At 43.2% G+C, this 72,089-nt stretch overlaps 2 protein-coding genes across 2 annotated transcripts; one reads left to right on the forward strand and one right to left on the reverse strand.

Moving 5' to 3' along the window:
• Positions 1 to 36,947: 36,947 nt before the first annotated feature.
• LOC119294815 (DNA-directed RNA polymerase I subunit RPA12-like) lies at positions 36,948 to 38,614 on the forward strand. The gene is made up of 5 exons (XM_037573088.1): positions 36,948 to 37,170; positions 37,268 to 37,308; positions 37,760 to 37,843; positions 38,061 to 38,117; positions 38,201 to 38,614. The coding sequence occupies exons 1-5, from the start codon at positions 37,053 to 37,055 to the stop codon at positions 38,276 to 38,278; spliced, it is 378 nt and encodes a 125-aa protein (XP_037428985.1). The 5' UTR covers positions 36,948 to 37,052; the 3' UTR covers positions 38,279 to 38,614.
• Positions 38,615 to 39,131: 517 nt separating this feature from the next.
• On the reverse strand, positions 39,132 to 54,171 carry LOC119294816 (probable serine/threonine protein kinase IREH1). The gene is made up of 18 exons (XM_037573089.1): positions 53,463 to 54,171; positions 52,403 to 52,470; positions 52,106 to 52,291; positions 50,636 to 51,976; positions 49,059 to 49,231; positions 48,697 to 48,931; positions 48,022 to 48,114; positions 47,810 to 47,950; positions 47,640 to 47,732; positions 46,439 to 46,649; positions 46,271 to 46,356; positions 46,068 to 46,156; positions 44,922 to 44,973; positions 44,748 to 44,804; positions 44,484 to 44,657; positions 44,242 to 44,322; positions 39,580 to 39,743; positions 39,132 to 39,499 (listed from the first exon to the last, which is right to left on the reverse strand). Exons 1-17 carry the CDS (start codon positions 54,067 to 54,069, stop codon positions 39,660 to 39,662), a joined length of 3,771 nt encoding a protein of 1,256 aa, XP_037428986.1. The 5' UTR covers positions 54,070 to 54,171; the 3' UTR covers positions 39,132 to 39,499; positions 39,580 to 39,659.
• Between the last annotated feature and the right edge of the window lie 17,918 nt (positions 54,172 to 72,089).

Raw genomic sequence — 72,089 nt, forward strand, 5'->3', positions numbered from 1 at the left:
GGTGATATAATTCAGAACAGGGAGGCAACTGGCCAGGTTGCAAAATGGGCAATTGAACTTGGTCCACATGGCCTGAAGTATGTGCCTCGAACAGCTATTAAGTCTCAGGCACTTGTGGACTTCATCAATGATTGGACTGAGTTGCAGGCGCCTGAGGACAAACCGGATAATACATACTAGACTATTCACTTCGATGGGTCCAGGCAATTGGAGGGCTCGGGGGTTGGCGTTGTTCTTACTTCCCCTCGAGGTGATAAGATTCGTTACGTCCTCCGTTTAATGTTCCCCTGTACTAACAATGCAGCTGAGTATGAGGATCTGCTCCATGGGCTCCGTGTGGCCAAGGAGATGAACTTAAGCCGGGTGTGATGTTTTGGAGACTCTGATCTGGTGGCTCAGCAAGTTTCTGGTACTTGGGATTATAAGGATCCACTCATGGTGGCTTACAGACGTGAGGTGGATATTGTGGCAGGTTACTTCAAAGGGTATCAGGTTGAGCATATCGACCGGCGCAAAAACGAAGCAGCAGACGCTTTAAGCCGGCTTGGATCTCAGCGGAAACCGGTACCCCCTAATACCTTTCTAGATATCTTGCATAACCCGTCTGTTAAGTTGCCTATAGAGGAGGAATTGGTTGTTCCTGATCCGGAGGCTCAATTAGTGGCCGCTTTACACATTGTGCCGGATTGGACAGTTCCGTATCTGGCGTATATGAACTGGGGCGAGTTACCAGATGATGAAGTCCTGGCTCGGCAGATTGTTCGGCGGTCCAAGTCCATGGTTATTCACAATGGCGAGTTACACCGCTGCAGCGTTTCAGGCGTATTTCAGCGTTGTGTTTCCCCTGAAGAAGGCCAAGAGATCCTACGGGAAATTCATGAAGGGGATTGTGGTCATCATGCCAGTTCAAAGTCCTTGTTTGCAAAGGCTTTCTGTCATGGGTTCTACTGGTTGACAGCTCATGCTGATGCGGAGGATCTGGTAAAGCGATGTGATGCTTGTCAAAAGTTTTCACGCAGGGCTCATGTTCCGGCTCAAGAATTAAGGATGATTCCCATCACTTGGTCGTTTGCCACCTGGGGACTTGACATGGTGGGACCCTTTAAGCGCTCCAGGGATAAGAAGACCCACCTGCTGGTGGCGGTTGACAAGTTCACCAAGTGGGTTGAAGCGGAGCCTGTCAGCAAGTGTGATGCGGCTACGGCGGTTCAATTTCTCAAAAAGATTATCTTCCGTTTTGGTTTTCCACACAACATCATCACGGATAATGGCACAAACCTCTCTAAAGGTGAGATGGAAGATTTTTGTCAGAGAGAACACATCCGGCTTGACTTAGCATCTGTAGCGCACCCCCAGACCAATGGTCAAGCAGAGAGAGCTAATCAAGAAATCTTGAAGGGTATTAAACCCCGGCTTATGGTTCCTTTAAAGCAGACGTCGGGTTGTTGGGTGGAAGAATTACCTTATGTATTATGGAGCATCAACACCACTCCCAATAGATCGACGGGTTACACGCCTTTCTTCATGGTGTACGGGGCAGAGTCGGTCCTACCAAGTGATATTCGTCACGATTCACCCTGGGTTGCCAATTATGTTGAAGCGGACAATGAGCAAGCACGCCAGGAGGCGTTGGACCTGTTGGATGAAAAATGAGATATGGCTTTAGCCCGTTTGGCGGTTTACCAGCAAGACTTGCGGCGTTATCATAGCCGTCGGGTTAGAACAAGAACCTTTCAAGAAGGCGATTTGGTGCTCCGGCTCATCCAGGATCAGACCGACATGCACAAGTTATCCCCACCTTGGGAAGGACCCTTTGTGGTCAGCAAAAATCTGCACAACGGATCATACTACCTCATTGACGTTCAAGACAACTCACGTACTTCTGAGGAGGAGACCCGGCGGCCATGGAACATAGCTCTCCTACGGCCTTACTATACTTGAGCCATAGGCTTTTCTTATGTACATATTTCGACAATGTATATATTATGATCAATAAAATAAACTAGCATCCTTGCTATAAGCAGGGCTTCTACTGTTTTTCTCAAATATCCTTTGAGTTGCATGGGGGCTTCAGCTGACAAAGCGGAGTACTACCTATTAAACCGGCTCTCATGCCACAATACAGCTCGGAAGCTGCACACCCAAAGGGCCAAAGAGAGTCTGGATGCTATGCACAACTCAAACATAGGCACCTAATGAGCACAGCTCATCATGTTACTTGGGGGCTCCTTGTGTCAAATACCAAGGAGTTTGAATGGACCCTTGTAGCTGGGTATCGCCCCACGGCTTGGAAGCCTGGTATATTTACCTAAAACCCCGGGTTAGCCTGCCTTCATCAAGTAAGCCACTCCTATCCAGGTAATCCTGGCACGACCCTCCGAACGTTTGACAGTTACTCTCCTTGAGACCCTGAACTTGTCAATGTTAAAACGGTGATTGGTTAGTTGGAGGTCCATCTTAAAAGGCTTCGTCAAATGGCTTAACTCAGCGGCCTGGCAGCCCATGAAAAGCCTCGAATTTGGGCCTGGCAGCCCTTGAAAAGCCTCGACTACACGGTTTTATTTGCACTTGTTTCTATTTTCTCTTTGCTGACTTTTGTGTTAAACCGGCATCTTCGATCTGGTATGGCTTTTCGGTCATCACATTAACCCGGTGTTAGTTAACCCGGCTTGGATCTCAGCTCAAAGTTGATGAACCTTATTATTAAACCGGGGTGTATTCACCCGGCCTGGCTTTGACTACTTGTCGCCAGTTTTGATCATCTGGTGTTCATTGTAACCCGGCATGACTTCTTATACACCATCAGTACAAGGTGAAGTTGTACAAAAATTCAAGATTTGGGTCTTCACCCTTATTACAGTCAAAGTTGGTAAACCAACTAACATGACATATCACATCACAGGTATGAGTTGTTTCATATTTCGTAAAGTTTGGTTATCAAATAGGCTTTACCTTGGGCATTATGACCCGTCCGGCAGTAAACCGCCAGGACAATTCATTTTTTGCAGACATAGGGATTGCATCTTATGATATATGAGCCAACATTGAAATTTTAGTGACGGAACACATAAAGTAATTCCCACTGCATGATGGCAACGGATCAAAGTATTTTTGCTACCCTATTACAAGGCGCTTACAGCCCAAGATATGGAATTGTCTTAAACCGGACAGTTTTTGCAAAAGCAACCGGATTGCCGGATCAAGCATCGTCGCCATGTTAACGTGAAGTAGATGGATCATCTGGCGTCGGTTCAGCCTCTTCATTCACCTCCAGTGGCTGGAAGTCGGCGGGGGTCCAGTCAATCCGGGTTAAGGCCTGAAAGATAGCCTCTTCACTTATAAGATCAGTCGGATCAACGTCAGGGGCATAAGTGTGCTTACGGATTGGTGGAATCAGATTTTGCACTTCCGGAATGACAGCCTCAACCCGTTTGTTGTCAGCATCATAGAAGGACCGGTGAACTGTCAGTTTGCTTCTTCTGCCAACTGACTCGCCATGTTGACGTGAAGTAGATGGATCATCTGGCATCGGTTCAGCCTCTTCATCCCCCTCCAATGGCTGGAAGTCAGCGGTGGTCCAGTCAATCCGGGTTAAGGCCTGAAAGATAGCCTCTTCACTTATAAGATCAGTCGGATCAATGTCGGGGGCATAAGTGTGCTTACGGATTGGTGGAATCAGATTTTGCACTTCCGGAATGATAGCCTCAACCCGTTTGTTGTCAGCATCATAGAAGGACCGGTGAACTGTCAAGTTTGCTTCTTCTGCCAACTGACTCGCTAGAGGACGCATCTCCCTTGTTACACGTTTGAGGGCGTCATTGTCAAATACTGCCCCATTTTCCTGTTCACTAGGAAAGCCCTTGGCAATATCAACCGGATCAAGGTCGGCTATCCATGCCTTGGCTCGGGTCAGTGCTAACAAAGCGCCAGCCCTGGCGGCGGATCGCTTCACCTCTTCTATCTGAGCTGGCGTCATAGATAACTTAGCCAGAGTGTCCTTGATCAGTGTCGGAGCAGCACTATCGTAAGAAGCTGCGCAGATAACCCGTTGGGCACCGGTATACAATTGTTCAATCAGCGTATAGGCGGCCTTGAGCTTCTTCCGCATATCAGATCCCAGCTAAGCAATGCGGCCACCTACAGCGGTTTAAGGATTTCAAGTTAAACCGACAAAATTTCAAAGCGGAATATTCATAAGGCATGGGCAAATGGTACTTACCAAATATTGCAGAAGTCATGGCATTGATTTGGCGCTTTAATCCAGTGAGCTCTTCCGTCACCGGTTTAAGAGTTGCTTCAGTGTCTTCCGCCCGCTTCAGCAACCCAGCCTTTTTGGTATCCCAGTTGGTCCGCTCAGATTTGAACCACTCTTTGAGCTGCTCCATGGTGGTTAAAGCAGTTTTCAATTCGTCCCTGGCCTTGGTGGTTTCTGTTTGTTGGGATTTCAAATTTTCTTGAAGATCAGCAATCTGATGCTTGTTGATTTATCTCACTCTGCAATAGTGAGAAGAGCATATCAATACCTTTTTGAAAGTCCCAAGCATATAACCAGTTATACACTTGGCACTTGGGGGCTAATGCGGATTACTTTTTCTACTTATTATTGAAGTCCCACAGATTAATACAAGTTTTAATCATGGCACTTGGGGGCTAATGTGTGTTTGATCAAACATACACAAGAGAAATCAACAAAGTACAGTCTGAAATATGCAAAGTCCCGGTTTAACTTTCTAAAGGCAAACCGGCCCTTGGGGGCTACAATGCAATGAAGGTACAGAGTAAAGGATTCAATGTTTACCTCATAGCACTCTTTCATCAAATTTACCAAACCGGCCTCATAGTCTCGGCTGGTGAAGAGACGGTTTAAGAAGCCGGAATGAAGGTCTTGGGCAGATAAGTCAGCATAGTCTGACAAATCAGTTTTGCTCTTTCCCTTATTCATAAACGCAAATTCATCCTTGGCGGTATGCTTGGATAAAACAACTGGATTGCCTGGGGCGGTATATGCCGTGCCAGTAACAACAACGTCATCATCCTTGGCGGGGCTTGACGGATTGATATTCTCCTTAGCAGGGCTTGGCGCTTTGGTAGCAGGGCTCGGTGGCTTGGTAGCAGGGCTTGGCGGATCAACAGTTGGATTTGGAGGGGTGGTATCAAGAGTTGATGTATCAACCTGTATCTCCAGTTCCGCCTCTGGCGGATTAGCATCAGTACCTGGATTTTCCGGAGCAGAGTGGTCTGTGGCAATCTTAGAATTTTCGCCCTCGTCTTCAGGGGTCTTCTACGGATCAACTTCGTCAGCATGGCCGCTGGTCTTGGCCTTTTTACTCAATCGGGCCTTGGCGCTACAAACATCCAAAGTTAAAATATGATAAACCGATGCATGAAGAAACAATTTGAGAAAGTATACTTACCCAGCGACGATCTTGAGGGGAGGCAGCTAAGTGGTTGATGAACCTCCAGACGAGTTGGAAGATGCCTGATAATTCGGATTAGACGGATTGAGTGGGCATCGGAAGAAACCCTTCAAAGGATAAAGCTTTTCAGGAGAATAAGTCACCTCTGGACGACGTTTCTGGGTTGGTGTATCTGGTAAACCGGACAAGGTGATTTGTTGACCACTGTGTCGGGTTGTGCGACGTTCTGCAGCTTGCTGTGTCTTCACAGAAAATTTGGGATCCAAATGAGCAAGAGGGTGAGATAGTTTTACTTTCCGGATTGTGCGGGGAACTTTTTGAACCGGCACAAGATCAGAATCAGAAGAAAGGGTGATTACCTCAGCATCGTCTGCGTGGCTGGCCTTAGCTTCCTCCTGGGAAACAATCATTGTCAATAAAATGTACGAATAAGGAACCAAGTAAGTCAAGTTTTACCTCTGCATCTGATTCCTCATCTTCTGGCAGATCAGAAGACTCTGCGGTTTTCTTCTTGGAAACCTTCTTAGTAACTTTGGTTTTTGGACGAGCTTTGGCCGGTTTAGTACGCTTCCAGAAGGAGCTGTTGGCCTATAACATTAAGGCAAGGCAGTGATTAACACACAGTTAAAGCGGAGGTGAATCAGTAAATATTAAGATAAACTTTACCGCTGGTGGAGGATTGGAGACGAAAAAAGGTGCCAATCCAGTTTGGCTGCATGCAGAGATTGTTTCATCGAGCATTTTCTTTACAGATTCAGTAACTTCAAGGTCCGTCATTACTATTTCTTGATAGCGTTGAGGGTCTTTGACGTTGCCAGTGTACTCATGCATCAATCGGGGTGGCGGCTTAAAGGCAAAATATGCCAAGATACCCAGCAGCGGACGAGATCAATGCTAGTTAAATCATCGGCCATGAGGGCCCGGACCTTGGCGATTTGAGGAGCAAAAGTTCTTCGTTCTGCGGCGGATAAGCGTGAAGGTAATGGGTGGTTATTGCTAAGCCAGTGGGGACGGTAACCTGGCAAAGGATTTTCTCCATCAGGGGCAGTGTTCCGGCAGTAAAACCAAGTCTGGTTCCAATCCTTAGGATGGCTATGATGTTTTGCATGCGGGAAGTCAACCTCTTTTCTTTTTTGAATTGAAACGCCACCAAGCTTTGTGTTGGGACCATCAGAAAACTCTGTGCGACGGTTCAAGTGGAAGAAATCCCGGAACAACTCCACAGAGGGCTCTTCTTGGAGGTAACCTTCGCAGAAGACTTGAAAGTTGCATGGTCCAATGTCTTGTGGATGGAGCTGGAAGCTTGCGAGGACATCCCGGAAAATTTTTGATCCGGGCGGGCTGAATCCCCGGTCTAAGTGTTGCATAAAAACAATCACTTCTCCATCTTGAGGTTCAAGAGGGCATTCAGAATCCGGAACACGCCAATGAAGGACCCTTTTGGAGGCTAAAGTGCCAGTGGTGACATATCCATTGTATTGAGTTTCTGTGATCTTGGATGGAACCCAATTATAGGTAGAGAATTGTTTGGCCATTCTGGAAGAAAAAACTGTGAAAGGGAAATTAAAGCCGGTTTACGATTAACGGTTTACGCATATTATTCAGTGTTAAACCGGCAAATTGCCGTCCAGATTTAATTGGCGGTTTAAGAGAGGGCTAATGGTATATGGCGGATTGATCGTCAAAAGTTAAACCGCCCGTAGGCAGAAGGGCCTGGGTTCAAAATCTGCTAAGTGTTGGCAGAAACAGGTTTCACACAGAGACGGAATTAATTTGGATCTGCCAAAGTTTCAGTAAGAAAATTTGCTGCCATCTATAAAGGTGCTAAACAGAGCAGAGAAGTCCGTACGCTCTATTAAGGGAATCTGTACAAAGAGGGAGACCTACTAAGTACCAAACTGGATGCGGAGCAACTACCACACGGGATTTATGCTACGGTTGAGTCAAAAAAGCTATGGCAGAAGTGAATACGAAGAGACTAGGGATGAGCACCTATGAACGCAGATAAAAACAGGAGCCCTAAAAGATAGATCTAGGGTTATGAGGGAGAAGGTTTACCGGATGCGCAGGACAGCGGAGGAATGCCGAAGGTCTCTGGTACAACCAGGTTGATGCAACGGCCTCTGTTGATGCAGCGTTCGAAGGTCGAGGGCGGCGGCGGAGCTTCAGAGCTGAGGCGTCGCAAGGAAGAAGAAGAAGTGCGGAAGGGGAATAAAAGAAAGGGCCCCCGGGTCTATTTATAAGGAAAATAGATAAAGACCGGCGCAAAAATCAAGGAGTCAAAAGCTGCGAGTGGCATAGCTGTCGCCTCAATTTCCGGGATGGCATTAATAAGAGGAATCTTTTTATTTGTTTTTTACAGAGATGATGTCATGATAATCTATTGTTGTGTCCAGAGGAGGACGTCACGGCGGTTTAACAAGACCTAAAGGAAGACATCATGGCGGTTTACGAGAAATGATGAAAGATGTCCACAGGATTTTTCTAAAAGAGCTGAAGATTGACATGAACAAGTTCAAACCAATCTGGGGCCTAATGTTGGGGATATAACTACTGAGTGTAAACCGCCCAGGAGGGGCCGGTTCAGCCTCAAGTATATTGAAGCCTCACAAAGACTCAGAAGATGGCGCTTTACTATGAAGCTTAGAGGCCCGGAGCCCAAGGGCGGATTAGGGCCCATAGTGGTAAACCGCCATAGTCATGTAACTTGTGTTGTAAGATGAGGAAAGGAGAGACCGAGCCGAACACTGGTATGAGTCGGCCTCGGGACTCTGTAGACCGGCCGGGCGTCAACCCGTGTATATAAGGGGACGACCCAGCGGCGGTTCAGGGACAAGAAACACAACTCGATAGCCAGGCATAGCTTGTTTAGCTCCCTGGTTAGTGAGACCCCAATAATCCCATCGCAACTAGACGTAGGCTTTTACCTTCATCGAAGGGGCCGAACTAGTATAAAATGCCTCGTGTCCTTAGTCCGGTTTAACCCCTTTAAGCTAACCCGTCGCGATGGCTCCACGACTAAGTCCTTACACGAGGACATCTGACGTGATATTTCCACGACAGAAGGGAAATAGAATATCCGGACACCAATCTTGCCGTCCACGCATATAGGAGTCCTACCCGGACACGGAGGATGGTCTTCTGCTTTATCTTCACGGCCCATCAGTCTAGCCCATATCGAATAGACAGGACACCCGAGGACCCCCTAATACAGGACTCCCTCAGTAGCCCCTGAACCAGTCTTCAATGACGATGTGTTCGATACGTGAATTGTGTTCGACATTGCAAGGCGGGTTCGTTCTCCTGAATATCGTAAGTCTGCTTCCCTTATAAAGGAATTGTGTCCAGCTCTACGTAATCAATACAAACCTTAGCCACGAAGGCAAGATGTAAAACAGGAACAGTGTCTTTTATTGACAACTTTTTTCGGCGAAGCGTCACACTTGACTCTTCAAAATTTCGAACCATTTTCACGCCTCCCGTTTCGTGTTTCGAGGTCGAGTCTTCATTGGCATGTCTTGTCAAAACGGAAATCATGCCCACTCATTACGGTATTCTCATCAATGGGATTTGGGTAACCCAACCACGCCTTACGCACGACCTCACTGGGAACAGGCGAGTTCTATGGCTTGAAAGGGGGACGGTTGGCATTTTCACCGTCTATAAGAGGACAAAGATCCCTCCTTTTTTTCCCACACCTTCCTCTAGCTTCTTCCTTCCAACCTCCAAGCTCCAGCGCCCAAAAAACTTTGGTCTTTCCCACCGCCACCATGATGCCTGCTTGAACTACGTCGGTATTACCCCAAAGAGGAAGGGATGATGCAACACAACAAAGATAGCTATTTCCCTCAGTGATGAGACCAAGGTTATCAAACCAGTAGGAGAACCACGCAACACAATGTAAACAGCCCATACACACAAATAACAAATACTCACAACCCGACGTGTGAAAGGGGTTGTCAATCCCTTTCGAGGTAACGGTTCCTAAAATTGGCGCGGAGACGTGATAAAGTTGTAATAGATAGGATAATTGGAGTGCAGATAAAATAAAGTGCAGCAAGGTATTTTTGTATTTTTGGTTTAATAAATCTGAAAATAAAAGCAAATAAAAATAGATCGCAAAGGAAAATATGATGAGAAGAGATCCCGGGGCCATAGGTTTCACTAGTGGCTTCTCTTGAGAAAAATAGCAAACGGTGGGAAAACAATTATTGTTGGGAAATTGATAGAACTTCAAATAATCATGACGCTATCCAGGCAATGATCATTATATAGGCATCATGTCCAAGATTAGTAGACCGACTCCTGCCTGCATCCCCTACTATTACTCCACACATCGACCGCTATCCAGCATGCATCTAGTGTATTAAGTTCATGGAAAAACGAAGTAATGCAATAAGAACGATGACATGATGTAGACAAGATCTATTTATGTAGAAATAGACCCCATCTTGTTATCCTTAATAGCAACGATACATACGTGTCGTTTCCCCTTCTGTCATTGGGATCAAGCACCATAAGATTGAACCCATCACAAAGCACCTCTTCCTATTGCAAGATAAATTAGATCAAGTTGGCCAAACAAAACCCAAATATCGGAAAAACAAATATGAGGCTATAATCAATCATGCATATAAGAGATCAAAGAAGACTCAGATAGCTTTCATGGATAAAAACATAGATATGATCATAAACTCAAAGTTCATCGGATCCCAACAAACACACCGCAAAAAGACTTACATCATGTGGATCTCCAAGAGACCATTGTATTGAGAATCAAGAGAGAGAGAGAGAGAGGAAGCCCTCTAGCTACTAACTACGGACCCGTAGGTCTACAAAGAACTACTCACGCATCATCTGAGAGGCACCAATGGACATGATGAACCCCTCTGTGATGGGGTCTAGATTGGATCTGGTGTTTCTGGAACTTGCGGCGGCTAGAATTGATTTCTAGAATAGCTCAGGGCTCAGGACCAGATCATCCTTGGAGACCAAAGACGGGTCTTGGTCCTTGAGCGTAGTCTCCATGCTGAGGCTCGAGGCTGAGTTAATTTGGGCTAGGAGTGATTCCTGGCTACCGATCATTGATTCTTCGCAAGGGCTCAAGGCCGGAAGCGTGTTGTGAGGAGAGGGTTCGGCCGAGAATGACTCTCAGCGCCCGAATCCTCCTTCCGCATAGAGGCCCGAAGATGGGTCTTCGGCGGATATTGTGAGCGTGGCTGAAGGCGATTCCTGACCTTCGCTCGAAGTGTATTACTCTAGGCTTTAGGCTAGCTGGAAGACCGGGGCTGATCCATAGACCGAGTTGGAGAGGGGCTCCAGAGCGGGCACTGTGAGGCCCATGGGGGTGCGGGAGGAGGTTGTGAATCCGGCGAAGACCAGATCGCCTTGTACGTCCACAACGTACTCTAAATTGCCAAATCAAATCCGGCGCTCAGGGGCGAAGTTGTCGATCTGGTCTAGATGACCAGTCGGGTTGGTGTGCAGCACGATGCTGCCGAACGCGAAGAGTTGGCCAGGGACGAAGAGGTCCCGGAGCTGACACCCTCTCCGATGATTAGGCGATCCATCGAACCTTGGGCGACCCAATAGCGAAACTCTCAATGAAAGCACCAATGTCGGTGTCAAAACTAGCGGATCTTGGGTAGGGGGTCCCGAGCCGTGGATCTGGGATTGATGAGAAACAGGAGACAAGGGACACAAGGTTTACCCAGATTCATGCCCTCTCTAAGAGGTAAAACCCTATGTCTGCTTGATTATATTTGATGTGTATGGTTATAGAGTCGATTTACCTCGAGATCAGGCGAGCTAAACCCTAGGTGGGAGAGGTGATGAATGTAGCTCTAGCCCTAAACACTAAAACCCTCGGTTTATATAGACACTGATAGGGTTAGGGTTACATGAGGTCGGTTACAATGAAGGAAAGATCCTGCCTATTCTTGGCTTGGAGGGCACACCACGACTCCAAAGTTTCCTTATCCGATCATGGATCCGTACTCGGGCTTGGCTTTGTGGTAGCCAATCAATCCGGCCCAAACACAACAGGTCGGCCGCTCGAGGACCCCTTAATCCAAGACTCCCTCAGTAGGCCTTTCCTACAAACTATATGTGTTATGATTAATATGAAAGAAGGAAATATAAGGTTCCAATTTCCATTGAAGAAAGGGACAGAATACTTCTCTATAAATAGAATTAAACCACCATATAATCTATTATGAGGGCCACCTACGGTATTAATTTGAAGGATGATAATACTTGAAACTTTTCCTTACGCCTAGCTAGGGGCGTAAAAGAATAGCACTTGCTAGAAGTCAACTCAATAGTTATCTTAATTTTTGTTTTTACTTTTTGTTTTGGTGCGTTGACACAATTATTGCTACTGTTATGATTGTTTTGATATTTTAATTAGTGTTTGTGCCAAGTAAATCCTTTGGGATGATTTGGATAATAATTGACTTGATTTTGTGAAAAACAAAAAAAATTGCTCTTAGTCCAGAAATTTATAAAAATCACTAGAACGTGTTTTTGATATGAAGTTTTACATATGATTGATATACAAACTGCCCATGTTTGTCTTAATTTTTCAGAATTTTTATAGTTAGAAGTATGGTATTTGATTAGGTCATTACAGACTGTTCTGTTTTAGATAGATTCTGTTTTGGTTGCATAGTCTGCTTCTTTTAATGATGTTATGGATTATATAGGGGGTTTATGTCATGGAGAAGTTGGAATACGGTAGGTATTATGCAATAATAAAATATGATGAATTCATAACAGTACCTAAAGTTTATGATTTATCTGTTATGCTAACGGATCTCACGAGGTTTCTGTTGAATTTTGTGTGCTGAAGTTTTCAAGTTTAGGGTGACACAACGATGCATGAAGGAATAAGGAGCGGCAAGACCCTAAGCTTGGGGATGCAAAAGGCACTCCAAGGTAATATTCAAGGAAGACCCAAGTGTCTAAGCTTGGGGATGCCCCGAATGGCATCCCCTCTTTCGTCTACAATTTATCGGTATATCACTTGGAGCTATATTTTTATTCATCACATGATATGATGCTTTGTTTGATTTTTAGTTTGTTGTAATCATTGTTTGTTGGACACAAATTTTGAGATGGACACGCATTTATTCATGATTTATTACAATACTATATGTGCTTCACTTATATCTTTTGAGCTAGGCAGTATCTCTAGCGCTTCACTTATATCTTTTAGAGCACGATGAAGGTTATATTTTATAGAAATAATTACACTCTCATGCTTCACTTAAATCTTTTTGAGAGTCTAATAAATAGCAATGGCAATTTGCACGGGTTATAAAACTAGTCCATAAAGGATAGGTATTCAAGGGGGTATAATAAAAACTTTCATGTAGATCATTGAATATGATATGTTTGATTCTCTGCAATAGTTTTGTGAGTTTAGTAAGAATATTGATGTTAAGGTTTGTGATTCCCAAGGGATGCACGTATAGTCTCTAGTTATGCGATGAAGTTGGAGCATGATTTATTATTGATTGTCTACATTATGAGTGGCCGTCGGGGTTGGGCGATGGTCTTTTCGTACCAATCTATCCCCCTAAGGGCATGCAAGTAGTAGTTTGCTTCGAGGTCTAATAAAACTTTCACAATATGATTTATAAAGACAACTGCTGCCCATGGCCTCCCTCCCACCCACCCCCCTCCCACCGGCGCCCACGGCGACTACCATGATCCCACCCAATCCACCCAAATCCAACCAGCCAAATCTGTTCCCCTTCCAATGGATCCATTCAATGATCCCCACTCCATTGCTCATCAACTGGATTTCTCTTTTGGACATCATTTCAGATCTTAGGTTCGTGATCTATTTGTTTCTATGGTCAACCCGGTGTCACCCTCTTCTGGCTTCATCTTGGTGACATCGTTTGGTAGATCGACGTTTAGGCTTGATCCTTTGAACGTCAGCCTTGCTATGCGATCATGCACTGGAGCTGCCTATGATGCATTCAACGTGATTCACATCTCTGGTAATGTGTACCATTTCTCGGTTTGCTCGAAGGCAGTGGGGTTCCATTTAGTCTGTTTAAAGTACTTCACTTGCAATATGTTCAAATGTTTCTTCCATATCTTGAGCGGTGGTGGCCCTAATTGGATCTATGAAGAAAGGATTTGGCTCAAAGAACAAGAGGTAGAATGGCACCATGTGTCCTATAAAAAAAGTCTCCTCCGCGACACATCTCGGTTAACAAAGTTTAACGAAGGATCCACGATGATCTAGCATCATCCCCTCGGCATAATCCGGGTGTCACATCCATTGAGAGGGACAATCATCAGATTCTATCAGGAGCTAATTCTATTCTAATTGCTAATCTACATTCTACGCCCACCGGCACGGATGATCGGAACTTTCGGTCCAACGAGGTACGTAGCTCAACCTCTCCCATGCATAACGGATCGTTAGTTTGCAGGGTCCAACGTCATTTCAAATTGCAACAATGGTTTGGGCCTTTCTGTCCTCTTGGAGCCCACTAGCATTCATCTGCATTAGCCCAACATACAGCCGCCTCGGAATCGATTCATATTCCAGATAAACCACCTAACATTATTTTTCGCTCGAAATGCCTGGGATATGGTCATTATCTCTTTGGTTGTTGTAACCGTATTAGATGCAGAAAATGATTTGGTTACAATCACATAGTTAGATTTTGTCTCAACAAGAAAAAATGTATGCTAGTATATCTGAAAGTATCGACTACTCCTGCCGTGCACAATAAATCCCAAGAGTCGGCCCTTGCCTCCTTGCATTCTGCTCCCCTGCCCATCAACCACGCTCTGCCAGAAACCACCACCGCCACTGCCCACGCCATGGCTTGCTAACCCTGCAACCCCAACCCTCACCTCCTTGCCAGCACCACGGTCATCGCTCCTGGACCTGAGCATGCGCAGCAAGGCTATGTCGTCCTAGGTGGTGAACTTCCGATGGTATGTGTCAAGTGGGCCATTGCCACTCTGGTTCCTGGCATCTCACCTGAAGATTTTCCGGCTGCCAATGCCATGATCTCAGAGTTTCTTGAAGCCAAAGGTTGGAGAATCAACTACATGTCCAGATGTGGTATGGGTACCATTCTGATTCAGTTTACTACTGCTTGCTCGAGGGATTTTGATGTCAGTAACAGTCCTTATGAGATTGCGGACTCTGTTCTTCGCATCACTAGGCATGACAAGAGCTTAAACTACCATAGTATTGCATTTACCCATGATGTTTGGCTCATGTTGATGAACTACCGCTCGAGTGTTGGGATGTTGGAATTGTCAGTCGCACTGTTTCCCAGTATGGTAGGTTTTTGATGTGGAACAAAGATCCTAGAGACAAAACTAAGATTATTGTAAAAGTCAGAGTCATGAATGTTGATACACTTCCAGTTAGCATTGTTGTTCTGCACAATCTTGATGATGTTGGATATGGTGACTCATGGACATGCCCCACTTACATGTTATCTCATGAGCTGATTGGGCAACAAGGTGGCGATGAGGATCCTCTTTCCCCTGCCACATATCCAGAAAGGGTTTTGGCATGATAAGGTCCTTGGGAACATACACAGGTGGTTATTGACAGTGTCCTGGACTAGGGGGTACTCACCACGTCGTCTCCCGATCCGTTGGATTGGGTCGAGGACCCCCATGGTTGTTTACTCATGGGCCAGTTCGGACAGCCGATGTATACGCGAGGAAGATTCCACAAGACTTGGTGATTAAGACAAGGACTCCTCTCCACCGGAGTATTCGACTAGGACTCTTGTTATCCTAGGCCTTTGGTACATTATATAAGCTGACGCTAGGCTAGTCGATAGAGCATCATGACATTACTCATCATACCTATAGGGCTTAGACCACAACTCTGTAATCATACACATCGAATATAATCAAAAGCATCATGTAGGGTATTATCTCTTTGAGAGAGCCCGAAGTTGGGTAAAATCCTGTGTCCATGTTACCATCGATCCTAAGACACGCAGCTTGGAACCCCCTACCTGAGAGCCGCCGGTTTTGGCACCGACATGGGTTCTTTCATTGAGAGTTCCGTTGTGTGATCAGCAAAATGATCAATGGCTCGCTTGTAGATCAACTGCCACATCAGCATCTTCGTTGCCCCGACTGATCACCTTGGCTTGACCGAGGACTGTGCCCTACCTCCAATCATCATGTTCGGGCGAGGGCCTTCATCAACATCAACTCGGATCTCTATCAAGATCATGGAGGAATCATCCATGGAGCTCGGGGCTCAAAGTCAACATTGCCCTCTGGCGACCTTGCTATTTTTCTGAACAACAAACTTGTATCCGCTACCACCACCTCCTCGAGCATCGCTTTGACAATTCCTTTGGTGGAATTGTGCAGAATTAGGTCTACAACAACACTGCAAAATTTTGTCGTGTTCCGATGGAGCAATCTCTGCTGGTCTCTGATATACCGGAGCCCCGTCGAATCTGGACGGGAATTGGGACGAGTTTGGAGCGTGGTGTCCGGTATCTAGCTCAGACGTCCTTTGGAAGAACCAACCGTCGATCGGCTGCGGAATTCCCATATCTACCACCCCTCAAAATTTTAGCTCGATCCGACCGTCCAAACTCCGGGAACCTTCCGATTAGTGCATTACTTTTCAGATCTGTTTTCTGTGCGAGAACAAAACTGACCCGAGTTCATCTTTTTTATGAACGGGATTTTGGACATCCTTTTTGAAGGAAGTTTTGTATGGGTATTGTGTTTTGTTCCCAAACACATCCCACTAATTTTAAAGTCTTTTCTAGTATGATCTTCACCATCGAGCCGGTGTCAAACCAGCCCGACAACGTTGCTTCACGACTGCCGACCTGCGCTAGACATGTCGTCGCTTTGTTGAGCTGAGCTCAACTTCTTAGGATCATCATCTCGGCAAGCCAAACAAAAGTTCGACACCGCGAAGGATAAATCATCACCAACATCGCCGCCCCACGGATTACACGGTGCGGGCACACCGGCTTCGCCGCACGGTCACTTTGTTAAACCGGCATTGACCACATCACGAGTTACGACCTGCATCGGCATGGCCGCACCGTTGCTTCTTCGAGCCGATGTCCATCACGCCAAACTACTTCACACCTCGGCTGATATGGCAGCTGCAACGTCTCCTTGCCGACCTGCTCCGTCACCTCGTCTGGACCGGGGGCTTTGCCATCCCTTCATCAACCTACTCTGGAGACTTCAGCGTCGTCAGCCGACCAGCTTCGTCACGTTAGCTGGACTGGGGGATTTGCCTTGATGAGCCAACCTTTACCAGCATCGTCATGCCGTCACTTCACCTCCCATCAGGCAATGTGTATACGGATCGAGTCCCAATTTTGGGAGTCACTTTTCTTTGAACTGCTACAACAAATAAACCAGGTGTTATTAATCCTAGCAATTTTTGCTTGTTTCGATTTATTTTTTCCAAGGAATTATTACTCTGGTTTGTTCCATCATCTACACACAGGTCTATCAAATGGTGGCCACATTAACGACGGTCGCATAGTGGTTCGGTCAGTTTTCGTACATAGTTTGGCGAACGCCGCATCCGAAACTCGGACCGACCTGTGAATTCACGCTTTGACACGCCTTTACCGCATCACGCCGACGCCCTACATCAACATTGACTTCGGCGTCAGGCCACATATCTTTAAATAAATTATTTTGCATAAATTAATTATGCGAGGATTTTATATATTTATATTATTATTGTTGTCCTGCACTATTTTACATGTGCAGGTAATGGACTTCGACTGTGTCACGTGGTCTCTTCGGCAAGCCGACGCCATCATCCCAATCGGCGTGAATCGGCTTGCGTGATCACCTTGTTGGTCGTGTTGCCATACCGACGTGTTCGGTTGCCTCGGGGACTTCAGCATCGCCGAGAGAGCTCTACCTCATCGAGTGTTCGGCACACAGACCATATTTCTTTTATTATTCACTTTGCATAAATTATTTATTATGCAAAAAAAAATTATTTATTATTATTACTATTATCTTTGGTTTGCACTATTTTTTGTGCACAGGTAAATGATTTGGGTTGGGCAGTGTTGTCATCTCGGCGTACTGACATACCACGTCACCTCGGCTGGACGGGGGGCTTCGTCAACACTTCATTAACCCACGCTAGGGACTTCGATGTCACCCTGCCGGCCTGCATTAGCTGTGCTATGTCACCAGTTCGGAGTGTCGAGCTCTTCGCTCCGCCACCTCGGGACCGGCTTGGGGGATGGAACCTTGTCCCGCATCAAGCTCGGATCGCGTCATCAATGCTGAACACATTAACCAGCTAAGTCGCTTTCATGCTCAAAGTTCTAAATTTTTAACTTGTGTTCGGTTCGACCATGCTCACATACGTCGTTTGTTAAAAGAAACTCCCCTGACCCATGATAAATGGGGGCTCTTAAAATTTACACGAGTCGCTCTATAATAATGTGTTTTCTTCTTGGTCGTTGCAAAGTCTTTTTCTACCGTTCCTTTTTCGACTCGAGTGCATGGTCAATAGCCGGATAGCCTAGCTTCTCTCTAAAGCCGCTCGAGTTTAGTTCACTAAACTGGCCTCAGATAAGCACTCCACCTTTGGGATAAGGAGCTTGAAGCCATAGGCTGACCCGCTTGAATTCTTGAGATCGGATATGTCATGTTAAAGCACGACAGAAGCACAATTTTTTTTAAAAAAAGACCAATTTCCGGATTGGCACCAAAATCTCGGTTTAGTCCGAACGTCAAGCTTTTACATAAGTTTTTGGCTTTTCCAGCCTATGGTACTTTTAAACTATTTGTGTGTTTCCAGCATAAGTCTCATAGTGCAACGTGGTCACCTTTAGAGATTCTGCAAAACATTCTCGGATATTGCTATATATGCATCGGTTTCGACTTGTGTCTTTGGTCAATAGTTGGGTTGCCCGGCTCCTGTGCTTGCCTCCTACGTTTTGCTCTGTTCGGCTAGGTGTGCAAAGGGAGAACCACTGCGATTGTGCTTCCAGCTCGCATGGTTAAGCACCTCAGTGGAGAAAGCCGAAAACTGACTGTCACAATAAGCGTAAACTAGTCAGCGATCCGATGACTGTGTTAACTGGCAGGCCATTCATAACATTGGCCGAAGTGTTTACGGCTTGACCTCGGCCGTCGCCGAACACTAACCAGGGGCTAGTAGCTGGCCTCCCAACTTTAAGCTCCTATGATTAAGTGAAAGTTATAAAGCCTGCATATCTGATTGCCTTGTTTCTGCTAACACAACCGCCTCCAGGCACCGAGAAGTCGGCTAAGGGTTGTCTTGTTACTGTGGAAACACCTTGTGTAGCATCTACAAAGGGGTAGAAGCCGACGATGGGCCATTTTCAGATTATAACCGGTCGCAACAAAGTTAATTAAACATATATCATCAGTGTTGGTATTCATTATACAAGCATTGCCTTCCATGATTATCGTTATAAAGCCATAAATATGTATCAATTTGACTTAAGATTTTGGCCAAGCTGGGTTGCCTAGCTCCTGTGCTTACCCCTACGTTCCCGACTGTTCGGCTAGGTGGTAAAGGGAGCACCTCTATGATTGTTACTACCGGGTCATCCGGGTTAGTACCTCAGACTGGGTGAAGCCGAAAGCTAGCCATCTTAAAGGATATAATTGGTCGGCAATGATGGACCTGAAAATTTCGGTTCATTAAGACCATCTAGTTCGTGAACTTTCCCCAAACTAAATCCTCAATATTTTCCTCCCACATTGATCAGAGTTGAGGTTTCATGATCATGATCAACATAACAGCCTGGGAAAAGAAACCTATAGTGGAACTATTTTTCCCAGAAGATGTTTTATAACCTATCTCTTCATGTACCTTTGTTTATAAACCCGTATGGTTGGATTGCCTTGTTTTCTGTAAATCTTTTGCCATTATAAAGGCTTTATAAAGTAGGATAAACGCTCCCTGGCTACTGGCCGAGGGGGTTGAAGCCGATGGTCGGTCAATAAAGTTTTGTACAATGCGGATCCGAGCATTAATGATGTAAAGTACTTGGGTACATAGAATCATTACACATAAATTGTGAGCAAAAATCAATTTTTTCACAACAATGTTTTAAAGAGTCAATGGCATAGTCTGTTTGAGACAACCGAGTAGCTGACATAACGCTCTCATAGTTCCTTATTGGCATTGGTTTCCTATCTATTAAGCCCCTTAAGGCCGACCTTGGCGAGCTCAGCTTTCATTAGCTCTAACTCCTTTATGAGATATTTATTCTCTTTCCGAGAAGTTTGTGTTAAACACAACAAATTTTTTGTCAAACGGATATCGATCCTTAATTCGTCCACCCATGCCCACATTAAGGCTCGGGGGCTAGTGGGCTTCGCGCTCATTACTTATAAATATTAAAGGGGCACATCGATTCCCTGATCTACTATTGCCACCTGACCAGTGGCTTGAGGGCTACTGCATTGCCTATTCAATGTAGAAAATTCATAGTGACCAGTGTTCGGCTTGACCGAGCTATGGGCAAGCGCGTCTTCAGACAATAATAAGTACCACCTGGGACTTATCCGGCATCAAGCTAATATATCACGGCGACTTCTCACAACCCTTTCTCAAGGGCCTGTCCGCCGATCATTATTTCTAATATATTACACTGTGTATCTATTCCTACTTATGCTGCCGAGCTAGGAGTTGATCCTCAAGACAATTTTGCAAATTGACCTGAATCTCAGGGGCTACTAAGATCAGCAGTTTTATGTTTTCCTTCAGGTGCATCTCGGGTTTTAGACCGACACACACCTTGAGGGCTACTGGATATACATATGCTGGCTATATATCTTGGAAGAGAATAGATTGCACCAATCAAAAATATTCACAAAAAGTCAGCCTGCGGTCGAGGTGGTGCACCACCTCGGAAGCAGTCCCGCATAAAGCTCGGGCGCTAGTGACTGGCTCCGTAGAGGGTATTTCCGACATTAAGCTCGGTTGAATTCGTTCAATATTTTAAAAGGCCGAGGTAGTTTACGACACCTCGGATGCTGACCATCGTTGGATCTCGGAAGTGGTCCGGCATAAAGCTCGGATTCGAATGGCTCATTCCATAGAGAACTTTTCAGCGTTAATCTCGGATAACCTCCTTCAAACTTTTTCAAGCCAAGGTAATCTATGACACCTCGGATATAATCCGGCGTTGGAGCTCGGAGACAATCCGGCATTGGAGCTCGTATATAGTCCGGCGTTGGTGCTCGACTGCAAAAGATATCTCGAATGCAGTCTAGTGTTGGAGCTCGGATGCAAGAGAACACTGCCGCACGGGAACAACTTCAAACCCGAGTTGTGGCGTACAAAATAACAAGGCATTAATAAAGGCCTGGAACTTAAAGGGGCTCCTCGGATACACGACCTGTAAACTCTTCGGACTCACTTCGGTGATCCTCAAGATCAAAGATGAGATGATTTGTTGAACCAGTTTTCAAGACCGACGACTGAGATGAAGTACAGTTCGGAAGAATCAAGGAGCGTCCCCAATTTGAAGACCGGTTCAGGGGGCTACTGACGGTGTCCTGGACTAGGGGGTACTCACCATGTTGCCTCCCGATCAGTTGGATTGGGTCGAGGACCCCCATGGCCATTTACTCATGGGCCAATTCGGACAGACAATGTATACACGAGGAAGATTCCACAAGACTTGGTGATCAAGACAAGGACTCCTCTCCACCGGCGTATTCGACTAGGACTCTTGTTATCCTAGGCCTCTGGTACATTATATAAGCCGAGGCCAGGCTAGTCGATAGAGCATCATGACATTACTCATCATACCTATAGGGCTTAGACCACAACATATGATCTCGAGGTAGATCAACTCTGTAATCATACACATCGAATATAATCAAAAGCAGCATGTAGGGTATTATCTCTTCGAGAGAGCCCGAAGCTGGGTAAAATCCTGTGTCCATGTTACCATCGATCCTAAGACACGCAGCTTGGGACCCCCTACCCGAGTTCCGCCGGTTTTGACATTGACAGTTATCAACCCTCACAATGAGCACCTAGGAGCTCCATATGAAGATATTCATGCCCCTTCTGTTGTTGGAAATGCAATTGATGAACTAAATGAGGTGAACCAGTCTGATCCTATTGTCAACTCTAATGATGAGATGCAAGTGGATACTGCTGCTCATGTGAACAACGATGAGGTTGATCATGAAATCAATGATGATCAGATGGACTACATCCCCCTGCCTGTTGTTGAAGAGCAGAGCCACCCTGATATGCAAATAGTCCAATCTTTGTTCCAGCTAATGCCTCCATGGATTATGAGGACAATCCCTCTTCTGGTAATGATGGGGTCAAGAATAACAACATGTCTGACAGTATCTCTGCTTTATAGGGACTCATTGGTAATATAGTGACTAATGCCCATGACGTTATTCCAAAGTTGGGTGGCTCTAAATTTTTTAATGCTAAATGCAACATTGTTGATGTTGAGGACACCAATGGCTGCAGCAAAGAATGCTATCTTCAAATCATGACTATTCAAGAGCAAGTTGCCCCTGTTAGTTCTGCCAGTCTGACTGAGATTACTAAAGAGGCATTTGCTGAGGTATGCAAACCCACTGGGAATAACAAGAGAAAGAAGAAGGTAATAGTTGATGAGGCCTTCTGTAGAAGAAGCAACAGAATTGCACAAATCAATATGGGTTTCAAGGACAAGCATGCTGCTAAAGCTCCTATGGAAAATGCGAGCACCTCCAATGTGCAGATGCAAAGTGCCCAGGTTAATGCAGGAAATGCAGGGAAGAAAGTTGGAGTTGTTGTCAACCTAGGGCCAAGATTTGAGGCAGTTGTGCTGGATAAAAATGCCCCCCACCCCTCTACCTGTCTTTCCACTTGAGACAATCCAAGCTATTGGGTCTGACCCTTGCAAGATGGCACCTCATTAAGTGTCATCCTCAGCTCTAAACTATGGCAGCTTTGATGACTAGATTGGTGGAGCAACTATGGGGCCTTGATAGCTCCCCTATCTACTATCTGCTTATGGTTTATTTCAATTTCAGTATCCATCAACCATGCTTCATTTTGGTTTCTTATTATATGTGCATGTGTGCACCTCCCCTAAAACTTGGTTTGTAATAAGTACCTAGACTGGTGTCTATGTGCACCATCTGTCAGACTATCATGTGATGTTTGCTATGTCAGTTATGATGTTGTTTGCTATATCTGCTTGTTGATATCCTTGCATTTCAATCTACTCCTCTTCAGTATCTTACTTCATACCTGCTATTATACCCCAATGTTGATGATATATGGAGTATATTCCTCATGCCATGCTAGTCATGTCATGAATAATAATCACTCACACCATAAGGAATATGAGTAGAAGCTCGAATATGTTCAATTGGAATGTCAAAGGTATTAACTCAACAGAAAGATGGGATGATATTAGGCTGAAAATTGATGAGAGCTCCTGCGGTGTCATGACCTTCCAGGAAACAAAAAGAGAATCTTTTGATTTGGCTTACATTAGGAATTTCTGTCCTAAAAGATTCAATCAATATGTCTACATGCCTTTGGTTGGAAACTCAGGTGGTTTGATCACAATACGGAATGGTAATCCCTTTAGTGGCAGAGAGATATCCAAAGCTTACTTCCAGATCACAGTTGAGCTCACTTCAAAATTAGATTGCTCTGTTTATTACATAACAAATTTTTATGGGCCAAATTCTAATGAGGAAAAAACTGAGTTCACCAACTGGCTGATGAATGTTAATGTATCCTCCATGCAATATTGGCTCATTACAGGAGATTTCAATTATATCAGGGGCCCTGAGAACAGGAACAGAGGAGGAGGTGACCACAATGATATGATGCACTTTAATAACATCATAATAAACCTTGACCTGGTTGAGATCCCTCTGAAAGGTAGACAATTTACCTAGAGCAATATGCAAGATCTTACTCTACTTGAAAAGCTAGATTGGATTTTCACCAATGCTGATTGGACTAGCAAATTTCCCAACACTCGTGCCACACCTATGGCTAAATTGTCATCTGATCATGTTCCCATTAATATCCAGATTGACAGCATGATCCCTAAGTGACACATGTTCAGGTTTGAGGAATTCCGGTTGGATTTTGAAGGATTTATTGATACTATCACCAACCATTGGAACAATCGCATTTATTATGGTGACTCTGCCAAAAACTTGGTGGCCAGGTTCAAATCTCTTAGGAAAGGGCTGAAAATATGGAGCAATAAACTATCCCAACTCAATAAAACTATAGAAATTGTATCTTAAACTTTTGGATGGCACTGAAGATCAAATATATCTTCACAACCAGGAAAAAATCAGGAAGATTTTGATCCAACACACTAACAAATTGCTTGAGGCCAAGAGAAAGTACTGGAGAATTAGAGCTAATATTAGATGGGCTCAGCTTGGTGATGAGAATACTAAATTCTTCCATGCTATTGCTACCCAAGTTTTCAGAAGTAATTATATATCTTTCCTTCTAAATTCTGATAACTTGATTGTAAATGATCATGATCAGAAAGCTGCTATTTTGTGGACCTCTTTTAAGGGCATAATACGTACCTCTGGTGTATCTCATATGCACTTCAACATTGATTACTTAACTAGGTCAGTTAACCAGGAGGAACTTGAACAACCCTTCACCAAGGAGGAAGTAGACGATATCATTAAAAAAATGCCCAATGACAAGTCCCCTAGACCTGATGGATTCAATGGTATCTTCATGAAAAAATGTTGTCATGTTATCAAGGACAGTTTTTACAAGCTTTTTCATGATTTCCAGGCAGAAAGAGTGGATATTACTCCAATAAACACTGCCTACATTGCCCTGATCCCAAAGAAAGAAAACCCAGAAACACCAAATGACCACAGGCTTATATCTTTGGTGAGTATGCCCATCAAAATATTTACTAAATTACTTGCAAATAAAGTTCAAAGGTGTATCATTCCTATAATTAGTAAGAATCAATATGGTTTCATCAAAACCAGAAATATACAAGAATGTCTAGCATGGTCTTTTGAGTACATCCACATGTGTCACAAATCCAAAAATGAAATTGTCATTTTCAAGGTGGATTTTGAAAAGGCATTTGATAATATCAATTATGGGGCCATCCTATATATGCTCAAATACCTAGAATTTGGAGATAAATGGATTAGATGGATTAATAATATCCTAAATACTGCCTCTGCTTTAGTTATTTTGAATGGTGTTCCTGGAAAACTATCAAATGTAAATGTGGAGTCAGACAGGGTGATCCACTATCCCCACTTCTATTTGTTATTGCTGCTGAACTACTACAAATCCTGATCAATCAAGCTTGGCACAATGGTCATATCAGTACACCTATTGAGCAACCTCCTACCATGTCATATCCTATCATCCAGTATGTTGATGACACCCTAATAATTATGCCAGTTGATCCACATGAAATTTCACATGTTATGGAAATCCTGCAAATATTCTCTGACTTCACTGGACTAAAAGTGAATTACCACAAATCTTCCTTTGCCCCCATCAACATATCTGATGATAGAGCCACTCAGCTTGCTAGCACTCTGGGCTGCAAAAGAGAAATCATGCCTTTTACCTATTTAGGCTTACCTATGGACTCCACTAGGCCTAGAGTAGATGATCTCATGCCAATGGTATCTAGATTGGATAAAAGACTCTCTGGAATTGCAACCATGATGTCTTACTCTGGTAGATTGACTCACCTCAAGGATATTATTACTGCTCTACCTATATTTGCTATGTGTTGCATCAGGGTTACTTTTGCCATTTTGGATCACTTTGCGAAATCGGGTAGAACATTCCTATGGTAAGGAAAAGACATCAACAAATATGGGAAATGCTTAGTCAAATGGGAGCAGGTATGCTTGCCAACATCAGCTAGAGGCCTTGGTGTTTTGGACTTTAGAGTTCACAACAAAGCCTTGTTGACTAAATTCCTATATAAATTTTTCAATAAGATGGATATACCCTGGGTACAACTTATTTGGCACAAATATTATGGCAATGGTGAAGTTCCACATTATCCTACTAGACAGGGCTCCTTCTAGTGGAGAGATTGCTGCTCAATTCTTGAAAATTTCAAGGAGCTTACCACTTGCAAGGCTGGCAAAGGTGATACCATTTCCCTGTGGTATGATAAATGGAATGATAATTTGTTGAAAGATAACTTCCCACATTTGTTTTCCTATGCCATAAACAAAGACATCACTTTACAGAGTGCCTCCATGGAAGCTGAAAATGATTTCTACAGTATGTTCCATCTTCCCATGTCTTCTGTGGCTGTTCAGCAAAGCACTATGCTCATGAATCTTCCTAATGGAATAATCAGCAACAACGCACATGATCTCTGGAAGTTCAAATGGGCATCAGGACAATATAATGCAAAGAAAGTATATTCTGAACTGATGGGATGCCCTGAGAAAGCACCTAAGCCATTCCAATGGATATGGAAATCTGGTGCTTGCCTAAGCGGAAATTCTTCTTCTGGTTATTGCTTTTGGATAGGTTAAACACCAAAGATCTGCTATCCAGGAAAAAAATTATATTGAGACACCCGGGTGTGTTCTTTGTGATGATGAACCCATAGAATATCTAACACACCTTTTTTCTCATGTGATTTTAGCCAGAATTTTTGGCTTTCACTTGGAACTGAATGGAACACAGATCTGAACTGCAATGACATGCTGATTGAGCCCAGAAACAGGACTCGGAGCCAACCATTCAAAGAATGCTTAATTGTTGGTTGTCGGACCATTTGGAAGCATAGAAACAACATCATATTTGACAATGAGGCAAGAAATTTGAGCTACTCCATCACTTGTTTCGAAGAACATTATGGTACCATCATCAAGAGAGTCAAGCCTAGTCTAAAGGAGGGAATGCAGAGTTAGTTGGATTATTTGTAAACATTTAAATTATTTCTGCTTCCATATATGATGTATTCCATTTGTACATAACCCCCCTTTCTATTAATGAAAAATAGAGTTACAGTAGGGTTTTTACCCTACTGTGTTTGCTCAAAAAAAGTATATGATTTATTTATGACTAATGTGAGTCCATGAATTATAGGCGCTCTTACCTTTTCGCAATTTTCTAGCCTCTTTGGTACCATGCACTTCTCTTTCTCACCTCGAGAGTTGGTGCAAACTTCGCCAGTGCATCCAAACCCTGTGATATGATATGCTCTGTCACACATAAGCCTCCTTATATCTTCCTCAAAACAGTCACCATACCTTCCTATTATGGCATTACCATAGACATTCCGAGATATATTCCCATGCAACTTTCACTATTTCATTCTTATGACATAGATGTTCATTGTCATATTGCTTTGAAAAAAGTCCATTTTAGTACCCTGAAAAAACTTGGTGGTTCACATAACCCCCTGATGTTTTGTTCTGCTCCTTCACCCCTCAACTATCCCATACCAGTCAAAAATCATCTTAGGTGGATTTGCCTAGGTGGTTTGCTGACATGGACAAGGTCAAAGCGGTATTTGACCAGTGGGACCCTCTTGTCAGGTGACCCATCGATGCTCTTGGCAGCGCCGTAGGTGGCTGTGGTGGCATGGCTGACTGGAGAACCAGCTACGCGCGCGGAATGGAGGTGGATGCTGATGGTAAGGTGGCTGGACGACAAGGGGGGGTCCCTGCACGAGGCTTGGTGGTAGCCGACGGCGAGCTCCTAGGGGAGCAGAAGCGATGAAGTGGCTGGTGGCGGATCAACGCTGGGCATGGCAGGTCCCTGGCATGGAGGGATTCAGCGGCAGTGCAACGACAAAGTGGTGCTTAGACGCAGCCGTGCACAGAGGAGGCCGGGCCTGCGGTCATGGCCTCCCATCGAACATAGGCGGTCGACCATGGGCGTGGAGGCGGTAGCAAGGGCCGGCAGGCTAGCGGGGCACGACGCTGATGAGCAGGCGATGACTGGGTGGCAGAGTCGGCGGGCCAACGAAGCAGGGACGCGCTCCGGTGGTGGGTGCGAGTAGGCGGGCCCAGCCACGTGTGGGCGGCGTGGAGCCGTCTTCCCGTGGGAAAAGGAGGAAGGAGCAGCGGAACCGGATGCAGGGGCAGTGGCGCTTCACCGATGGTGGCGGCCAGGGCCGGCATGACCGGGAGTTTGCGTCGGATCAGGTTTGGCGCGCCTCCTGTTCCTGGCGGCGACGACACAAAAAATGGGAGCATGCAATAGATCGACGGCGGTGACAGATGATCAGAATTGAGGAAGATGAGCTCGATTCAGTCGATTCTGGGCGCTATACATGAATGCATCGATTCAGTCGGCATTTGAGCTTTTTGGGGCACGACGAGCGATGAAGACCATTCTGTGGTGGCGCGGGCATGGGATGAATCATGGTGGTTCCTCTTTGTTGCGTGCACGAGAGCGGCGCCGGTGGAGAGAGAAAGAGGAGATAGAGTTTCAGAGGCAGTAGCGGCGGTGGTGGGTCACAGAGGCAACAATGGCGGCGGTGGGTCATGGGAGGAGCAACAGTGGCAAACCAAGACGCCATCTTCCCCTTTATTCTCTCATTCTCTACAGCGGCGCCGGAGAAATCCACATTGGCCCCATCTTATCCTCACCTGACTCACTGGTCAACAAACTGCTTTGACCCAGTCCACTTCGTGAGAAACCCACCGACAACGATTTTTGAACGGTATTGGTTGGATTAGGGGGTTAAGTGAACCAAAAGAAAGGTGAGGGGGTATGCGAACAACCCACTTTCTTCAAGGGAGTAAAATTGACTTGTGTTTATTGCTTTGCATGATCATATAACTGGCATAGTATTTGTGGCTCAGCCACCATTCATCATTTTCATACATGTTATGCTAGATCATTGCACATCCTTGTACACTACCAGAGGCATTCACATAGAGTCGTATTGTTCTAGTTATCGAGTGTAATAACGAGTTGTAAGTAAATAAAAGTGTGATGGTCATCATTACTAGAGCATTGTCCTAGTGAGGAGAGGATGTTGGAGACTATGATTCCCCCACAAGTCGGGATGAGGAATCGGACGAAAAAGAAGAAGAAAAAGAGGGAGAGAAAAAAGAAAAAGAAAAATAAATGAGAGAAAAGAAGGAAGGGGCAATGTTACTATCCTTTTCCACACATGTGCTTCAAAGTAGCACCATGTTATTCATATAGAGAGTCTCCTGAGTTGTCACTTCCATATACTAGTGGGAATTTAAGCATATAGAACTTGGCCTTGTATATTCCGATGACAGGCTTCCTCAAATGTCCGAGGTCTTCATGAGCAAGCAAATTTGATGCACATCCACTTAGTTTCTGTTGAGCTTTCATACACTTATAGATCTTAGAATCTGTTGCATGGCAATCCCTACTCCTCGCATTGATATCAATTGATGGGTATCTTCATAGCCCGTTGATTAGTTGCGTCGATGCGAGACTTTCTTGTTTTTTTGACTTCCTCTTATTGATCCACCACATTCTATTCCAACCATAGTGCTATATACATGGCTGATGCTCATGTATTGCGTGGGTTTGAAAAAGTTAGAGCACGTCAAAAAGTATGATCCAATTTCTTGGCTTGTCATTGGGGTAGTTCATGAATGATATTTTTGTGCTACAAAGACTAAACATGACGGGTTATATAATTGTGTAGGGATAACGTTCTTTAGTATTTTTATTTTGAAAGGCATGATTGTTTGTTAGTATGCCTAAGTATTGATGTCTTTATATCAAATTATAGACCATTGCTTGAATCACTCGTACCTCAATATTCATACTGTAAAAGAGATTTCATGATACACATGTTAGGTAGCATTTCATATCAAAGATTCTATTTTATTTACCTAATCGAGGACAAACATAAATTAAGCATGAGGATGCTGATACATCTCCAATGTATCTATAATTTTTGATTGTTTCATGCTATTATATTATCAATCTTGGATATTTAAGATGCATTTGTATTATATTTTATATCATATTTGGGACTACCCTATTAACCCAGTGCCTAGTTCTAGTTCCTTTTTTTGCTTGCTTTTTACTTTTTAGAAGATCAATACCAAACAAAGTCCAAACACGAGAAAATTTTACAATGATTTTTTCTAGACCAGAAGGGACTCTAGATGGTTTGCAAGGAGGCCAGAAGACTTATGGGAGATTCACGAGCTCAGCAGACGCGCCCTGGGGGCTGAGGCATGCCATGGAAAAGAACATGACGAACTATTTTCCCCATCAAGTTCAAATGACGTATGCATAGGTGCTACGGCAGAAAAACTTCCTATAGATGAATTCTAATTCATGGGAAAGATGTCATGACAATGTTCGACAGTTCATGGCAATTTTAGACATGTTTTTGTATTGGCCATAATTTGAGTTCTAGAAAGTGTTGATGAGTAGTTGCCATGGCAAAATTCTGGAGTAATTTCCATGGCAAAAATCTTGAGAAATTGCCATGGCAAAAATCTTGAGAAATTGCCATGGCAATTTTTTGTAGTAGGTGTCATGGCAGTTTTTTGATATGAGTAGTTGGCATGGACATAATTGATATGAGTTTTTTTTCATGGCAAATATCTAGAGCAATTGCCGCGGCAAAATTCTATAGTAGTTGCCATGTTTTGGAATGCATCCCATGACGTTTTTTTAGGGAATGCCCTCATGATTTTCCACCTACACGGCAAATTTAACTTTCAAATACATGGATATTTTTAGTTTTGTAGCATGGCAAATTTACTTTATTTTCCATGGGAAATGTTTCACACCACATTTTTTTCATGGCAAATTTATAGAGCAATTGCGATGGCAAAATTATGTAGTAGTTGCCATGTTTTGGAATGCATCCCATGGCATTTTTGTAGGGAATGACCTCGTGATTTTGCACCTACATGGCATATTTAACTTTCAAATACATGGCAATTTTTTGTTTTGTAGCGTGACAAATTTACTTCATTTTCCATGGCAAATGTTTTTACTCCACATTTTTGCATGGCAAATTTATACTTTTTTGCCATGGATTTTTCTAAATGAGATGGAAAATTTTACCTCAAATTTCTACTTTTTTTCATGGAAAATTTTACATCAAATTTCTACTTTTGCCATGGCAAATTTCTTCTTTTTTTCATGGCAATTTTACCTCAAATTAGGTGAAAATTTTACTTTATTTTGCAATGGCAAATTCTACAATATTCTCCAAAACAAATTTTACTTTTCAAATACATGGCTACTTTTGTAGCATGGCAAATTTACCTTTTTTTTCCTTGGCAAATGTTTACTCCACATTTTTTCCATGGCCAAAAATTCTTTTTCTTTGCCATGAATTTTTTTACTTTCAATGGCGTAGCATTTTTTTACTTATTTTGCCATTGCAAACTTTACTACGTTCGCAACGGCAAATGTATTTTCACATACATGGCAAATTCATTTCTTAAAGTTTTCCATGGCAAATTCATCCTTTGATTGTCATGACAAATGTACTATGAATCTGCCATGACATTTTTTAACTATGAATCTGTCATGGTTAATTTATTTTTACTACGAATCTACCACGGGCATTTTCAAAAAAAAATTATGATGGCATCTTTTCTTCTTTTTAAAGATGATGGCATTTTCTCCTAGCACAACACAACAGGGCTTTATTTGTGGAAGAAAATAAATTATGGGCTTTGTTTTTACAGGAAGAAGGCCTGTGGGGGGTGATGGACTGTGCGTACGAGCCATGGGGTTCTCCCATCGAACGATGTCGTTCGTAACGACCCGTTCGGTACGTTGGTCCTCCTGTCACCTGTGTGGGCATTTTTAATGTTCGCCCACACAAGATCGTGTCGGCTGGCTCCTGGGAATGACCGGACAAGTCGTGTGGTCGGATCTTCATTGTCGCCACACGTATGGTGAATATCAGAGTCCAAGAATTAAAAGAAGAAATGTATTAGACACGCAGCTTGGAATATCAAAGAATTAAGCAATACATATTAAAATAGAATGCCAAGATATAGTAAGAAGAACGCCATACTACAACCCTTGGGTTTGCTCTGCTGTACAAACCGCTAGGGATGCCAAAGATTTCAAAGATACATATAAATGAATAATGCTAAGACACAATAAAAATACATCAGACAAAGGAAGACACAATGAAAACTAGTAGAATGTCTATGCACTGCCACGGGCTTTTGAAATATTTTACTTGAGTTATATATAAATATAGTGCATGTTAAATTTCTATAGCTAGTAATAATTGAAATCCACTTCACTTGCAATGTACTCCCTTCGTCCTATAATATAAAAGCGTTTTTGACACTAATATTATGGGACGGATAGAGTAAGTGATAAAAAAAAGTAATTTGACAATGTATATATAAAGACCGATGATCCAACAAATAATTTATTGCGAATTAAGATCTATTTATGCGCTTAGATATTCTCGCACAATATGAGAAATGTTGTCACTCGCATAATATTTGAGAAAGTATAATAAAACTTCTTCCTCAACTCATAACCAAATTGTTTTTCTTTCACCTACCCAGCCTTATCCTCACCGCAACCACCCATCTCACTTTCTTCCGTCACAACCAGTTCTCTCACCGCAAGCACCCCTCTCACCCGTTCTCTCCGTCACAGTGTTGCTGCCACCATGTCTCCCCACTATGGCATGTCTCTGCCGCCTTCCATCCACGCTCAGCGTCCCCTCCCCTCCACCGCGATGTCGCCCATCCCCTCCCTAGTTATCTATTTTGGTTAGATCCGATGAGCAACATTGAGCACATATATGTCACGGTGAGTAGCCAGAACCATCCGCAGGTGAGCCACGACATCAATATGGCCATCCTAGGGCGATTTCTAGTGCCATGGGCTTCATACAACATGATTTCTACCTCAGATAAGCCGTGTCGTCGATCTGGCCATCCCAGGTCAATTTCCGGTGCCGAGGGTTACCTGCAGGTAAATTGGTGTCTTGTGCAACCACGTCCGTGGCTCCTTTCCCCGCAAGACATTAGCTGGATGGTGTCTTCCCCTGGATCCATACCAAGTTAACTGTCGATGTGTTGCTACACGAGCACACATATTTTGGTAGTTTAATATAAACCTTTATAGGATACTCATGCAAATAGGCGGTGTTATCGACAATTCTTGTACCATTAAATAACTTTTCATCTTCTTTTCTTTTTCTTATTTCATCCACTATTTTCGTCTCTCCACCCTCTATCCAAACTTTCCACCTCCGGTGGTGGTGCATGATACATTCAACTCACAATTCCTCTTACACCCCACTCACACACATATCAAAATTCAAACCTGATGGTGCAGTTGTGGTATATTTCACAACATGCTTGTGTTAATAAGATTTCTGTGCAATTTTCAATCATGACACGGTAAACGTACACGGGGTTTCTACTTGCACCCAATGTGCACCCAGATGAACACAAAAGTTTGATAAACTAAAATTCATTTTTTGTTTTTTAGTGAACATTGACAGTGTTTCACCTGTGTGCGAATTTTCATGATGGAATCACATTCTTAGTGGTCCGGGCAAAAAAAATCAATGCTCCAAGTCTCAAAGTTTGAAAGCATATTGAAGCACTAATTTTGTCACCTCCACGAATGTGATTTCATCACGAAAAATAGAGATGTCATCATGAAAAATTGCACACAGGCGAAGGACTAAGCAATGTTTGCTGTAAAAAATGTTTTTTAATGTTTTACTGTTCATGACATTGTCACGGACTAACTCATCAATATATGGTAGTGAACCACTGGAGATAATTGGCGCCTTCAGCTTGTTATAGCTCTTTTTGACTAATTACACATAAGTGCCTCACATTGATACTTGATACCGCAATAGTCATGGTAAAAAACGGTTGTGCCGTCCTAAACACCTTTTTCCTTAAAGGGTCCTAAACACCTTTTTCCTTAAAGGGTCAAGACAATACAACTGAAAGGAGTTTCACACATGACATCTGCATAACAAGATGTCCAAACATCCATCCATTTGATGTAATCACTCATTTCATTTGTCAAGATAGGAGAACATATCCCTACGAGCATGCACACTAATTTCATTGACACAAGCAGATTCCTAATCCTATATAGGAACATTATTCCCTGGGTGTTTATTACCCGTCGAGCGCTTGGTACATTGTCGCCACAACTACGGGTGTCTGACTTCGGCAACCTCAAGAAGGATTTATACAAGCATGAATTCAAACAAAAGATTAGTAGGTCATCAAATATAGTGTAATACACCAGTGAATCAGTAGCATCAAGAACCTAACCTCAATATCACACATACCTCATGCATGATGGAGAGAGCCAAAATTTCCTAGGTTGTCAATTCTCAAGTACCTAACGGTGACAGTTCAGAATTACATAAAGGTATACAATACAATTAGTATATTCCATGATAGAGTAATTATGCATGTAAATGATGGTCTGAGAAGCACTGCATTTTCTATTAACCAGTAGAATGTGAAAACAAAATCCTATATCTAAGAACTAATTTTGTCTGAAGAGGAAATGTTTGGCTCTACTTTAGATAAATGAAATGGATGTCATGAGTTCGCTACAACAAGCAACAAGGTATGTATATTTTGAATTTGTGACATGTTTCCGCTAGGTACTATACAAAGACTAAGACTACCATTAACACTAAAATTCAAAATTTGTTGTGAGCATAAGACAAGAAACAACAACTAAATATTGCATGTTGCAAACTCCTTGCCTACCTTTTAGAGAACAAACACAACAAAGCTACTAATATTTGCAACAAAAAAAGGAGGCACCAAATCTCTTTCTTCCAGACCCGAGAGCGCCCCAAGACCACATGAATTCTTTCTCAATCAAATGGATGATTAATCATTACAGGTTAACATTAGCTACGCAGGCAAGTATAGATCTGAGAGAGAGAGAGAGAGAGAGAGAGAGAGAGAGAGAGAGAGAGAGTAAGAGGTTGCTCCTGCTCATACATATTCCAACTTTTCCTTCTATTCATATTTTGATCTATGCATATAAAGAGGCGGGCATTAACACACATACATATTCCAGCTTTTCCTTCTATTCATGTTTTGAACTATGCCTACAAAGAGGAGGGAATTAGCACGCACACACGCAAAGAGATATGCATTAGCAGGGAAGAATGAGAGAGAGAGAGAGAGAGAGAGAGAGAGAGAGAGAGAGAGAGATGAATCTTCTCCAAGCCGGAAGGCAGAGCACAACCCGCTTCCTCTCCCACGTGGCAACCCCTCAGCATCCTTCTGAGCAGAGCACAATCAGCAGTACCACAACATGCATGCTTCCTGTTACGAGAGCATCTCTCCATCCTTGAACCTACATGCCATAGTCGTTCGCCGAGCCCACCATTGGTGCATAGAAGGTCAGTTGCATGCCCCTACCATCTACTCTCCCACGCTCGCCCGACATACCCAAGCCCAGCTGAGGCAATGGACGAAACGGCCTCTGTCGTGCCAAGCGGCATCACCGTGGTGTGTGCAACGACTGCACTAAGGACCGTGGTTTTGACCCGGAGACCATACTCGTTGCTTTGTCTTCTTCCTTCTCTTCCTCCCCTTTGTCAGCAAGAAGATCACAACTGATTTGTAATATTGGAAGCAACGGTACCCCAAAATCCAATCCCGTTTCCCAAAGCACATACGCAGCCTATACATGATGGCAGATGGCTCAAAATAAGACCAGGAAAAATAAATCAATTGCCATAGACTGAAGTACAACCAACATTTGGGATTGCAAATAAAGTAAATACATGGCAATTTTTAGTTTTGTAGCATGGCAAATTTACTTCATTTTCCATGGCAAATGTTTTTACTCCACATTTTTGCATGGCAAATTTATACGTTTTTTGCCATGGGTTTTTTTAAAATGAGATGGAAAATTTCACCTCAAATTTCTATTTTTTTAATGGCAAATTTTACATCAAATTTCTACTTTTGCCATGGCCAATTTCTTCTTTTTTTCATGGAAATTTACCTCAAGTTAGGTGACAAATTTTACTTTATTTTGCCATGGCAATTTCTACAATATTCTCCACATCAAATTTTACTATCAAATACATCGCTACTTTTGTAGAATGGTAAATTTAATTTTTTTTCTTCCTTGGCAAATGTTTTACTCCACATTTTTTCCATGTACAAAAATACTTTTTCTTTGCCATGACAATTTTTACTTTCAATGACAGTAGCATTTTCTTACTTATTTTGCCATTGCAAACTTTACTATGTTTTCAACGGCAAATGTATTTTCACATACATGGCAAATTCATTTCTTAAAGTTTTTCATGGCAAATTCATCCTTTGATTGTCATGACATATGTACTATGAATTTACCATGACATTTTTTTACTATGAATCTGCCATGGTTAATTTATTTTTACCACGAATCTGCCATGGGCATTTTTTTTATGATGGCACTTTTTCTGCTTTTTAAATATGATGACATTTTTTCTAGCACAACATAGTTGGGCTTTATTTGTGAAAGAAAAATAAAATCCAGGCTTTTTTTTACAGGGAGAAGGCCTGTGGGGGGAGATGTACAATGCGTTCGAGCGAGGGGGTTCTCCCATGGAACGATGTTGTTCGGTACGCTGGTCCTCCTGCCACATGTGTGGGCATTTTTAATGTTTGCCCACACAGTGTCGTGTAGGCTGGCTCCTGGGTATGACCAGACGAGTCGTGTGGTCGGGTGTCCATTGTCGTCACACGTGTGGTGAATATCAGGGTCCAAGAAATAAAAGATGAAAGTATTAGACAAGCAACTCAGAATGTCAAAGAATTAAGCAATATATATTAAAAAGAATGCTAAGGTATAGTAAAAAGAACATCATACTACAGCCCTTGGTTTGATCCGCTGAACAAACCGCTGGGGGAGCGGTACACGGATGTACCAGTCCGCTTGCTTAAATCCAGTTATTAGGGAAATGCTGCGCTCACACGGTGCACCCTATTTCAAAGATGCATATTATATAAATGAATAATGGTTGCTAAGACACAATAAAAATACATCAGACAAGGGCCCTTGGTGCCATCCGCGATATTAATTGTGCATGATGTTGATGATCTTCAAAACAAACATTTTTTTAGGGGGAAAAAGAAAGTACCAGACAAGCTGCGGGAGCGGTACACGGATGTACCAGTCCGCTTGCTTAAATCCAGTTATTAGGGAAATGCTGCGCTCACACGGTGCACCATGTGAGGCTTGCAAAGTTCCCGTTTGCCCCGCTCATCTACGGTCATAGGCAAGCGCCATCAAGCCCGGCGATGAGCAACGGTTGAAGTGCTATTTTAAAGTCGTTGAAATTCTTCTCGTATAGCTGTGTGGGACTAAAAAGATACCCAGCCTTTTCTCCAAAAAAAAACCCAGCCTCCTTTCAATTTCAAGAAAAAAAATAAAAGATACCCAGCCTCTGGTCTCTTGGGCTGCGCGTTAGAGTTTTCCCTAGGGCCCGCAGAGACCGGTCCACATCCATCCTAATGGGCCGGGCTGCGAATCCACGCCGAAACCCTAAGCGCGCAGCCGGCCGTTCCCCTGCTGACCATCGCCGCAGACAGAGGTCGGAAGAAGAGGAAGGAAAAGGCGCTCTCTCTCTGTCTCTCCCACACGGCGGCGCGGTGTAGCCGGCGGCGGCGATGGCTTTCTGGCAGGCGCGCGACTTCCTGTTCTGCGGCGTGTGCGGCACCCTCCTCGACTTCAACTCCCACCGCTACGCCTCCTGCCCTCTCTGCGGCTTCAAGCGCAAGGCCAAAGGTCTCCCTCTGTCTCTGCGGATCCCGAATCACGGAGTTCTTGACCCCAACCATCCTTGTGTCCGGCAATCCCGTGGCTAATGCCTTGTTTTCTGCAGAGATCGAAGGGAAAGAAACTCGCTACGCGGTCACCGCGGAGGTACGCCTCTCTCTCTCTCTCTGTCAAAATCAACGAATTGTTCCAGGCGAAGAACTAGGTGTGCAAGAATGGCTTATATACTTTGGCTAATTAGATTGCAGTGTCGTGTTTCTTGAAGGAATACACTGGTCCTGCCAAGCTACTGCTGGACCTGGGCTTTTTTTTTTCAGAGAAAATTGCTCAATCTTTTGTAAGAATGCATCAATTAGCTTCATAAATCAACGGGACAAATTGCATACTTTAAGAATTGATGATTTTCTAGCTCGGCACGTGTATGCTACCCTAGAACTGTTAATACTTTGACAATTTTGATCTTGTGGTCTAGCTAGCATAAGATACCTGTTGATTCTAGACCCTGCTAGCTTGGCATGGGCAGATTCCTTTACTAGGCAATACAAGTTTCGATTTCCGGAACACGGGCTTGATTTTGAATTACATATGTTGTTGACAGGATATTAGAAGAGAGCTAAAGATAAAACCGTTTGTGGTTCTTGAATCGGCGCCGAATATGGACATAGTCGTGCAAAGATCCCTGGTAAGCTAAATTGTTTGCCTTTCCCCCCTGGTTATTACTCCCTCCGTCCGGAAATACTTGTCATTGAAATGGATGTATGTAGATATATTTTAGTTCTAGATACATCCATTTTCATCCATTTTGATGACAAGTAATTCCGGACGGAGGGAGTACTTTCTGGATGGATGGATAGATACCTTGAGCGATTCACATATACGCTGTTCTCTTCTGCCTTTAGACAGAGCGAGCCTGTCCAGAATGCAACCATCATGAACTCGAATATTACACCAAGCAGGTTATTTGCTGACCTTCAGCTTTAGCTATGATTTTCTCTTTCTGGTTCTGAATCCTGCCGACCTTCTTGACGTGCAATTGCAGCTTCGGTCGGCGGATGAGGGGCAGACTATCTTCTACGAGTGCCCGGAGTGCGGCCACGCATTCAACGAGAATACCTAAGAGAAAAGTTTTCTACTATCAGGGTATGGGTATGGGTGGAAGAATCTGCTCCTGCCATTGGTTGACAATCGATGTTCACCGAAATTTCGCCTGCCATGGGTTGACCATTGATGTTCCAGCTTTTTGGCGTGTATTCTAATCTTCAATGTTACCTGGGATATGTTAATGCTCCTTTCTATCTAACGGTTTTTGATGGAACCTGTCTGTCTGATGTATTTGACTGAATGTGGCCATAGAAAGAGCAGGATATATTGTTTCTAAAGGTGATTGGACTGGTTGCTGCATTTTAGTACTGCATCGTGATTATTCAAAAGTAATACACTTTCGACCGATTCATTTTGTGATGGTCAATGCACTCAAAAGTTATACACACTTGTTGACCGATTCATTTCGTGATAGTTAATGCCCTGCGTATATATATTCCTCTCGAGTTGAGCTTCACTGACTTTGACTCAGTTTAAGAAAAAATTATCTATAACCAAATATATCTCGTGATGAATCTAGTGTTGATTTGGTACTCTAGATGTTCGATACTTTTTTTCTACTCTGCTGGTGCTTTAGGAATCTTATTAGGTGGTGCATTAGCCATCTTACAAAGTTTGACTTTATAAAAAACTAATACGCAATATATATTTTGGGGCAGAGTGATTTCAGGGCATGGTTCTGTTACAAAAACTTGTACTATTCTATGGAATCAAGCCAGATTATACACAAATTCCATCATGCCAATATAAGAGAATTATATGCTTCGTTTTACCAAATAATAAAGCCTTAATTTTAATCTTTCACATTTAAGTCAACGGATCTCGAGCTAATTAGTTAGGTAAAAATATACTCTAGATGCACCAGGCAATTTAAAGAAACTGATACTGCCAGCAAGAAATTTAGAGCATTGGCATTGACCAGATTTATACCCAGTGAATGTTACGGCAACAGTTCTGAGTACAGGTAAACCTACTCCATCCCCAATGACCTGCCACAATTACGACAATTCTGAGACCATCTTCACTTTCAGGGGTTGTATTCTGAATACAGTAAACCTTGACCAATCTTGGGCACCCAAGGCCGATGATGGGAGCAAAAAAAGAAAAAAGAAAGAAAAAACAGAGCTCCTAGGTGACTCATGCCAACTTATGGTCAAGGATGTTTCACCGACGATGACACCACAATTGTTTCCACCGCAAAACTGCACTCCGCTGGACGTCCATGCCTCACTTTCATCTGCAAAATTGATAGTAGCAATTAGATGGAACAGCATCGCATATGCGATGATTAACTGCACATAAAACTGGTGCACTTACATGTACAAGATCCACACCACCCGAGCGCCTTGTAAACTTTTTGGTTACTTCAAATAAATCAAACCTCAGTATAAACACGGCTATGTTTCAGGTTTCATCGGAGGCTCGTCCTTCAATCCTTTCGTCAGCAGATCATAATTGATGGATGCAAGTTGTGAAAGATTCTGCAGCAAGAAGAATTTAGAAGAATGATATGCAGCATATATGCACGAGGGGGCTACTAATAAAATTTCACGGATGTATATTTAAGGACTAATATCATACTATTTGAAACCAGATCGCAATCACAATGACAGGTGAAAACTGTTATTTGCAGTGTCGCGTCATTATTAATAATTGGGATGGATTCTCTGGTCAGAAAAAATTATAGGGGTGATGTGCGGAATATAGGCACAAAAGGGACTGGATGTACAGTTTAAGGACTGGTTTCGCATTTGAAACCAGACCACAAATGCAGTGACAGGTCAAAACTGTTATTTGCAGTGTTAGAACATTACTAATAACTTTAGTAATCTATGTATAATTGTACTATGTGTATAATGTGTTGCAGTGAAATGATTGTGCCACACTCAATGGGATAACTGAACTATTGCTTAAACCAACTCACCCATAGATGACCAGCATTTATAGTAACTATAGCATTCAATATTTGCCTCTGGCAACTATGGCATTGGATTGTGTGGAATATTTGCATCTGGCTCTTAACAGTATAAGATGATGTTAAAATGGTGATATTTAATGCCAAGCAGTGGACAAGACGCGTAAATTTTGTAAAAATGGTTGGATGTAGAAACTATTACAAGATAGCAGATTTAGGGATCACAAAATTCTACTACAGAACTACCAAGTTTTAGGATGCGTCCAAGTCCCACTCAGGCTCACGTCATACGCACAAAATACTGAACCATTCCCACACGGCACGCCAAATTGCCTGTCCACCAATTGGACAAAGCAATTTTCAGCATGTAACCAATATCGGATTTATTTTCAACATAATGTGTCAGCCAAGGTTTACGAGTCGACAAGTCATTCCGAGGTTGAGACTCGTAGACTAATCATGACTAATCGACACTAGTCGACACTGAAGTTGCAACTCATAGATAGCCGACACTGAGAGCCTGTTTGGGACTGCTCTGCTCCTTAAAATTCCGCTTTGTTCCAGAAAACACAAGCCAAACGGGGTAGCTCCATGATATGCCGCTCCGCAAAAAAACTAGAATCTGGGGTACGGTTCCCAGTTTTTTATGAAGCTCTTTAGGGGGTGCTCCAAAGAACTCTAGAAGGCGGAGTTGGGTGGAAATTACCCACCACTGCCACTAGTAAGTGGATACCCCTTCGTTTCTCCCCCTCAACCAATCAAATAGATCCTTTCCACCAAATTTCTCATTCTTGAAGCTGGAGCTAGATGGAAGCCAAACATTCTCTTTGGTAGTGCTACAACTTCTGGATGAAACTGCTCCAAAGTGAATTTAGTGGAGCGAAACTGATTTTGGTGAAGCGGAGCAGTCCCAAACAGGCCCTGAAGTGTAGTCAGCCCTGGAGTTGAGACTCATAGGCTAGTCTTGACTAGTCCTTTAATCCATGGTGAAAGAACATGTGGTGCCCCCATGTGTGGTTTTGGTAATTGATGACATTCTCTATGGACTGATGGTTGCATTGAGTTATATTAGAAGGATTTGTCCATAGGCATTTCTTGAAGTCCATGTGTTGGTTTCAAGGAGTTTATGAGTTGACCAAGGTGCTATTAAGGAATTATCCAAAGATTGGTCATGTGAGTGTTGAGCTTATTGCAAGCATGTCTTGAAGACGAAGATTGTGTGACCATTCATGTTTACCTTCAAGACATCTTCCAAATGAAGAGAGTTGGAAAGATTCAAGGTTGATAATGACTAAGTACAGAGAGTGATTCAAGTTGATCAACACACAAAGCGTAGAAGATGTACCGAGAGGGATCAAGTGATCCCATGGTATGGTAAGCATTGTCCATTACGCTTTGTGTACTTACCCATGGTCTATGTGAGAGTTCTATGTGGGGTTAGGTATGTGTCCATGGGCTTGCGTCAAGAGGAAGATATCATACAACCCATGGAGAGGATGACATCAAGTGGTGATCGTCATCAAGATTGCCATGTGCAAGTTCAAGTGGAGCATAACGAAGAGATCAAGTGCTTGAAGCTTGCTGTCCATTGTGGTGACAATGGACTTGTGAAGATGTACGGAAGAGTGGCTCACCCATAGTGGTTTATGGGGGAGCAATCAACTGGTCTTCATCGACCCAACGCAATCAAGAAAGGTGGTCCATCTTGAGGAGGACAAGATCGTCATCATCTAGCTCAAGTGGATTATGCGCAAGGCAAAGGTTTTCCCTTGATAGGTTTATGTTTTACCAGTCTCATGGTGGTAGTTGAGAGACCGGGTTATAGGATCAGTTGCCGTACTATCAAGGGGGGATCTCGATGAGTAGCTAGATCGTATCGTTCGTAAAGAGCTCAAACCATTGCATCCTTGCATCATCTTTCTTGGTTCTTGTTTGGTGTTTCTCTTTGTGAGTTTTAGAGCTTGGTCATCTTCATGACAAGCTCGAGTTCATCGAAAACGGAGTTCACATGCATCTTCTATGATGTTTTCGATGTTAGAGGTTATGCCGGTTCTTCTCTGTTGGAGGGTTCACTCCTCTATATGTTAGGCATACCTCCCTTGCCTCTTCTTACTATAACGAGTCGTTGTTTTGATACTACTCGTCGTCTTCTATCCAACAAGCTTGAGTTTGCTCAATTCGGAGCTCATTTGCAGAAGTTGTGGCAGTTCTGGTTTTCCTTGGAGTATGCTTGTTTTCGTGCAAGTGGCATAAGGGAGGCGCCAGCGGTAGTACCGCGGCCCCGAAGCGGCAGTACCGCTGAAGGCCACAAGCGGTAGTACCGTTGTTAAACAACGGTAGTACCGCCCACGGCCACAGGCGGTAGTACGGCTCCGGTTCCGCGCTAGTACCGCCTTGACTCGAGACCTGCGTGTCTCGTGTCGGGTTCAGCGGCAGTAGCAGCGGCAGTAGGAGCGGTAGTACCACTTGTAAGCGGTAGTACCACACCTACTACCGCTACTAGTGCCACTCAACGGCCCTCCTCTTTGTTCCTTCTCCCTTAGGCGTTGTGCGAGGTCCCAGCAGTTGTATCGCTGGGCCGAGCGGCAGTACCACTGCGGCCAGCGGTAGTACCGCTCCCTGGAGTGGTAGTACCGCCCGCTGCGGGCTGAGAATGGGGATAACAGTTGGTTTTTTTCCCTCCTATAAAAGGGGGACTTCTTCCCCATTGAGCCTTATCCCTTTGAGCTCGTGTTCTTCCCCAACTGTTGACCTTCTTCGAGCTTGCTATCTCTCAATCCCTCCATGGATTCTTGCTAGTTTTGGGGGGAAAAGAGAGAGGAGATCTAGATCTACGTTTCCACCAATCACTTTCTCCTCTATGTGAGGGGAACCCTTTGGATCTAGATCTTGGAGTTCTTTGTGTTCTCTTCTTCGTTCTTCCTCTCATTTTCCTCCCTAGCATTAGTTGCTTTGGTGGGATTTGGGAGAGAAGGACTTGGGCACTCCGTGTGCCCTTGCCATTCCATTTGGTGCATCGGTTTGAGTTCTCCACGGTGATACGTGGAAGTTTCTAGTTGAGAAGCTTATTACTCTTGGGTGCTTGGTACCCTTGAGCTTGTTCCTCTTGGGTGCCTTGGTGCCCTAGACGGTTGGTGGTGTTCGGAGCTCAATCATTGTGGTGAAAAGCTCCGGGCAAGCGTCGGGGTCTCCAATTAGGTTGTGGAGATCACCCCGAGCAATTTGACGGGTTCCGGTGACCGCCCCCAAGGGTTGCCAAAGTGTACAAGTTCGGTGACCGCCCCCAAGGGTTGCCATTTGAACAGGTTCGGTACCGCCCTCAAGGGTCCCTAGTGGAATCACAACATCTTGCATTGTGCGAGGGCATGAGGAGATTACGGTGGCCCTAGTGGCTTCTTGGGGAGCATTGTGCCTCCACACCGCTCCAAACGGAGATTAGCATCCGCAAGGGTGTGAAGTTCGGGATACATCGTCGTCTCTGCGTGCCTCGGTTATCTCTTACCCGAGCCCTTTACTTATGCACTTTACTTTGTGATAGCCATATTGTTTCTTGTCATATATCTTGCTATCACCTAGTAGTTTACCTTGCTTAGCATAAGTTGTTGGTGCACATAGGTGAGCCTAGTTGTTGTAGGTTTTGTGCTTGACAAATTAACCGCTAGGTTTATTCCGCATTTGCTCAAGCCTAAACCGCAATTATTTTAAAGCACCTATTCACACACACACACACACACACCCTAGGCGACATCCATGATCTTTCACATGGTGTCAGCCGGGGTGGGAATTTTGGTGCACCCTAACGTTTGTGATAATTGACATTTAGATCAATAGCTCTGTGAAATTGGTCCTTGAGCTGTCGATCTCTTGCAATTTGTGTATAAACTTGTAATATTCAAAATTTACTCAAGAAAGAAATGTAAGCTACATTTGATATAGTGGAAAGGGAAGGGCTAACACACACACTTGGGGAACAGTTATTTCAAGATCATTCAATCTATGTGTTGATATACTTCAATCATCATTGGATTGAACGAAAAAGAAGGCCTGTGAAGCTGTAGGTTTACCTTGAACGAGAAGTTGCTGAAAGAGTAATTGACATTTGGGCCGGATTCAAAGTCGGTGGGGCCACCTCCATGCTCATCCCCCTAATTCACACAATTTTGAAACAGTTTACCAAAGGAACTGAAGAACATAAAGGTGGATTAACAATCCGCAATTAAAACAGTGTTTTTTTGTGTGGCTTCCTACAACTACTGAAATTGCTTAGTCATGTTCTTTTCAATCATTTGAGACAAATTATCCATACCATGTCATCTTGGTGATTGCTCACGCAACTACTGCTGCCACTAAGGCTTCCATTCTCACTGGAATCCTCGAACTCATAGGCTTCATATATGTTTTCATCTGATGGATTCCAAGAGTAACGACTGGTGAAGTAGCTGGTATCAAATGCACTATCTGAGGAGGGAACAAAGGCAGCCTGCAAATGATTTTTCGGTTATCCCTGGCATGCCTGTACAAAAGAGATGCATTTTATGTCTTCAGAAAATAATCATTAACCCTATCTCACCTTCTGCCTAGCAATGGTATCCCAGCTAACATCCTTAAAGAATGGATGTTGTTTGACCTAAAGGAAATAGGATTAGCAACATCAATCATGTATATATCATAAAATATTATATTTTAATAGAGTATCGATGAAATAAAGTTCCATGAAAGGAGATTTCTAGCACCATCAAAATACCTCAGAGGCACCATCTGATCCTAGACGTTGATGAGGGTCTTCTGTCAAAAATCTGGAGGAAGTTGTCGTAAGATCACTCTAGTCTTACTTAAACAATATCCGCAATTAACTAGATCAAACGTTTAGAATTTGAGCATGAAGTTGCTAAGTGGTCTTGTAACTGAAATCTGCACCGTCGATGCCATGCCTATACTTAAAAGTTAAAATGTACAAAGATTCCAGACTGTATATTCCAGTGAGAGCACGGGTGACAAACATAGCATATACGGAACATGCTACTACAGCAGTACTATTATCCTATGCATAGAAATTGCAAAACTATAAAAGCCTGTTCTATGTCATTTCAAAGTAGAGAGCAAATGCCAAGCTATCCGGCTAACAACTAAACTGTTTGCAAGGACATGAGTGCGGAAGTACTAGTGTCTAGTTTGACTCTAAATCCCACCTGTGTAATACAACCAACAATATGAAATTCTAACTAATAAACTTGACCTGAAGCAACTTGTGTGGTGATCTAACAGTTGAAATAAGCAAGATATATGTCAGTTTACCCCCAACAGCCTATAAATGAATAACAACGGATTACACCTTTCAGGCTTCAATTGTCTAGGTGAATCTCATGATAGACCCATAGCCACAATGCTATATTTGGTTGTTTACTAAAATCTCCTTTTGGGAGAGAAGGGTGGATTGTTAGTGTGTATGATTTAGAAGATATAATTAGTGGACATGTATGGTTAGATTTCTTTTGTGTATTGCAACAATAATAAAAATGAATGCAGCCCAATCATGCAATAATATTAGCCCTTTAACTCCCAGGCAATGTTCAGCATATCGGTAACTTGTACCATACCGGTCGGGTGCTGAGTAGAGAGAAATAGGCAAACTTTCCAGTTAATCGTCCCATAATTCACTTAATCGGCAATTCAGTGACCCACTGAGTAGCGATTAACTGACCGAGATGCCGATTAACTGGTCATATTTGGAACAGAGCTCCCAGGTCACAACTCCCCAAAGTACACATATGACAAAGCACAATACCTAAAGCCCTTAATTAACATTTGAGCAAGAAGCAATAACATACAATCGTGTAACGCTATAAACATTAGTAATTAAGTACTCAGATGGTTCGAAAAAAATTCTTACTTGTCAATTAGATCTTTCGCTTCAAAACTCATCTCTTCTGGGACATGTGGCCAAGGTATTTTGCGATTAAGAATATTGTCAAAAATTGTCTGCAGAAACAAGTACAACAAGAATGTCAAGTTGCATCAACACGTCCAGATAACAGAAACCAACATTTAGTTCTAGCGACCAACATTTTATACAGAAAATGCAAAGTATGGTACCTGAGGGTGCTCTGCATTAAATGGAGGTATTCCAACAAGTAACTCAAAAAGAATTACACCTACAGACCACCAATCTGCACTAGTACCTGTGATGCACACAGCAAAAAAGTAATAGTCAAAATCAGAAGAAAACATAGAATTTAAACAAGAATTATGTTTATAATTTACCATGCCCTGTCCCCAAAAGGATTTCTGGTGCTAAATAATCAGGGGTTCCAACCGCAGAACGCTTTTGTCGCCGTGCTCGGTGATCCATTTCCTCTAATTCATTCATCTGAGGTTCATCATCTCCATACAATGAAGCCCCACTAACAGCAGGGCCAGATAGATCATCTGTGCTATTGATCAGACCAACCTTGGACAACCCAAAATCTGTCAACTGAAGGCAATTAAGATTAATAAGCAGCATAAATATTAAGAGGAAAAGGACATGGTATCCCAATAACGAAAATGGTATGTTTCCTGCCTGTAAAATGCTTAGAAAATAGGATACTGAGTATGGAAGTAGTGGCGAATGAAACAATTTTAGGCTACAAGAAATGAGAAATCAGAAACAAACTCGTGTCACAAATATGTTCTTTAATTATGTATTGCACCTCGTAAATGAGCCAATGGATCTGCACTAAGCTTAAATTTGACAGTGCCTTATGTTTTCAGGAATGTTAAAAATCTGATATAAGATTTTTAACCATGGAAAATTGAAAGTTTTTTATGGAAAATTATGTTGTCGCGAGGATGGGAATTTCCTTTAGCAAGCATGGTAAATCCTGGCAAAAAACTGAACATGGCAAGGAGTTGCCATGCTTGCTAAAGGAAAAATCGCTATCCTCATGACAACATAATTTGTCACTAAAAACATTCGATATGCCATGCTTAAAAATCTGAAGTTCAATTTGTAGCGAAATCCTATGCTTGCTAAAGGAAAAATTGATATCCTCATGACAACTAACTTGTCATTAAAAACATTCGATATGCCATGCTAAAAATTCTGACGTTCAATTTGTAGCGAAATCCTATGTTTTTCTCCTAGGAAAAAAGCTCATGGTTTTTTAACATTACCTAATACGCTAACACCAAGCTCAGAGCCTCTGAAATCAAAAAAAAAAAAAAAAGACAACATGATGGCATTGTAAAGTTTCTAATCACGCATCATGGACTTGAATATTGATTATACTCAATAGCATGTAAGTTGGCTGGTTATTTTATCTCCTGTTACAAATCTACTTTTCTTCAATCAAAGTAAATACAAGCAGTAACCAAACAGAAATAAGAACAACATTTGAAAAATAAGAATGTTATTCTACCCCTATCAAATGTGGAACATACGATGATTAGGAGAGAAAGGTTAACAATCATCTGTGTGTGTTACCTTTACATGCCCATCATGAGCAATCAATAGGTTGTCAGGTTTTAGATCTCTATGAACAATCTGCATGGAGTGCAAATATTCCAAAGCTAGCACCTGCAGGACATTATTTCTTTAAAATTGGCAGGGAGAAAATGAGAAGTATTCAGACACAAACTTGTAAATGAACTTACAACTTCTGCAAGATATACACGAGCAACATCTTCATCCAAGCACCCTAAATTTCTCAGTAAAGAGTACAGGTCACCTCCATTTAAGTACTCCATGACCAGATACAAATTTTCCCGAGAGGTAAACGAATAGAAGAAACGAACCTTCCAAAAGCATAACCATTTTAGAATCAAGTTATATCCTAGTTGATAGTCATACTTGTAAGTTCACTCACCACAAAAGGATTCCTGACCGTGATCAATATATCACGTTCAGCCAATATACTTTCGACGGCATTTTTTCGAATCATATCTGCCTTCCTAAGTACCTGCTTAAAGTAAAACAATCAGCACATGAGTATCATAGAAGAGTATTCTTCGCCATGAAACAAATGAAAGCTATACCAGAGCAAGTTCAAAATTTGCAGCTGTACTTCTACATGAACATAAGCTGAGAAGTGTTTAGTGCTAAAATCGGTCCCGTGGTATTGATTTATGTAGTGTGTCAACATGCAATCAAGTCCTATCAAAAATCACAATACATGTACTCAGAAAGTGATCATGTAATATGATCCTTTCAGAAACCTACTTTTACCTGCTATAAATGAATAGGCAAAGATGGTAGTCCAGATTGAAATGTGTGAACTAACACTAGCTAATAGCTACACTCGACCTTTTCTTTTTCTTGACTTGGCAAGCTGGGAGCCAATACAAGGAGAAGATGAGTAAATACCCTACCTCTCAAATTTCCCATCCCTGAAAACTAAAATCCCACAAGAACTTCGCTCTGTCAGGACATTCATGTAAGCCCGCTAATGTTTTTCAATACAATTATTTGCTCCATGTCATTTTTGGTAAATTCACTAAAAAAAGATATACTGACAGATAACATGAGTATCTACAAAAAATACCTTTATAGCAAAGAGATCTCCTGTAGTTCTTTTCTTGGCCAAGAAAACACGCCCAAATGCTCCGCGGCTGATAGGTTTTATGATTTCAAAGTCATCGATTGAAGTACGATCCTTGACTGGATGAACAGGACTTGCCCGTAAGCTACGAACAACATCATCTTCTTCGTCCATTATGGTACTTGACGAGTCAACCTTGTCCATATCAACAGAGTCACAAAGCTGCAGGTATTTCTCCCTGAAGGATTTATGAAAATGAGAAGGCAGAATCAATTAAAGAGTTTAAAAAGGAAAATAGTAATACTGTTATAAATCAGCAAAAGTGAAGTTGCTGAAAGATTTGTTTTGACTCAGCAGATCCTCACCGGTGGAGTTTTTCTATGCGAGTGCCAAATGTTTGCACTGTGAGGGCTTCATGCTTCCTACGATTGACAATTTCTTGCAGATCTTCTATGCAGGTAACCAATTGGGATAAAGCACTTTCTTCATCCAGAGGAGTATTTGCAATACATCGTGCAATATCAGCAAGTTCAACAATCTGCACAGATTGAACGGAACTATTTTAGCAACTTGAAAACTTGATGATGAAGCCGAAGAAATATCAAATATGAAATGGTCAGCACATGTTACATTGAAATATATAATTAGATCGATACCAAAGATGCACAATTAGGAAGAACTATCCACATGTCATCCTCAAGTTATGGAGGCGTTTGGTTGGGCCATGGGTAAGTAAATGGTAAAGTAATGAGGATACACGGTGCTGCGGCTGTAACGAGGCGATTGCTCGTTTTGTTTGGTTAATCAATCAATAGAGATGAGAAAAAGCACTGCATTTAGGAGTGGCGCTGCATGATTCTCCTGCTGGACAGAGAGTTCGCCGGTCACCGTTCTTGGACGCCTAAAAGCTGAGAGGAGGTCGCACGATTCGAAGAGAGATTAGCGGCTGCAGCAGTGCCAATGGCGGCGGCAGCACATGCAGAGATGGCCGGTCGCCGGTGCCAGATACTGTGAGGCAGATATTGCAGCAACCAGATCTCTCGTGATGGCCGGCCACTGGCGTGGATGCTGCTCGACGGATGAGTGATGTGTCGGGGTCGGCATCTAGAGTGATGTGTCGAGGTCAAGCGAGAAGAAAGATCAGCACGGGATTGTTTAACGGGCAGGGGTGGGTGCCAGATACTGTGAGGCAGATATTGCAGCGACCAGATCTCTCGTGATGGCCGGCCACTGGCGTGGATGCTGCTCGAGGGATGAGTGGTGTGTCGAGGTCAGCATCTAGAGTGATGTGTCGAGGTCGGCATCTATACGAAGGAGATGTCAGGCAAGAAGAAAGATCAGCACGGGATTGTTTAACAGGCAGGGCTGGGCGTAATCGGCTTTGAACAGGGCTGTAATCTGATTCCACAGTATTTAATTCCAGCATAACTCAACCAAACATGAATAACAGGTTTGGATGACGCTGTAATCAGATGCCAGGCCAAAAACGGTGAAACAAACACGTCCTATATGGTACTTTCTGATTACATAACTTTGTGCTGGTACTAAAATAATTAATTCTACAATATAAGTATAATTTCCTAACAGAAAAAAAAAACGCTAATGGGGATACAAGAATGATTTCACCTACTATCATGAAAATCTATGAATCCCTTTATGTCGTATTTATGTTATTTATTTTGAGCAGTTAACATTCAGAAGTTGCACAAATGCACTAAAATGTCATAACTCATAAACAAGAGAATAAAACAACAAACATCAGTACTCGGTATATATTATCATGGTTAATAGCTTTGCACATCAAACTCAAATAAACAAAGATACTAGCTACCTTTTCCAGTCTGGGTACTTTCACAACGACCAACTTTCTAGCAGAATGATCTGTTACTAATGCAAAAACATAGATATACATATAATAACATAAATTGTATGCATGGCTTACCTGTGGAAGATCATTACTCTCATTAATCGCACTTCTACCAGCTAAAAGCATGTCTATATGATTTGATCTTGGAGTTGTTAGTGGAGATCGAGGAGTCATACTTCCTGCCGATGATGTAGCCATTCCATGATCAGATTTTGGCCCAAAGCGAGTCTTACATGTCATTGAAGGAAGATTTTTTATGTCATCCAACGAAATAGTGTTATCAGCCTCTTGGAGATAGTCGGTCATATCAGCAGAACCTCTTCTAGACCAATCAGACAGTTTTGGAGAGGCGCCATCAGATTCTTCATTGATGCTTGGATTTGAAACTTTTGCAGCATCTGGGCTGCTGACAGAATTGATAAGGTCTCTCTGCGTATAAGACTCGACCAACTTTTCAAGTGTTTCTGCAACTCTTACTAAACGTTCATCAACGCTTACGCCTTTTTGGTCACACCTGTCAGCGATTGCACAGACTGCCGAATGATTTTCTACGTAATTTGTAGGGATATATTCTTCACATATGCGACACATTATTGAACCCTCTTCAGAAATATTTGGCTGGTCAGACCAGTGTCCCCATGAAGTTTTGTGTTGATGCTTGGGAGGAAGCGGTTGATGTGATACAGATTCTACTGGACTGGTTAACTCAACGCCGCTAGGAATCGTAGCGAGTGTATCTATTTTCTTAGTAGGCGATTCCTCTTTAATAGGGGTAGGTTCTTTTGGGGGCTTTGGGACAGGTGATGGAAAAGGTTTCCAGGAAGAAATCCGTTCTCTGGTTGGAGATTCAACCTCTTTCTTGATATCAGTGTCAAGGGGCAAAAGAATCTTAACAGGTTTTATCTCCTGGCTTCTTCTCCATTTCATATTATGCTGCTCTTGACTGTATGATTTTCTTGCGTCGCTTTTGCTACTTCTGCTTGTTGTTGTAGCATGTGGACCTGATTGGGTTAAAATCTTGTTATCAGCAGATTGTATAATCTTATCTCGCTGATCCATAACAATTTCGTCCTCAGCAAATCCACTCTCCTTGTGAAACTGGAGCAGCCTTGTACATCTTGTAAGGATAAAGAGCATCCGAGTGTAAAGCTTCTTCAGCACACCCATCGGGAGCTCCTGACGTTGATCATCCAAATCTTGCACTATACCTTCACATTGTAGCCAAAGTTCCCCGGGTGTCATTACAGAGCAGCTGCGTGCAAGTATTAACAAATCCTCCAAAGTTTCTTTCCACTCAGGATGAGAGTCTGCGTACTTCTCCATTACACTAACCAAGTCTCCCGCAAAAACTGCCAAATCTGTATTTACCTCTTCCTTTGCCTTCTCAAATCTCACCTGAATAACTTTTAACACCTCCTGCATAGATAACAGGTGACAAGATCGTAGTTATTGGGTAGTAAAAGAATCAGGCAAAAATAAAATAGAAGTGTGAAATGTGGATACAGCATTGATCATCATCCCACACAGAACAATAACTGAGATTACCTTCAAGTTGTATACGCCTCGAGGTTTCAAGAATGGGAATGGTCGGACCCCTTTGGAGTTCAACTCATGTGAAAAACTTTTTATATCTGAAGGGTTTCTCTTCCTTGGTGCACTGGTAGCCTGCATAATGGCCTTGAAGCGTGGAGACTCGGATTCCTTTGGCGTTTCACAGGCATCATATGCAGACTGTCAATTAAGATGTAGATGCAGAGGTGTAAGAAGAAAAAAGGGAAAGATGGACAACTCATCGTTTACTTGTAAGTAAGGTGTGGAAAGCATATACAAATACATCATTACCACGGTCGCTGGTATTTGGGGCGGAGTCCTCAAATCTCCTGAATGGTTCCGAAATGAATTAGATTTAGCTGTGTATAAGATAGATTAGATGCCCACGTATCAGATATGGTTGTGAAGACAAAAGGGCACCAGAGCAAAGGACCAGGTCAAATATAAACATCTATTAGAAGAACAAAGAGAACAAGCGCCACAAAAGAAAGCCACCAGAACACACAAACATGGTATCGAGTTATAGAAGACACACTTGGTTTTAATTTGCACAGAGAGATCCAGCAGTTGTTAGGTATTGCCCTATGGGCATACAAATGTAATAAAGTAGAATGTACTGCATTCGAGCCTACACGTAATCTTCATATGAGATTCATAAAATCAATTAAACCATGCACTATAGGATTGTAATCAGACTGCTATAGCAATACAATATGCATCTCTACAGTATCATTCAGTTCACTGCACCAAACACTTCAATATTACGAACTAATGATGCACAAGTGAATTGACGAATACGGCTCTGTACCCATGGACAAGTGTCAAGGAAGTGATACTGAGTGACGCCTACCAGGTGTCGGAAAAAAGACTATCATACAATGAATTGTTTGTATAGAATTAAGGGGCACACAATGCACTTATATTTAGTTGGAGTCGCCTTATGCTGAATCACTAAAACAGGTAAGCAATAACGAACATTCTCTTGCCGTTCCGATTTGGCAACGACTAGAAAATTCATTTCGTCAGCACCAGCTATCTGGATACGGCGTACATCAAGATGAGTTACGCACTCGCGTCACCCGACAACTCAACACATCTAAGGTGAGACTACAGATTATCTGCTGTGTGATGTCTTATCGGAAGCCGCCAACTTAGTAAGTAATTGAAGAGCATGAATAGCTAGAGCCCACACTCCCATTCGCGGCCTATATGAGAGCTCACCACTAGACACTAGTACTAAGTTCTAAGCCCTAGCTTCCACCAACCAGTAGCCAGCTTACAGGACTATGCAGCAAGGCCATGAACAGAACTTGCAAACAGGGTATAAGTACACACGCAGGATCAGCACTACCTTTTGCGGCGCTCTTCCCTTCTGCTTCCACGGCCGTCCCCGCCGCTCCACGCACGGGTTGCACGGGCTGCTCGACCGCCTTTCCCTTGCCCCGGTTACTAGCACTGCCAGCGCTAGTGGAATCGGCCCAGGAGCTGACGGCCTTCTTCCCGGAGGTTCTCCCGGCCTGGGAGTGGCCGCGCGCGAGGTTGCTGCTCCCGAGCGCGGCGGCCATCCGCTGGCCCTCGTGCGGCAGCGGGCCGGATCTCGTCTTGATCTTGTTGAGGCCGAGCGAGGAGGCGAGGATCGGCGAGAGCGCGGCGGCGGGGGCGGCATCCCTGAGGTGGTGCTTCCTGGCGTCGGAGGGGCTGGAGGTGGAGGAGGCCGGGGAGGCCCTGGGGGAGAGCACGGCGACGGCGGCGGAGCCGAAGAGCTTGTCGCGCTTCTTGGGGGTCTCGGATTTGGGCTTCTTCTTGTCGGATCTGGAGGAGGCGGAGGAGGAGGCCGGCGAGGCCGCGGAGGCCGCCCCCGGCGCGGAGGTGGGCGTGCGCGGGCTGTTGCTGCCGTCGGGGCTGGAGGACTCGGACGACTTGTGCCGCGACGAGAAGAAGCGGCCCTTGAAGACCATCGTCGCCCCGCCGGCGGGGAGCGGACTTCCGTCGAACAGGTGGGGGGCGGGGCGGGGCGAGACGGCACACAGTGAGCGGAGCGAGGGGGGAGGGGGGAGCGTGCTGGTGGGGACAGTGCGGAGGAAATGTAGGGAGGGGGGCATTTGGGTCGCGTCCCCTCCCCGTCCGCGCCGGCTCTCGCGGCTGGCTCGCTGGCCCGCGTCGCGTCGCGTGCGTGCGTGACTCACCCTCGCCCCGCAGCAGCAACCGCGACTGGCGTTTGACTGGCCGGAAGGAAGGAGCCACTGGTGGTGAATTGGTATGGTGGTGGGCCGTGGCAGCGGGTCGGGTGGCCCGGCGAGGGGAGGGAAGACCGGGACGGCTCGGACGGGTAGGGCCGGGCTCAGGTTCATTTCGGCATCGAGATGCTGCGAGTGCGTCAGTCCAGTGGTGGTGGTCTGCCCGCGCTGGCTGCTAGGAACCCCGGTCTGGCAGGGTCAAAGATTCCAGGTCCAAGATGGATCCAGATTTTTTTTTTTTAAACATACTACCTCCGTCTCAAAATATAAGAACATTTTTTATATTAATATAGTGTAAAAAACGTTCTTATATTATGGGACGGAGGGAGTAGTAATTTCATATTACTATTAAGGATTATAGCTTTATATGCGGCGACGGATGGCGTAGTTAAGCAATGATTACTGCCGAAGATCACAATCACACGAACTAATGGATCGACGCGTAGCCGTTTGACATCCTACACATTAAAATAAGTTCATCAATATGGAGTACGATCTCCCCGTGTACCAATGATTTCCCGGTAAAACACCAACTTTATATTACCATGATTTTTCTTTCAAGTACCCTAGGCGATTAAACCTAGCCGTTGCTCTTTCTCTTCCACACACAAGGCGGCAGGTTTCTATTGCGATTCTATTATAGCCCATGATGGCGTGTGTTGTTGCCAGAGATTCTCGTGGGATTTTTGCAACCGCTCCTTCTCCAACTATCAGGTATAAGAGATTCTTCGCAGGCTGGTTAAGAAGATGAAGTCGAAAGATTTTGAAGACTACAATTATTTTTGTATTTCTTGTATGGGTCTTTCGGTGTATCGCTCTGTCCTTAACATTTGTTAGATATGATGAAATTCGGTAAGTGTTACTTCCAAAAAATGATGTTTATTTGGATTTCCATGAACCCTAATACTTTTTGCATCCTTAGTTTGTTGATTTCCAAAATGTGGTAGTAAACGGTAACTTTCCCATATAATTTGTATGTTATGTCATTCCTAATGTTGGAAATATGCCCTAAAGGCAATAATATTGTATTATTATATTTTTTTGTTCGTAATTAAGATTTTATATTCTATGTTATAATTGCTATGATCCTGAAATATGTGATTCAGTGGAAAACTCATATGCACATGTGAAATGATAAACGATAAAATAAGATTCCTAGTCTCACCTCTAAGACTATCTCAAGTGTTGTTGGTGATCACGTTTTCTGAATCTTAGGATATCGTTGAGTGTAATGATAGTCCTAAAACAACATTAAGAGTATGACATTAGAAGAGCGATCATACTGAATCAACCCAAACTTGTTTGTTATGCTTTGAGATAATATTGTCATAAGTTATTTCCTATAACACGGAGTGTTAACATGTGTTTTAGTTCCTTAGGCCATGAGATTGTCATAGTCACTTCTTACCATGCGATGCACTTTGGGGTTGCTCAAAACGTCATCTGTAACTAGGTGATCATAACGACAAATTACAGGTGCATCAAAAAGTTTGACAAGGGACTAGATATCTCGAGAGTGGAATTTGCTCCTCCGACGATGGATATATATTCTTAGGGCCCTCTCGGTGTGACGGCATCCATCATCCTCTGGCCAGACACAGGTGACAATGTCAAGGGGATGCCGAAACACGTCAACAAGAAAGAAGAACAAAACCAGTAACAAGGAGACCGGTATAGTGAGCATGTGTATGACTCAAGAGGATACCGATATATCTCACCTCGGGTTATGTAAAGTATCACGAATCAAAGGGAACATCACATGATAACCAAATGTTCACTCGAATATCATTCATGTAATCATAGAGAATGATATGGACGTCCATGATTCCGCTATCGGTCATTAAACGATGGAGTTTCGTTCATGTCTACGATTTACCGAACCTACGGGGTCACAAGCTTAAGGTAGTCACGACCTGTTGAGTGTTAGTAGGACGAGAGTATCGAGGATTTCTTTTTTGAATTGTTTCATTAATATTCAGAATAGTTCCTAGAGGAATCGGAAGCGTTCTGGGGTCACCGGAAGGGTCTCAGAGTTATCGGGCAAGCCGGGTAGTACTGATAAATAACATATAGGTAGAAAATGTTTCTGGTGATGTTAAATTAATAATAAAAGCCACTAGTAATTGTTAGGAGGATTTTATATTTAATTTAATATCGATAGGCCTTAAAAAGGCCAAGTAGTGGAAAGAGAATGGGGCCCTCTCCATGGAAAGGAGGGAGGGGAGGCCGAATTGGGGGGTGTAGGATCGAAAGTATGTCTAGAGGGGGGTGATTAGACTACTCGACCAAATAAGAATCTATCATTTTCTCAATTTTAGTTGTAGGCAGATTTTAGCAATTATGACAAGTCAAGTAACACCCTAAACATGCAAGTCTAAGAGTATAGCAGCGAAATGTAAAACATTGCAACATGTAAGTAAGGGAAGGGTTTGGAGAAGGCAAATGCAATGGGGACACGAAGATTTTGGCGTGGTTTCGATAGTTGGTGCTATCGTACGTCCACGTTGATGGAGACTTCAACCCATGAAGGATAATGGTTACGCAAGTCCATGGAGGGCTCCACCCACGAAGGGCCACGAAGAAGCAACCTTGTCTATCCCACCATGGCCATCGCCCACGAAGGACTTGCATCACTCGGGTAGGTCTTCACGAAGTAGGCGATCTCCTTGCCCTTACAAACTTCTTGGTTCAACTCCACATCATGTCGGAGGCTCCCAAGCGACACCTAACCAATCTAGGAGACAACACTCTCCAAAAGGTAATAGACGGTATGTTGATGATGAAGTCCTTGCTCTTGTGCTTCAAATGATAGTCTCCCCAACACTCAACTCTCTCACACATATTTGGTCATGGTAAGAAGGATTTGAGTGGAAAGCAACTTGGGGAAGGCTAGAAATCAAGATTCAAATGGTAGGATTGGAATCTCTTGATCTCAACACATGAGTAGGTGGTTCTCTCTCAGAAAATGAATGGTGGAAGTGTAGGCACATTCTGATGGCTCTCCTCTATGAAGAAGAAGGGTGGAGGGGTATATATAGCCTCCACACAAAATCCAACCGTTACACACTTTTGACCCATCTGGGTGGCACTGATCAACAAACTTGGTAGCACCGATCTGCGTAAAAATATGAACATTAGGAATCTCAGTGGGACCGACCGGAACAACTCGGAGGGACCAATGTGCAAGGGCTTAGGGAAAATCTCATCTCGGCGGCACTGATTGCATCATCTCGGTGGAACCAAAGTGGAGCAACAAGGCAACAGGGAGTTGGTCAAGCCATCTTGGTGAGACCAATTGCAATTATCGGTAGGACAGAAACAATTACAACAAGCAACAAAGAGTCTGCAAGGCCATCTCGGTGGAACCGAGATCTGTATAGGTGGATCTGAATTGTTAAGGTTTTGGCAGTGGCTAAGTCCAGATGAACTCGGTGGCTCCGGGTAGGAAGTATCGGTGGGGCCGATTTGGAATTTAGGGTTTGGACATATTTGGATAGAGAAAGTGGTTAAGGATTTTGGAGCAATAGCACTAAGCACTTAAGCAACCACGTCATCAAGCAACACCTCATCCCCTTTTAATAGTATTGGCTTTCCTATGGACTCAATGCGATCATGGATCACTTAAACAAATGTAGAGTCTTGAGCTTTTGCCAATCCTTGTCCTTAGCATTTTGAGGGGTTCACATCTCCAGTCCTTGCCATGCTAATCATTGAACATCCTGAAATATTTATCTTGAATGGACATTATTTCAATGAGGTATATGTTGTTATGAATTACCAAAACCATCCGGAGATTAGTTGCACTTTCAATCTCCCCCTTTTTGTTAATTGATGACAACATATAGATCAAGGCTTAGACAAATGATTAAATGAATGAAATACATCGTCTCTTTGAGAAGCATGTGATAAGCAAGAGCTCCCCCTAAATTTGTGCATTATTAAAAAATCTGCGTTTGAATGCAAATGCACAATCGATTAGGATCATGGGTCACTCTTCCATGTCACATACAACTGGGTGGATCACACAAAATGATATGAACGGAATAGCAAGCACGCATCACCAAAAACATAAGTGAATGATCATACACAAATAATGATAGAGATAAGCATTAAGCATCACATGAAGCATAGTATGATTAATCACACATAACCAACATAGTATCTCACATGCATAACGAACAAAGAGCACAAATCAAATAGAAATACTAGCAAGAACTCAAGCAAAACCATCAGGCAAAAGCGAGACACTCTCTCTCGAAGCCTAATGATCTATACAAATTCTCCCCCTTTGGCAATAAGTATCAAAAAGTTCGAATAGGTATAGAGCTATATGTCTCTCTAGGCACGATCCTCGGCAGCTCCTAAAGGTGATCTCTGGCTGGCGGCTCTGGTGTATGTAGATGGTGTGAAGATAAGTGCATCCGTGAAGGCTTCATCTGACGTTCGCTGAATTGGTGGAGTAGAGACTGGAGGTGGCACTGTAGAAGTAGCAGCAGGTGTAGAGTGAGTAGTCCTCGTGTCTACAACTGGCACTGCAGCAGATCTGGGTGCTCTGGGTACTGCCTGGTATCTCTCAATCATAGCTCTGTCATCTCCACTGTCATAGGTTCTGACTGCGTCAACACATCTCTGAGCTTCTCCACAATGGACTGTACCTCAACGATCTTCACATCAAGATCATGAATCTTAGTCTCGACTATCCACTCTAGGCTCTCTTGGTTCTTGGTGAGGTTGGCCAGACTTCGCTCAATCCTCAGGGTAGCTTCCAACAGATAAGTCACCTGATCGTTGTTGTACTTGAGGTTGGCAGTGGGTGCATTGGGAGCAGAGGCCTTATGTGCTTCTTTTGCTGCTGCAGCTGCCTGAATTTCCTCTTGAGCTTGAGCAGACGAATGATGTGAAGGGTCCATCACTACAACATTGTCCTCAAACTCAGGCTGTAATGGGAGATGCTCACGATCAAGTAGATAAGTGCTCGTTCCAACCTTGGAGTTGATGAGCAACTGAATATGCGGAGAAAATCCACATGAGCTCTGGTGAGTTGCAGTTCTCTTGATAGTCTCAACAATAAGGCTCATGACTTTGAATTTCTGTGGAGTGTCAAACAAATGTAGCAAGTTGATGGAGTGGACATGGATCATCTTGTCATCTCCAGACTTGGGCAAAAGTGGGTGCCTCGAGATAGTGTTGGTGGTGGCCAAAGCAAATGCTTTACAGAACCAAGCTTGTGCGTGTCAAGATCTTTCTTGGGTATGGGCTTGCACATGTTAGCCATAGAATTGTGATCCATCTTGGGCTTGTGATAACCCACAAGTATAGGGGATCGCAACAGTTTTTTAGGGTAGAGTATTCAACCCAAATTTATTGATTCGACACAAGGGGAGCCAAAGAATATTCTCAAGTATTACCAGTTGAGTTGTCAATTCAACCACACCTGGAAACTTAGTATCTGCAGCAAAGTGTTTAGTAGCAAAGTAACATGATAGTGGTGGTAATGGTAACAAAAGTAAAGACAGAAAAGTAATGTTTTTGGTATTTTGTAGTGATTGTAACAGTAGCAACGGAAAAGTAAATAAGCGAGAACCAGTATATGGAAAACTCGTAGGCACCGGATCAGTGATGGATAATTATGTCAGATGTGGTTCGTCATGTAACAGTCATAACATAGGGTGATACAGAACTAGCTCCAATTCATCAATGTAATGTAGGCATGTATTCCGAATATAGTCATACGTGCTTATGGAAAAGAACTTGCATGACATATTTTGTCCTACCCTCCCGTGGCAGCGGGGTCCTATTGGAAACTAAGGGATATTAAGGCCTCCTTTTAATAGAGAACCGGAACAAAGCATTAGCACATAGTGAATACATGAACTCCTCAAACTATGGTCATCACCGGGAGTGGTCCCGATTAATGTCACTTCGGGGTTGCCGGATCATAACACATAGTAGGTGACTATAGACTTGCAAGATAGGATCAAGAACACACATATATTCATGAAAACATAATAGGTTCAGATCTGAAATCATGGCACTCGGGCCCTAGTGACAAGCATTAAGCATAGCAAAGTCATAGCAACATCAATCTCAGAACATAGTGGATACTAGGGATCAAACCCTAACAAAATTGACTCGATTACATGATAAATCTCATCCAACCCATCACCGTCCAGCAAGCCTACGATGGAATTACTCACGCACGGCGGTGAGCATCATGAAATTGGTGATGGAGGATGGTTGATGATGACGACGGCGACGAATCCCCCTCTCCGGAGCCCCGAACGGACTCCAGATCAGCCCTGCCGAGAGAGATTAGGCTTGGCGGCGGCTCCGTATCGTAAAACGCGATGATTTCTTCTCTCTGGTTTTTTTCTCCCCGAAAGCCAATGTATGGAGTTGGAGTTGGCGTCGGAGGGTCTCCAGGGGGCCCACGAGGCCTACCCTCGTGGACAGGGTGTGGGCCCCCTGGTCTTCATCTTTGGCAAGGATTTTTTATTATTTTTTCTAAGATGTTCCGTGGAGTTTCAGGTCATTCCGAGAACTTTTATTTTCTGCACATAAAACAACATCATGGCAATTCTGCTGAAAACAGCGTCAGTCCGGGTTAGTTCCATTCAAATCATACAAGTTAGAGTCCAAAACAAGGGCAAAAGTGTTTGGGAAAGTAGATACAACGGAGACGTATCAACTCCCCCAAGCTTAAACCCTTGCTTGTCCTCAAGCAATTCAGTTGACAAACTGAAAGAGAAAAAGAAAAACTTTTACAAACTCTGTTTGCTCTTGTTGTTGTAACATGAAAAGCCAGCATTCAAGTTTCAGCAAATATTATGAACTAACCATACTAACAATAACACGTAGGTCTCACAATTACTCATATCAATAGCATAATCAGCCAGCGAGCTATAATAACAAAACTCGGATGACAACACTTTCTCAAAATAATCATAACATGATATAACAAAAATGGTATCTCGCTAGCCCTTTCTGAGACTGCAAAACATAAATGCAGAGCACCTTTAAAGATCAAGGACTGGCTAAACATTGTAACTCATGGTAAAAGAGATCCAGTCAAGTCATACCCAATATAAACCAATAATAATGAATGCAAACGACAGTGTGCTCTCCAGCGGGTGCTTTTTAATAAGAAGGATGATGACTCAACATAAAAATAAATAGATAGGCCCTTCGCAGAGGGAAGCAGGGATTTGTAGAGGTGCCAGAGCTCGGTTTGGAAATAGAGATAAATTATATTTTGAGCGACATACTTTCATTGTCAACATGACAACTAAGAGATGACGATATCTTCCATGCTAAACAAATTATAGGCGGTTCCCAAATAGAATAGTAAAGTTTATACCCCCCTCCTCCACAAGCATCAATCCATGGCTTGCTCGAAACAACGAGTGCCTCCAACATTCAACGGGTCCCATGGGGAGTTTTGTTTGCAATTATTTTGATTTAGTTTGCATAAAGCATGGGACTGGGCATCCCAACGACCAGCCATTTTCTCGTGAATGAGGAGCGGAGTCCACTCCTCTTGAGAATAACCCGCCTAACACGGAAGATAAGGGCGGCCCTAGTTGACATATGAGCTATTTGAGCATGCAAAACAGAATATTTATTTGAAGGTTTAGAGTTTGGCACATACAAAATTACTTGGAACGGCAGGTAAATATCGCATATAGGTAGGTATAGTGGACTCATATGGAACAACTTTGGGGTTTAAGGGGTTTGGATGCACAAGCAGCATTCCCGCTTAGTACAGGTGAAGGCTAGCAAAAGACTGGGAAGCGACCAACTGAGAGAGAGACAACAGTTGTAAACATGCATTAAAACTAATTTACACCGAATGCAAGCATGAGTAGGATATAATCTACCATGAACATAAATATCATGAAGGCTATGTTGATTTGATTCAACTACATGCGTGAACATGTGCCAAGTCTAGTCACTCAATTCATTTGAAGGAGGATACCATCCCATCATACCACATCATAATCATTCTAATAACATGTTGGCACGCAAGGTAAACCATTATAACTCATAGCTAATCAAGCATGGCACAAGCAACTATAATCTCCAAATATCATTGCAAATATGCTTACTTCATAATAGCTGAATCAGGAACGATGAATCATCATATTTACAAAAACAAGAGAGGGCGAGTTCATACCAGCTTTTCTCATGTCAATAAGTCCATCATATATCATCATTATTGCCTTTCACTTGCACGACCGAACGATGTGAATAATAATAAGAGTGCACGTGCATTGGACTAAGCTGGAATCTGCAAGCATTCAACTCAAGAGAGAAGACAAGTAATATGGTCTCTAAGTTAAATAAACAATCATGCATATAAGAGCCACTAAGCATTTTCAATATAGTCTTCTCGACCCCAAAGAAAGGAAACTAAAACTATGGAAATGTTAACGCCCACACGTGTGGGCGTTTGCACATCGCCCACACGCCTCCATCACCACTCATTTTGCCACGTATGAATAGATGACATCAGCAGGATTTTTTTTGGTTTTCGGCTTAAAAATGTTGTATCTCCTAAATAAAAAAGCGAACTAAAAATTTGTTTTCACCATTAAATCCGTCTCGACGAGATCTTCAAAACTAGACCCCATGTTGATATGTTTCGAAGAATTTTTTTTACCAGAAGTTGCCACGATGTTTACACTGCAGTTGCCATAGGGCTTAAACTAAAGTTGCCATGTGGCAATTTTAGTTTGTAGATCATGGCAATTTTAGTATTTTGATGATGGAAACTCCAGTACTTTGACCATGAAAATTATTTTTTGTATGAACCATGGCAATTTTACGTGCATGTATCATGGCAATTTTAGTTTATGGTTCATGGCAAGTCTAGTTTCTTAATTCCCCGTTTTATAAATGTCAAAATTTACTTTTAAATGTAGAAGAAAATAGCTGAAACATATCATGGCAACTTCAGTGTAAACATCATGGCAATTCATATGCAATAGACATGGCAACTTTTAATCCAAAAAAAATTTATAAAACATATCAACATGGGATCTAGTTTCGAAGATCTCATCGCGAGGGATTTAATGGTGAAAACGGATTTTCAATCGGATTTTTTGTTTAAGAGATAAAACATTTTAAAAACTGAAAATCTAAAAAGATTCCTGCATGCATGCATGCGATGACGTGACAATCTGTTTACATTAGAGACGTGTGGTGCGTCTCCCTTCCTGCCACACGTGTGGCAGTTAGCGCGACCCTAAAACTATTTACACGGGAGAGCTCCCAACAAGCAAAAGAAGAATGGGAAATATTTTTGGGTTTTCCTTTTTAATTACTACAGCAAAGAAATAAACTACTATAATTTTTTTTGGTTTTTTCTTAAGGTTTATTAAACACGCAAGAAGAAAGCAGGAAAAAGAAAATAAACTAGCATTGATATTACAGTGAAAGAGTATGAGCACCGACATCTAACAATGAGTGTGTGTGAACATGAATATAATGTCGGTGAGAAATACGTACTCCCCCAAGCTTAGGCTTTTGGCCTAAGTTGGTCTATTGCCAGGGATAGCGTGGCGGATACCCGTAGGTGTAGCTGGGGTCATACTTGTTGGGGAACGTAGCAGAAATTCAAAATTTTCCTACGAGTCACCAAGATCTATCTATGGAGAGACTAGCAATGAGAGAGAGGAGTGCATCTACATACCCTTGTAGATCGCTAAGCGGAAGCGTTACAAGAACACGGATGAAGGAGTCGTACTCGTAGCAATTCAGATCGTGGTTGATTCCGATCTAAGCGCCGAACAACGGCGCCTCCGTGTTCAACACACGTGCAGCCCGATGACGTCTCCCGTGCCTTGATCCAGCAAGGGGAGAGGGAGAGGTTGGGGAAGACTCCGTCCAGTAGCAGCACGACGGCGTGGTGGTGGTGAAGGAGTGTGGCACTCCAGCAGGGCTTCGCCAAGCACCGCAAGAGACGAGGAGGGAGAGAGGTAGGCCTGTGCCAGGAGAGAGATGGGAACTCATGTGTTGGGCAGCCCCAAAACGCCCACTATATATAGGGGAAGGGGAGAGGGGACCGCCCCCCTCCAGATCCCATCTAGAGGGGAGGGGCGGTGGCCATGAGGGGGATACTTGCCCCCCAAGCAAGGTGGAGGCGGCCCCTCCCCTAGGGTTTTCAACCCTAGGCGCCTTGGGCCCTAGTTGGGGGGCGCACCAGCCCACCTGGGGCTGGTCCCCTCCCACACTTGGCCCACGCAGCCCCCTGGGGCCGGTGGCCCCACCTGGTGGACCGGGACCCTCCCGGTGGTCCCGGTACATTACCGATAGCACCCGAAACCTTTCCGGTGACCAAAACAGGACTTCCCATATATAAATATTTACCTCCGACCCATTCCGGAACACCTCGTGACGTCCGGGATCTCATCCGGGACTCCGAAAAACATTCGGTAACCACGTATATCTATTCCCTATAACCCTAGCGTCATCGAACCTTAAGTGTGTAGACCCTACGGGTTCGGGAACCATGCAGACATGACCGAGACGTTCTCCGGTTAATAACCAACAGCGGGATCTGGATACCCATGTTGGCTCCCACATGTTCCACGGTGATCTCATCGGATGAACCACGATGTCAAGGATTCAATCAATCCCGTATACAATTCCCTTTGTCATCGGTATAGTACTTGCCCGAGATTCGATCGTCGGTATGCCGATACCTTGTTCAATATCGTTACCAGCAAGTCTCTTTACTCGTTTCGTAACACATCATCCCGTGATCAACTCCTTGATCACATTGTGCACATTATGATGATGTCCTATCGAGTGGGCCCAGAGATACCTCTTCGTCACACGGAGTGACAAATCCCAGTCTCGATTCGTGCCAACCCAACAGACACTTTCGGAGATACCCGTAGTGCACCTTTATAGACACCCAGTTACGTTGTGACGTTTGGCACACCCAAAGCATTCCTACGGTATCCGGGAGTTGCACAATCTCATGGTCTAAGGAAAAGATACTTGACATTTGGAAAAGCTTTAGCATATGAACTACACGATCTTGTGATGGGCTTAGGATTGGGTCTTGTCCATCACATCATTCTCCTAATGATGTGATCCCGTTATCAACGACATCCAATGTCCATGGTTAGGAAACCGTAACCATCTATTGATCAACGAGCTAGTCAACTAGAGGCTTACTAGGGACATGGTGTTGTCTATGTATCCACACATGTATCTGAGTTTCCTATCAATACAATTCTAGCATGGATAATAAACAATTATCATAAACAAGGAAATATAATAATAACCATTTTTATTATTGCCTCTAGGGCATATTTCCAACAATACTGTGATGAAGAAGACTCTGACTGCCACTGGCGTCGAGCAGCCTCCGCTCTCCTCTCGTACTCATCTGCCTCCTCTCTGGTAATAACATATCTTCCTTTTGTCCGAGAATCAAAGAAGGCAGGAGCAGGAAGAGCAATATGGACTACATGCCGTTTGTTAAAGATTAGTCGATACTGGAAAGGTGGTTCAGTCCTCTTAACAACCTCCTCACAAATGAACTTGTGAGATCATGATACTGGGGGCATTTGTCAGCTTCAAAGTCCTCAAGACCGGCATTGCGTATATATGCGTTGAATTCTTCTTTAATTCCCGCTTGATCCATAAAATTTTCAGAAGGCCATTCACAGGGCCTAACAAGAGTGTCTCTTGATGGTTCCTCGTCCGCATCGCGTATTGCAAGCCTGGGACCTTGTTTCCTTGAAGAACCACCTTGGAACATCCTCCTAATCATATTGTTTCCTCTGAAAAGTTTCTGAAATTTTTAGTAACTTCAAATAAAAGTGAACCAACTTCAATAAAATTGATAGCAACAACTCCCACAAGTGCCTAGAGCCTATATCAAGCATTAGAACTACTTGGAACCATATAAATTTGACATGCAAGCTCAAGAACATGGTCACCTATGTAGCATAAATTTGCAATGAATAAAGCACTAGAACGAAAACTAATTGGACCAATGGAGGAGTCACATACCAAGGAACAATCTCCCCTAGCAGTTTTGCGAGAGGTGCTTTGAGCAAGGAGATCGAAAATCACAGCAACAGGGGCTGGAACTCGTGCTTGAGTTGGTTTTCATGTTTGTGTGAGACACAAGAAGAAGATGGGTGCATTGATAAGTGGAAGAGGGCCACCGTGGGCCCATGAGGCAGGGGGCGCGCCCAGGGGGGTAGGGCGCGCCCTCCACCCTCGTGGCCAGGTGGCAGCTCCCCCCACGGTAATTTTTGCACAGTAAATCCTCAAATATTCCCGAAAAAATCATACTAAATTGGCATGGCATTCTGAGGACTTTTATTTTCGGGATATTTTTGTATTGCACGGATAAGTCAAGAAACAGACAGAAAAAATAATATTTTACTTTATTTCTACTAAATAACAGAAAATATAAAGAGGGTACAGAAGGTTGTGCTTCTAGTTTCATCCATCCCGTGATCATCAAAATGAACCCACTCACAAGGTTGATCAAGTCTTGTTAACAAACTCATTCCGGATAATCACGAAACCGGAGAAATTTCGGATAACACTAAGTTACCTCAACGGGGATATGAAAATCCCAAAAATAAGAATATCATACTTTTTCTTGACAGTAGGGAGAGGAAATTCAAAACCTCCAAATATAATCGATGGAATTTTTCCAATAGAGTTGATACTATAAACTTGAGGTTGTTTCCTTGGAAAATGTACCGTGTGCTCATTACCATTAACATGAAAAGTGACATTGCCTTTGTTGCAATCAATAACAGCCCTTGTAGTATTGAGGAAAGGTCTTCCAAGAATAATAGACATACTATCATCCCTGGGAATATCAAGAATAACAAAGTCCGTTAAAATAGTAACGTTCACAACTACAACAGGCACATCTTCACAAATACCGACAGGTATAGCAGTTGATTTATCAGCCATTTGCAAAGATATTTCAGTAGGTGTCAACTTATTCAAGTCAAGTCTACGATATAAAGAGAGAGGCATAACACTAACACCGGCTCCAAGATCACATAAAGCAGTTTTAACATAATTTCTCTTAATGGAGCATGGTATAGTAGGTACTCCTGGATCTCCAAGTTTCTTTGGTATTCCACCCTTAAAAGTATAATTAGCAAGCATGGTGGAAATTTCAGCTTCCGGTTTCTTTCTTTTATTAGTAATGATATCCTTCATATACTTAGCATAAGGATTTGTTTTGAGCACATCAGTTAATCGCATACGCAATAAGATAGGTCTAATCATTTCAGCAAAGCGCTCGAAATCCTCATCATCCTTTTTCTTGGATGGTTTTGGAGGAAAAGGCATGGGTTTTTGAACCCATGGTTCCCTTTCTTTACCATGTTTCCTAGCAACGAAGTATCTTTTATCATAATGTTGATTCCTTGATTGCGGGTTATCAAGATCAACAACAGGTTCAATCTCTACATCATTATCATTACTAGGTTGAGCATCATCATGAACATTATCATGAACATTATCACTAGGTTCTTGTTCATTACCAGATTGTGTTTCAGCATCAGACATGGAAATATCATTTGGATTCTCAGGTGGTTCAGGAATAGGTTCACTAGAAGTTTGCAAAGTCCTATCATTTTTCTTTTTCTTCCTTTTAGAAGAACTAGGTACATCAATATCATTTCTCTGAGAATCTTGCTCAATTCTCTTAGGGTGGCCTTCAGGATACAAAGGTTCTTGAGTCATTCTGCCAGTTCCAGTAGCTACTCTAACAGCATAATCATTTTTCTTACTATTCATTTCATCAAGCACTTCTTTCTGAGCTTTGAGTACCTGTTCTACTTGAGTGGTAACCATAGAAGCATGTTTGCTAACAAGTTTAAGTTCACCTCTAATATTAGCCATATAATCACCCAAGTGTTTAATCATATAAGCATCTTGTTTTAATTGTCTACCAAAATAAGCATTAAAGTCATCTTGCTTAAACATAAAGTCATCAAACTCATCCAAGCACTGACTAGCAATTTTAGTAGGAGGGACTTCAGCTTTATCATATATATATAGAGAGAATTTACCTTTACTACCTGTGTCGCGATATCGAGATCAGGAGGTTCTTCAGTGAATAAGGAATTGCGATCATATACTTCTTCAACAGGCGGTAAATTAAGACCGTGTATTTCTTCAATAGGAGGTAAATTCTTAACATCTTCAGCTTTAATACCTTTTTCTTTCATAGACTTCTTTGCCTCTTGCATATCTTCGGGACTGAGAAATAGAACACCTCTCTTCTTCAGAGTTGGTTTAGGAATAGGCTCAGTAATTGGCTCTGGAGCTGGCTCAGGAGGTGGCTCGGGAAGTGCCCAATTATTTTCATTTGTCAACATATTATTCAATAGAATTTCAGCTTCATCCGGTGTTCTTTCCCTGAAAAGAGAACCAACACAACTATCCAGGTAATCTCTAGAAGCATCAGTTAGTCCATTATAAAAGATATCAAGTATTTCAAGTTTCTTAAGAGGATGATCAGGTAAAGCATTAAGTAACTTGAGAAGCCTCCCCCAAGCTTGTGGGAGACTCTCTTCTTCAATTTGCACGAAGTTGTATATTTCCCTCAAAGCAGCTTGTTTCTTATGAGCAGGAAAATATTTAGCAGAGAAGTAATAGATCATATCTTGGGGACTACGCACACAACCAAGATCAAGAGAATTAAACCATATCTTAGCATCACCCTTTAATGAGAACGGAAATATTTTGAGTAAATAAAGGTAGCGCGATCTCTCATCTTTAGTAAACAGGGCGGCTATATCATTTAACTTAGTAAGATGTGCCACAACAGTTTCAGATTCATAGCCATAGAAAGGATCAGATTCAACCAAATTATATCTGGATCAACAGAAAATTCATAATAATCCTTATCGGGAACACATATAGGTGAAGTAGCAAAAGCAGGGTCGGGTCTCATTCTATCTCTAAGAGATTCTTTACTCCATTTAACTAGCAACCTCTTAAGTTCGTATCTATCCTGGCAAGCAAAAATAGCTGCAGAAGATTCCGCATCAAAAAGATAACCCTCAGGAATAGCAGGCATATTTTCATCATCACTCTCATCATCGTAGATTCAATAATTTCTCTTTCTCTAGACCTAGCAATTTGCTCATCGAGAAATTTACCAAGGGGCACAGTATTATCAAGCATAGAAGTAGTTTCATCATAAGTATCATGCATAGCAGAAGTGGCATCATCAATAACATGCGACATATCAGAATTCATAGCAGTAGCAGGTTTAGGTGTCGCAAGCTTACTTATAACGGAAGGAGAATCTAGTGCAGAGCTAGATGGTAGTTCCTTACCTCCCCTCGTAGTTGAGGGCAAAATAGTAGTTCGATCGTCTTTCAAGTTCTTCATAGTGTCCAGCAGATATAAATCCCAAGTAACTCAAGGAATAGAGCTATGCTCCCCGGCAACGGCGCCAAAAAAGGTCTTGATAACCCACAAGTATAGGGGATTGCAACAGTTTTCGAGGGTAGAGTATTCAACCCAAATTTATTGATTCGACACAAGGGGAGCAAAAGAATATTCTCAAGTATTCACTACAAAAAAATACACTTCCATGATGATACGTGTTTGTCACAGTAGGTCGCGTTTTTTGTCATGCATGTACATCCATGACAAATTTATGACAGAATCAAGATAGTCATACCTGTGCTGTCGTAGAAGTGTTCCATGACATTACCAAAATTATCATCGTCACAGAAGTGCTTTCATCAAGGGTGACCGACAGGTGGCATCCACCGTACGGAACACCGTTAAGCTATCGGGTCGGGTTTTGGATCCGATAACCCATTAACAGCCCCGACCAATGGGAAATTTCCATGTGTAAAATTCTTATTGGCCGGACGAAACACGTGTCAGCTCGTCAGTGGGTCAGATAGGCGCCTATGATATGTCGAGACGTGCCACGGCCCACCACTGGCCCATTTAGCTTACAAAGCCGGCCCGTTTGACTTGGTCAAAAGTTAATGGGCTGGCCCATGAAAAGCCTGTTAATGGTCTCTTTGCAAATAGCCCATTTTACGGCCCGTTAGGCACTAAAGAAAATCGGCCCAACAACGTCATGTGGCCCCTCGAATATAACACCAGCCCATTTCACTTTCGGCCCATGTATAGCCCACGACGTCTTTCGGCCCATATGAGGCCTTCGTATCTTTCTGCCCTTTACAGGCCCACGGTGACTCTAGCCCATAATGAACAATAATTTTCTTTGTACCCGTTAATGGCCCGTGATTTACATGGGCCATTTCCAGCCCGTGTTAGCTTTCGGCCTATTGACGGCCCATACGTTCTTGGACTCCTTTTCGGCCCTCGATTACTTCCGGCCCGTTACTGGCATGTTCCCCTAATGGGCCAAATTTGGCCCATGGCAAGAGTCGGCCCGTTACTGGCATGTTCCCTAAATGGGCCAAATTCGGCCCATGGCAAGAGTCGGCCTGTTACTGGCCTATTACCCTAATGGGCCAAATTTGGCCCATGGCAAGAGTCGACCCGTTTCTGGCCAGCCCGTCTTATATTCTGGCCCATTAACGACCCGTTATGCCTGTGATAGAATTAAGCTTTTGCAGTCCTATGGCCTGTTAACGGCCTGTTACCATGCTGGGCCGATACCAATTACGCCTGATTATGTCCCATGTAGACCCATTTATCCGACGGCCCGAGGCCCATTTATCGACGGCCCGAGGCCCAACAGGCCCATTTAGCGACGACCCGTAGGAGACCCATGGATCCTACGGCCCGTATATGGTCCATGGGTAGTTGCGACCACTAGCAAACCAGGGAAAAAGAAGACTAGGAAATAAATAAGGCCCAAACTAACGCTAGGCTATTACGGCGATTACACAGCACTCAACATCAAAGATCGCCACCAGTGCAAATATAGGGAACAACCTACACTATACAAAAATGGCTTGCTGTTTTCTTCAGCCGGTGGCTGCACGTTAAGAATAAATTTTGTATCGCACCAAAACAAATTACAACTATATAACAAAAGGAAGGTTGGCATAAAACTTAACAGTCTAGCAGATAAATGCACCACCAGAAGTTCAGAAGCTCGGTTCATTTGACCTGACTGTTACGTTTTCATGTTGTATTGTCCGATGGAACACCATAACCCTCGCCTTCATTTCCCCTAGTCTCCTGAACAACATAGCAAATGTCTGATAGTCTGGTTTCAAAACCATGCATATCTTGACGACATTGAGCAATGTTTCTCCTTGTTTCACAAAGGGCCTCTGTTAGGGAATGGACTTGTGTCTGTAGCGCAGATACAACATTGCTTTGAGCTTGCATATCTTGATCATGAGGCAGTTTGGACGATATTGCCTTAACAACCAACCCAGTATTACGCAGGAACGTGCTTTTGGCACTGTTAGTGGACAGGTACTGACCCACTGCAACAAGAGCTGACATTGCGGTTATAGTTGCCTCACCACCTTCAGAAGGTGGCGGTTCCACCATTTTTTCCATAGCTCGCTGAAAAGTTGAGGTTTTACATTAGTAGTACCAGAACAGAAGATATTAAGGAGGCAACAAAACCAAACAAAATAGCTTTGGTCTATATACAGAACTTATTCTGGTGAACCCATGTAAAATATTAGTTGTATTTTATTGCAAAGTACATAATAAAACCAGGTTCCAAACATATGACCATGTACCATCGCTAATGTATTGTCTATTTCTTCACATTGTATTGACGG

Source organism: Triticum dicoccoides, chromosome 4B (assembly GCF_002162155.2).
Source record: "Triticum dicoccoides isolate Atlit2015 ecotype Zavitan chromosome 4B, WEW_v2.0, whole genome shotgun sequence".
NCBI lineage: Eukaryota > Viridiplantae > Streptophyta > Magnoliopsida > Poales > Poaceae > Triticum > Triticum dicoccoides.

Bases quoted from the DNA above. Each gene is read 5' to 3' on its own strand.
- LOC119294815 (XM_037573088.1), top strand. From the start codon at position 37,053: ATGGCTTTCTGGCAGGCGCGCGACTTCCTGTTCTGCGGCGTGTGCGGC. The intron at 37,844-38,060 runs GTAAGCTAAATT...TTCTGCCTTTAG, and splicing joins TAGTCGTGCAAAGATCCCTG to ACAGAGCGAGCCTGTCCAGA. The intron at 38,118-38,200 runs GTTATTTGCTGA...GTGCAATTGCAG, and splicing joins TCGAATATTACACCAAGCAG to CTTCGGTCGGCGGATGAGGG.
- LOC119294816 (XM_037573089.1), bottom strand. From the start codon at position 54,069: ATGGTCTTCAAGGGCCGCTTCTTCTCGTCGCGGCACAAGTCGTCCGAG. The intron at 52,471-53,462 runs GTAGTGCTGATC...TCTTATACACAG, and splicing joins AGGGAAGAGCGCCGCAAAAG to CTAAATCTAATTCATTTCGG. The intron at 44,974-46,067 runs GTAAGAATTTTT...AACTTCCTCCAG, and splicing joins GCGAAAGATCTAATTGACAA to ATTTTTGACAGAAGACCCTC.